Genomic DNA, 72,089 nt, shown 5'->3' with positions numbered 1-72,089 from the left:
ATTCCTTTTTACTTTATTCCCCTTTTAACACGGTGAGCTGAAATGGCTAAAAACAAACCAAAGCAGGCAGAATCAAGTTACTGTATTAGCCACTTTGTGCCTGTCCAACATGGACCAAGCGAGAGCACAGCAAGTCAGCAAAACTAGAACAAAGAGACAGTAACACCAAAGAGGAGAACCCATGCTGCTGGGGTCTGCAACTTCATTTCTGGAGCAAGCTTGTCTGAAGTGAACGTTTTCTGTGTTGGCATGTCAAGTCAAGTCCATTTTATTTATGGTGGCATTTTAAAAACAACAGACGTCAACCAAAGTGCTGTACATCTTTCATAAATACACCAATACATACAGTATATACAGTGTATATATATATATATATATATATATATATATATATATATATATATATATATATATATATATATATATATATATATAGTGAGACTTGCCCGGACACCACCAGTTGGAAACCACATCTTTATAAGATGCACACGATTATTTGACACTAATAAACACAGGATTAAAGTTCATAACACCACACAATGCACACAGCTAATCAAACACCACAATAACTCTTCTCTTCCTTAGTCCTTGGCCGCCTGTCTCCTCCTGGGAGCTTTGTTCTGCTCCCACTCCCGACTCAAGCTCCTCGCCTGGAAGGAGGCGGCCCCTTTTTTTCCTGCCCAGATGTGCTCCAGGTGGCTGACGACGACCTTCCGACAGCACTTCCTGGTGTGGCGAAAGTACTGTCCTTTGCACCGGCAGCACTCTGGGCGTCCCTGGCAGGTTCATCCGCCATCTTGCCTGGTGTGGTGGAAATAACAATTCTCCGGGTCCCACAATGGCTTGAGGCGCCCCCTGGTGGTGGCCACGGCTCCCAACAGGACAGAACCTCTTTGCTCCTCTCCTATGGTCCTCTCCTAGTCCAGGGCGGTTGCCCCCTCGTGACCTGGAAGCTATCCATGCCCCTTTCCTGTCCTTCCAGGCATCCCGGCCAGGTAAGAACCCCAGCAATCTGCCACAATATATATATATATATATATATATATACAGTATATATAATATATATACAGTATATATATACAGTATATGTATATAATATATACATATACAGTAAATAAACACACCAAAAATAAATACTCACAAGTTTAGAAAGCTGAGGCCAAAAGAGAGGCTTTCAGGCAGGATTTAAGTGACCAAAGTCGGTGCTGACCTAATATAAAGAGGCAGACTGTTCCAAAACTTAGGGGCAGTTACTGCAATAGCACGGTCTCCTCTAAGCTTAAAACTAGAATTTAGCACAACCAATACATTTTGCTCAGAGGACCTCAGTTATTGTGAAGGGAAGTAAGGGTGTAAGAGGTCAGAAAGATAAAAGGGAACTAAACCAATCAGGGACTCAAAAATAAACAGCAAAATCTGAAACTCAGTCCTATAGCTAACAGGAAGCCAGTGTAGAGAAGCTAAGACTGGTGTGATGGCCTGTCTTTTGTGGAGATTTTTTTTGAGGCCTCACATGATCTGCCATGTTTGGAACTCCAAATCATTTTAATAATAGACTTGCTCAACTTTATTCCATCTGTGGAGTCCCTCAACATTTAAAAATACATCCCTCATCCACAAATAACTACACCAATATGTTTATTACTACAGTTTTGATTTGGTTACTAGTTCTGTATTTGATTATAATTCATTTTACTGATCTTATTTCCTATTGTCTACTGCACATTTAAAAGCTATCTTTTGTGCTAGTGAAATAGCAAAAAGAAATTTAATGAGGAGACCGGGCAATAAGGTGAAGTCAAAGAGAGAGAAAAAGCCAAAACTACTAATAGCTCTAAATACAAAACCAAAACACTAATCATTTCAAGCACAAGTGAAAAACCCAGAGACTGTTAGTCAAAAAGGTTTTGAAAAGGATGTTTGGGAAAGGGTTTTGAATTTGTCAGCTCAGATTGGGAAATAATTTTAAGGATGACCTGTTGTGTCAAAAATCAAAGGTCACAATCTCAGAGGTCATGCCCTTGATAATGCAGATGCTGCAATAACGACAGAGTTACAAAATGGCCGAGGTCAAAAATAACCAAGATGGTGGTAAAAAAAACGGTACAAAATATTTAAGACCCATAAAAGTAAATCTCAAATCGAAAAGCTGGTGATATGAGAAAATTTGAAACCTGGAGGTAAGAGCAACCCCAATTTGATTTTTACAACAAAAAAAAAATAAAGTAAAAGATTCAGTTATAACATTAGCTCAGTTGCCTTATTTCCTCTTGTATTTTTTACTGTGTGGCACCTGTAGCTTTACTAAACAGATGTTTACTCCACTATGATTTAAACCTTGTAAGTCATTTTGGATAGATAGGTCTGGTATGGTTGATCAAATTACCCAGTTTAACAGGCTGTGCTGATGGAACACATATCGATATCAAGTGCCCAGTGTGAACGAACGAGACAAGAGAAGGGCCATAAACACAGCAATGGAGGCCGCTCTGGATTAGGAGAGCCATGGGGGAGAGCGCAACCTGGGCACAGATCAGGGCCTGATAAACCCTGGCTTGGTTACCTGGGTGAAGGATTCTGATATTAAAGGACCAGGAACTCCCAATGATCCCGGGAACATCACAGAAGATGTGTCCAGGCTTTCATTACAAGATGTGTCAGGGAAAGTTTACTTTGGGTCAACATTTTGCATTTTAATTTCTGACAGTGGATGCTTCCAGTTTGCAACTTTTTGTTGCCCTCTGCCTATTAGCAACATATGACACTACCAGTTATTAAGGTGTAGGTTTGATATCACAGCCAGGGCTACTCATCTGTCTGGGTTTGAAATGCTTGTTCTGTGCCTTTGCAGTGCACTTTTGATTTATTTGTATGTGTTACTATTTCTTTAGTTTATGAATTGCAGTATTCTTTATATTTTATGCATCTATTTAAGCCCATGTTATGTTCCATGTATTTTGTGGATGGTCACCAAAGAGGCAGGGCCACCTGCCAATCACTGCTAGGAACCACCCTCCACCTTACAAATCTCCCACAATTCCTGGTGGTTCATTCCAAATGCATTTAGGAGTGATGAGTTCTTGTGCCTTTGTGAGTTCAAATGTGCTTTGTGGTTACTGGGTTTTTGACTTTTTGTTTTGTATTTCAACATTCGTTAAGATTTTGTATTGGGACATTTGGTTGTTTAGAATCGCCTTGTTTTTCTGGGCAAATCTTATTGCCTTTGCACTCGACAGAGCTTTATTATTAAAGAAGAACCCTTTTTAGTGAAGAATAAACCTTTTCACTTTTTAAAGATTCTACAAGGCTCTTTTTGTGTCTAGCCACGGTTTTTGATGGGGTTTTCCCCTTTATTTAGAAATGTTTTTTGGAGTTGTAGTTTATGACTGTATGGGGACATAACAGAGTATTTTTGACAAGACACGAGGACACAAGGTTAAAAAAAATTCAAAGGAGACATTTCAATCATAAAAGAGGCCTAAACTCAGATTTGTTCATTTATACAGCTATTTCAGGCCCACTTCTCTTCATCCTGCATCACCTGTCCAAAACTCGATATGCTCAACAACTTGTTTAGAATAAACAGCTTTTGTCCTTAACTAATATTCTTCATTCATTTTACAAACAAGACCCCTAAATCCAGAACTTTTAAAAATCTGTCCAGTAGGCCTGTTCTGAATGCCCTTTTGGACTCTAGTATGAAAGAGCTCTTGGCAGAGCTGTGTATGGGACAGCGGACCCAGGTTCAAATGAAATTGCTGCAAAGAATTCATGTGATACTGTTACCAGTGGTCAAAATCCTGAGGACACATCAGTAAATGGCCAAAAAGAGTTTGTCCTTATATAGTTTTCATTTAAAAAAAACAAATGTAGTCAATCCTCAACATTTGTGCCTTTAACTTTTACAGCTTCAAGCATTCCTACAATTTTATTATTAACCTCATTTTTACATTTGAACTGGCAACTGCACGCATTCATGAACTTCATGACTATGTGCAGCAGAGAAAAAAACGTGAGGTGTGATGTGCGCAAGTTTGGGGAGTACAAGTATCTTACGACTAAGTGCTTCACCAGCCTTAGCCACTATACCATATTTTCATTGTTTTGGTTAACAAAATCAAGTTTTGTGCTGAAGTTACTGTATACGCCCAAAGCGTAGCGCAGGACCTTCGTGCTTTAAGCCAAAGCGTGTATGTGATGTGGCTTAGTGAGAAAATAAATGTGTTAGCTAAACTCTGCACTGAATTATCGGCATCTGCTCTCGGTCATTGGTGCCATGTCAACAAGATGACAACTTGGCTAGAAATATCCCATCACCAATCGCAGCCCCATGGATAAACATTGACTCACCTCTGCTATGCTCCTATACACCAAGACTCCTAAGAATCTCAATCAGTGCACAAAGCCGACGTCACAGATGGATTACTTCAAGCCATATGTCCGTTACGAACTCTAAGGCCATCTGCCACCTGTGAAGGAGAGAGTGCCAGAGGTGATGTTGGGACCTCGCCAAGCACGGGGTCTTGCACGAGCAGTGACTTTAGTTAGTTTTTTATTGACATATTAATACAAAAATGTCACTAAATTCTATGTTATGACTGCTGAGAAAAATGTTTTGCATGTTGCCAATTGTATTTTGTGTACTGCATTTATGGGTTATTTCATGGTTATTGCAATACAACAAGTACATCTCTCTATTATAAAAAAAAATCCTGTGGAATGAATGACTAGGAGACAATACGTGATCTTCACGTTAAGATCACAAAAAACAAATAAAAGAACCGCGAGATGAAAGAGAATGGCCAAAAAAAAATCAGTAGTGTAAAGGGAAGCAGCACACACAGATACAGGGGTCTCAGTGCATATAAAGCGTAAGAAGGACAATAAATAAATAATACATGAAACGTCGACAAATAAAAGATTGCATTAGCTCAAAAAATAAAAGCAAATTAATCATCAGGACCAGGTATAATTGAAAAAATAACAAGACAAAGCGAGGTCAGAAATAAAAAGAAATGAGCAGAAAACAAAGTATTTTCGCATTTGCATCATTCAATGAACAAAACGTAGATTTACACAATAATGGAACATACGCTATGACAATCTGTGGACCTGCAACAGTTAAAGCAACGACAAGTTTAATTTCAAAGAAAACAATTCAGTCAGGTGTATATTTATGATCAAGAAGCAATAATCACAACACGAACAGCAGAGACGGAAAGTAGCAAAAAGGACAGTGGCTGGACAGGCTTTAAAAAGATTGAAGGGCAGCACGACAGCAGGCCCTAACAATAACACACGCGGTCTTATACGTCCTGCAAGAAAGAATTTAATCACGCCTGGAGCAGGAAATAAAGGAGAAGAATTGTTTTTACAACATCATGCAAGATCAGGCATTGAGCCATCATTTAAAACAAGTCCACAGACATCTAACCTAGCAGCTGTTGGATTGCATTTGGCAGAGAAGTATCATGTGCTCCCAGCTCTTAAAACAACGAAATGAGACAAGCAGAACAGGCAGCTCGCAAGCAGGAAAAAGACAGCAAATGATCCAAATGCATGTCCTTAGTGTGCGTTCAGCCACCCCCCCTTCACAACACGAGCAGCATTATACGTCTGGCAAGAAAGAGATGTAACCATGCACGGGGCCGGAAATAAAGGGCAAGTATTGTTTTTACAAAAGTTTTTAAAGTAAAAGTGAAAATAATGCATATGTAACAATTCCCAAGAAAATAACTGTCTCTTTAAATTGTATATTGCCTGCCTAAGGTAAAGTCATCCCTAATGGAGGATCACAGGAATCGTGGGAAAGAGGGGTCCTTTCATAGGATTAGCACTATTTCAGATGTGGAATGGCAAAATAGGAGAGGCTGCTTGATGAATGAGGTCTCCAGGACTTAAAACAAATTTAAATCATATTATGTAATATCATCTCATGTGAAATTCTACTCCGTACTCCTAGAATTTTTATTTTTATACTGTATTAAGGATTTATTCTGTTCTATGTATTGTACTGTGTTGTATTGACGCCCTTCTTCACACCCACTGCACGCCCAACCTACCTGGAAAGGGGTCTCTCTTTGAACTGCCTTTCCCAAGGTTTCTTCAAATTTTTCCCTACAAGAGTTTTTTCTGGTCTTCTTAGAGAGTTAAGGCTGGGGGGCTGTCAGTAGGCAGGGTCTGTTAAAGCCCATTGCGGAACTTCTTATGTGATTTTGAGCTATACAAAAATAAATTGTATTGTATTGTATATCCGATAAACCAAACACGGGGCTGGGCGAGCCCCCTAGTATTCTTACAAATAATTTTTGTTATAAAGAATTCTACGAAGAAAAGTGCATTTTGAGCACTCTCTAGTGAAAGATTGCAGTTTTTGGGTGGTTGTGGGAACCTAACGCCCTGTTTCCCACAGGTTCACTGTATGAACATCCATCTATTATCCAATCCGCTATATCCTAACTACAGGGTCACGGGGGTCTGCTGGAGCCAATCCCAGCCAACACAGGGCACAAGGCAGGAAACAAACCTTGGGCATGGCGCCAGCCCACTGCAGCTGTTTGAACATTTGTATCTTTAATTTTCACTTTGTTTTCAAGCAACATTACCCCCGCGAAAGTTGCATTTCGACTATATTATGTATTTTAAAATAGTATGTGGTGGCAATGCACGGCAAAGTGCTTGAGGCAGGGGAAGCAGAAAAATCATCCCCAGAGAAAGATCTTCAGGGCTCTAAATCTCATCTGTGGTACAGAGAAGGCGATTACCGAACACAATATTTCAGATTTAAAATATGCATTGAAATGCTTGGGCCATTATGCTCTGCTGGGCTGTATTCTTATTTGCTCATTTTATTTCTAAAAGTGTTGAGGCAGGCAAGATCTGAATTGTATTGGAGATGTATTCATTTCCTCTGTATCTTCATGCCTAAATAACCCAGTGCCCTGTACAGTGAATTCCAATAAACCGTCATTATTTAAATTCACTTCTCATCACACAGGTTTAGAGATCTAAACACACATACAAATAAAAGTTCAAATAATACACAAAACACCATGGTTCTTCAGTTCATAAGACTCAGAATGGTGACAATATAAGTAAGGAATAAAGTGATGTTTAGTAAATTAACATAAACTGAGCTAAGCTGAGCCTATTGGGGGGTACAACCCACCTCCGCCTTTACCTGTTCAATTTGCCTGGGACTAAAAACAGTTAACAGGTTGAAATGTTAGAGCCAACCATACTAAAAATCCCAAACTTGACAAAACTACATAAAGTGTGTTCTGCCATTGGAAACTGAGCAGCCAACAATAAGGAAAGACCAGGAGACGACACGTTGGTCAAAGTTCAAAGCATAGTTGTTATTCAGGAACCTAAATATCTGATATCAGATTTAATCCACTAATCCAACTCATAGACAGAAAGGAATGTAGTTGTAAATGATGAAAAGGGGCTGAGGCCACCAAAAATAGCCACACCCAGGAGAAGTGCACCCTAAATTAGCCAGTCCCCAACTACTACCTATTGGCTGTACCCAAAACAGGTCTTAATAGTTCAAAATTCAAAGAAACCCCCACAGTATATCACAAGGGAGAGATAAATCATGAAAACTATGGACTGGTAATCTGAAGATTGCTGGTTCGAATCCCGTAAATGCCAGAAGTGACTCTACTCCATTGGGCTCTCAAGCAAGGCCCATAACCTGCAATTGCTCCATCCTGGGTATGATGATAATCTGCATGTAGGCACTTCAATCTGCAGGGAAAAACCTGGGGGTTTGTGGCAGAATTGGCATTCCAGACACCATAAAAAACCTCCCACTGTTCCATTCCATCTGAACTAGTGTGGTGTTAAAGTGTCACCCTTTGCATGGCTGCACTTGGGTCCTAATCTGGGTTATTGAGGTGGTTTGTCATGTGGTGGGTGTATCAGTACACGCTCCTAACCTCTCTGGCTTATAGAGACAATTGGTGTCTCTATAAATTGAGAGATAACTCCAAAAAAAACCCCAGAAACATAAAAACAAAATGCTCAATGGGGCGAAATAGGATTTGCCTAAAACTCATTCTGAGGCAAACAAGTCCAAAATCAGCTGAATGTTGGGACATGGATTGAGAAACATGACAACAGTGGGTTGCTGTCTCCAAAATAATCAGGGAGCAGGCCAGGATCTCACAGAAGACGTTTACCCAGTCCAGCAAGTCTCCAACTGCCACCTGCAGGCTTCAGGCTAAAGAGGCCCAAAACCTAACGTAACAAAAATGCCTTACAAGGGAGAAAAAACCATGAAAGCACCAGCATTTAAAGACAAGCTCAAACTGTAATCTTTATAAACTGAGAGTTTAGGGAAAAAAAAGCAACAGAAGAGCAAAAAGGATATGTCTACAAGAACAGAATCATCATCTGACAGCAAAATCAGAGAAAGCAAAGCCAGTAGTCACAACAACTTGTAAATGCACATAGAAAAAAGAAAAAAAGAGAAAACATTAATTACTGGTGTATTTCATCCAGGGTTCCTCCCCTTGCTAGAGTCTCAACTCCTGGTTTATGTCTGCTCAATTCATTGGTGATTATTTTATTAATGTTAGTTTGGTTAATTAATTTCATTATTCTTTGCTTTTGATGTAGTCTCTAAGCCTTTGTTATGAGCCTAATGAGACTAATGGTTAAATGTGTTTGATGATCAGAAACATTTTGTGTGACAAACATGCAAAAGAATAAGAAATCAGGAAGGAGGCAAATAGTTTTTCACACCACTGTATATATATACATATATATATATATATATATATATGGCAAAATACCCGTGCTTGGCAGCGGAGAAGTAAAAAGAAAAGGAAACATTTTAATAATAACGTTACATGATTGACAATGTAATTGTTTTGTCATTGTCATGAGTGTTGCTGCCATATATATATATATATATATATATATATATATATACATACATGTGTACATATATACACACACACTACGCAAATACATTGATTTTGTGAATATATAAAGTCGGCGTCAGAATATATAAAGTCAAAACTTGAATATATAAAGTCACTGTCGGAATATATAAAGTCAAAACTTGAATATATAAAGTCAGCGCTGGAATATATAAAGTCAAAACTTGAATATATAAAGTCATTCCCGAATATATAAAGTCAAAACCTGAATATATAAAGTCAGCGTCGGAATTTATAAAGTCATTCCTGATTATATAAAGTCAACATCGGAGTATATAAACTCATTCCTAAATATATAAAGTCAAAGTCAAAATATATTGATTGAAACGACTCTGAACTGAACTAAGTTAACAAAAACGTATTCAGAAAAATAAATTAAAAAAACTCTGTTCAGTTAATGTTTTGAAAATGATGCATGTGCTCTGCCCAGGATTGGTTCCTGCTTTGTGCCCAGTGTTGGCTGGGATTGGCTCCAGCAGACCCCCGTGACCCTGTGCCCGGATTCAACGGGTTGGGAAATGGATGAATATTCTGACGCTGACTTTATATATTCAAGATTTGACTTTATATATTCCAGCGCTGACTTTATATATTCTGACGCTGACTTTATATATTTAAGTTTTGACTTTATATATTCCAGCACTTACTTTATATATTCCGAAATATTCCAACGCCGTCTTTATATACTCAGGTTTTGACTTTATATATTTGGGAATGGCTTTATATATACCGACGCTGACTTTATATATTCAAGTTTTGACTTTATTTATTCCGACAGTGACTTTATATAATCAAGTTTTGACTTTATATATTCGGGAATGACTTTATACAGTGGTGTGAAAAACTATTTGCCCCCTTCCTGATTTCTTATTCTTTTGCATGTTTGTCACACAAAATGTTTCTGATCATCAAACACATTTAACCATTAGTCAAATATAACACAAGTAAACACAAAATGCAGTTTTTAAATGATGGTTTTATTATTTAGGAGAAAAAATCCAAACCTACGTGGCCCTGTGTGAAAAAGTAATTGCCTCCTGAACCTAATAACTGGTTGGGCCACCCTTAGCAGCAATAACTGCAATCAAGCGTTTGCAATAACTTGCAATGAGTCTTTTACAGCGCTCTGGAGGACTTTTGGCCCACTCATCTTTGCAGAATTGTTGTAATTCAGCTTTATTTGAGGGTTTTCTAACATGAACCGCCTTTTTAAGGTCATGCCATAGCATCTCAATTGGATTCAGGTCAGGCTTTGACTAGGCCACTCCAAAGTCTTCATTTTGTTTTTCTTCAGCCATTCAGAGGTGGATTTGCTGGTGTGTTTTGGGTCATTGTCCTGTTGCAGCACCCAAGATCGCTTGAGCTTGAGTTGACGAACAGATGGCCGGACATTCTCCTTCAGGATTTTTTGGTAGACAGTAGAATTCATGGTTTCATCTATCACAGCAAGCCTTCCAGGTCCTGAAGCAGCAAAACAACCCCAGACCATCACACTAACACTACCATATTTTACTGTTGGTATGATGTTCTTTTTCTGAAATGCTGTGTTCCTTTTACGCCAGATGTAACGGGACATTTGCCTTCCAAAAGTTCAACTTTTGTCTTATCAGTCCACAAGGTATTTTCCCAAAAGTCTTGGCAATCATTGAGATGTTTCTTAGCAAAATTGAGACGAGCCCTAATGTTCTTTTGCTTAACAGTGGTTTGCGTCTTGGAAATCTGCCATGCAGGCCGTTTTTGCCCAGTCTCTTTCTTTTGGTGGTGTCATGAACACTGACCTTAATCGAGGCAAGTGAGGCCTGCAGTTCTTTAGACCTTGTCCTGAGGTCTTTTGTGACCTCTCGGATGAGTCGTCTCTGCGCTCTTGGGGTAATTTGGTCGGCCGGCCACTCCTGGGAAGGTTCACCACTGTTCCATGTTTTTGCCATTTGTGGATAATGGCTCTCACTGTGGTTCGCTGGAGTCCCAAAGCTTTAGAAATGGCTTTATAACCTTTACCAGACTGATAGATCTCAATTACTTCTGTTCTCATTTGTTCCTGAATTTCTTTGGATCTTGGCATGATGTCTAGCTTTTGAGGTGCTTTTGGTCTACTTCTCTGTGTCAGGCAGCTTCTATTTAAGTGATTTCTTGATTGAAACAGATGTGGCAGTAATCAGGCCTGGGGGTGGCTACGGAAATTGAACTTAGGTGTGATACACCGCAGTTAGGTTATTTTTTAACAAGGGGGCAATTACTTTTTCACACAGGACCATGTAGGTTTGGACTTTTTTTCTCCCTAAATAATAAAAACCATCATTTAAAAACTGAATTTTGTGTTTACTTGTGTTATATTTGACTAATGGTTAAATGTGTTTGATGATCAGAAACATTTTGTGTGACAAACATGCAAAAGAATAAGAAATCAGGAAGGGGGCAAATAGTTTTTCACACCACTGTATATACAAGTTTTGACTTTATATAGTTAAATGTAGTAATCATTGCATAACTTTTTCTTTACCATAGAAATTTAAAGACTAAATTCAACTTCCATTCCTAACAAAGATATTTCTGGCGACTAAATAGAACCTACTTATATCCAAATTCGAGCTATTGAGCTGTCGCCTGCCTACCTGCCTGAATAAGTCACCCTCACTTCGCTCTTACTTTTTTGCCGTTCATTTAATCATGGCTAGTGGCGGAAAAATTATAAAATGGAAGGAGGATTACACTGAGTATGGCTTTACCAAAACAATTATTGGTGGCGAATTGATTATTCATAAAGCTTCAATTGGTGATCTGTTTTTCTGTGTTAACCTCATATTTTTTCATACTTCTTCTCAAACCAAGGTGGTGCGAGGGTAAAATGAATCGGGATGCTCTGATCAATGTAATCGGTGTACCAGGAAATCATGCATTGACAGAAGTTTCCCTTTGCTTGGAATGCAAAGTGTGATTAAATGTGTGATTTTTTAACGCGTTATGGAGCATATGCATTGAAGCTTCTCAGCTGTGCTTGTGCTAAGAAAAGGAAACATTTTAAAAATAACGTAACACGATTGTCAATGTAACCTTTTGTAAGTAGTGCCTGGAGGATTCAGTGTGGAGAAACTCTAGAGACAGCGTGTGTATTAACTTGTGGATTTTTCTGTGAGTATTTGGTGGCAGCGTCACAAAGTCGCTTCCGTAACACTGTGCTAGCTGCAGAGCTCAGCTCAGAGCGAAATGAGGTGAATGGGAGGGGAGATGATGACGTGCCTCCCCCACCTGCCTTAACTGTCAATCCCCCACAAACACAGTCTCTCGGAATTTGCATAAGCACAGCCCTTCACCTGCAATTTTAACTTAGTTACAAAGTGATCAAAAATCTCGTTTATATCCTGCGTCCTCTCATTAAACTTGTATCCCGCATTACCCATGGGCATGACAAACGCCAGCGGCAGCCTGCCTATGAACTTAATTTAAACTTTAGGTTTACACCGTGCTTTGTTTCCGAAGTAGCAGCACTCATGTATATGGTTGTATATGTCACTCGCTCGCTTCTTATTGTTTCGCTGCCTTCTCAATTATATAATGCATGTTTTCTTCAGCGCTTTTTGGAGCTCTTCCTGGTTTTCTACGTACTGCGTTGATAGTCAGTTCACGTGATTACGTTGGGAGGCGTGATGATGTCACACGAAACCCCGCCTCCCACAGTTTTCGAGCTCAACTCCATTACAGTAAATGGAGAAAAATAGCTTCCAGATGACCATTACGCATAGAATTTCGAAATGAAACCTGCCCAACTTTTGTAAGTAAGCTGTTAGGAATAAGCCTGCCAAATTTCAGCCTTCTACCTACACGGGAAGTTGGAGAATTAGTGATGAGTCAGTGAATCAGTGAGTCAGTGAGTGAGTAAGTGAGTGAGTCAGTGAGGGCTTTGCCTTTTATTAATATAGATATATAGTGACAGATAGGGGGCGCTTTCGTCTCATAGAACCCTCAGATCAGACACCAGATCAAAGTCAAATACTTTGTTTTATTAATATAATAATGTGCACAAAGCACCCTCCACTCAACAATACTCATATAAATCACTATTAATCAATACAATAAACAATCCTCCTCTCCCAGATGCGTTGTCACCCTGCCACCTGACTCAGCTTAACCCTGGGATCTCCCACAGTCCTTTTTAAAGTCATTGACCCAGAAGTGTTTCTCTCTCTGTCCATGTGACTGGTAACACTTCCAGGTCAGATAAAAACTCCTTTTCTTCAACCCGGAAGTATGTCATTTCCTCTGTTCACGTGACTGGGACGTACTTCCGGGCTGTATGGCAATAGTCCTTGGTTCTCCCTGCAGTGTCCTCTGGCGGCCCCCATGGTATCCAGCAGGGCTGTGAATAAACACTCCAATGTCCATGATGCCCTACTGGAGTTCGGGGCACCCCTATGCTACAGAGAGGACTCCATCTGGCAGCCTGGGGGTATTGACTGGGAAGAATGGCCGGCCATATATCACAATATATATGTATAAAACAGAAGTGGGAAGCAGCACTTCTAACTTCTGCTAGTAAAAATTAAGCTGTGAAAAAATACTTGAATGACTGGATTTAATGTGAGAGATCACCGGCAATCTTGTCTGGGTTTCTTATGCTGTATTTGTGTGCTCTTGGACAGAGTTTACGAATTGAATGTACTATGAACTCGGAGCTACAAGTAAGATAATTGTCCAAGTTGTGATGTAACACTGATCTTTCACTTTAGTCGATTGTACAAAATAAAATATATAACCCTGGTTGAATGACCCTGGTAAACTTTGCTTGAATTGTATTTGGAACAAAGTAATACACACTTAATACGCTTATTTTGCTGTTTATTTCCATGAAAAACTCTTCATCTTTAATTGCTTTTATTTTTTTAAGACCATGTCACAAATCAACAGCAACCTTGTGTTTCTTTGGACAGTCTGAATGGTAAGCCACATTAACACACTGAAGTGAGAGTTGAAACATAACAACTCGGGCATGATGTGCATTACCGGCAGTGCCAGGTGCTCCCAGCTCTGTTTTCTCTTTAGTCTGGCCACCTTATGCTTGCACAGAAGCCTGTTTTTGTGAAGAGCTGTGTTTTTCAATGTCACATTTACTTGAGTTTTTACAAGCAGGAGATGCTGATTTACAAACACTGACTGACTGACAGACATATTCACTGATCCATTCGCTCATCATCAAAATCACTATTTCTTGTTTAGTTAAAAAGCTGAAATTTTCAGGATGCTACATCCAGATCAATAGGTATCCACTAAGCAAGGAAATTTTGATATATCAATATTTAGCAATAAAACACACCTTGAAATGAAGTCTCAAAAATGCCTTGATGGATTTCAATGAAATTTGGTGACTGTCATGCATGCACATCCAGGCTCGTCAGAGGTAAGCACATACTCTCTGGGACACCAGGAGGCATGATCATTGACCTCTTTGTCTCTTTTTCCACCCAAAGCAGTTGCCCAACATTGGCACCTACCCCACCCCTTACAGTCCACAGCAGTCCTGTTTTGCGGTGTTGTGAAATATAAAAATATAACAACTTCATGTATTGCATATTCCAGGAGAATCCTGGAAAAAATACCTAGGCAATGGCTTAGGTGAATGTCACTTAACAGCACCCATAAGAATCCATAAATGAAATAATATGATTAATAATTGTAGGATTCTCAGGAATAATCAGAAGTTAAAAAAAAAACCCAGAGGAAATACAAAAAAAGAATAAACACCACCACTCATAACAGAGAGTTTGGGTAGCGTTTTAGTTTTGGCGACAGATATTCAGTCTTTCTGGTTTAACCCTCATTTTAACCTCCTTAGCATTATGGTGTATATCTAGAAAAACAAGCAAAACGTTGAATTTTGTTTTTTTTTTCAATAGAAATGTGCAAATACCAAAATGTCAACATAAACCCATTAGGAGAGGATAGTGTAGTGTCCACTGCTGTCCTGATGCAGATTTAGTACATACTGTATGTTTTGAAACACACAGCTAGAATTCACAATCGGCACAGTAGACACGTGTCTCTTTCCGTATCTTTCTTATAGAGAGGCTAGAATGTCAGTGCCTGATCTGCACGATCAACTCACTCCTTGTATTATTGTAGACTAACACAGTGCAAAGCTCATTGACTTACAAATTTAGTCCGGCACAGTTGCTGCATTGTGAATAATCCTTAAAGGGCTAATGTCTTGCTTGTCCTTGCACGTAATCGAAATTATTTTGCCTTTTGTCACGCAGTTACTGTTGCACCACACTGAAGCTTCACATGACCATATTCCCCTGTCATATCATGGCGGTTTGGTCATACAATGCATCAGCTTTACTTTCCATGTTGATGTCTGATGTCCAGTTCCCATTGTCATCACTCTCATTCGATTCAAGCAATGGTGCCTTTATGACTTTTGTTTGCCATTGTGTTTTTAGTTGGAGACTCCTTCCCACTAATGAATATTGATGCGTTACATTAGAGTGGCAAAATGCATAGAAATGTTCATGATGTTATTTAATCCACTAGACTACCAGCAGAATACTATTCTAAGCGTTATTCAGGGGCAAGAATGTAGATGGAGTGGCTCATTACACATCACCCCGAGTCTGACTGAGGTGTAACCTTAATTGTACAGATTTCAGAGCTCAAATCCCACCGTGAGTTAACACCAAGAAGGTTATATTAGGCTTTCAGATTCATCTACCGGTTCATTCTATGCTTCTGGTTTGAAGTTCTTTTCACTAGCAGTACTAAACAAAAAATAAATCCAAACCAATAAATTGAATTCTACATACCTCATGCCAAAAAATCATAAGGAAGATATAGACAACTCATCAGTCTGGGGCTGAACCTGTCAGATGGAGATAAAAGCGGGAGACACAGAGTCAAATTAGGGTTAGCTGGATTCTTCACTATGTGCTCATTGTGATGTAGTGTGGACTCTTCGCTCCTTGATACAACACCCCAAAATCACTTCCGCTTCAACAATAACAAAACCTGAAAAAAACAAATTAAACAAGTCGAAGCCAATGAGTAAATCTATACAAACATAGAATGCAAGCCAGATGTGTTTAGCTACTTTATTTTTCAATATGCTCCAGCATGTTTAATAAGCTACAAGAGATGACAAGCGCTCCCCCATTTATGTGTGCATCGGCCTAGTGACAGGTCCGCTAATGGCCTTATCAAATTTAACGAGCATCCCTTGTTCCCGTATTCTGCCATGTACATGCGTAGGAACAGAGGGACAAAGGTTTCCTGAGCTTTATGTATACTTCACACATGCTGCTAAGTGACATCTGACCAGTACAGTTTAAAGACGGCATTTCAATGCGTCTTCGAGTGACGGACTAAACTAAGAAACAAATGTAAAAAAGACTGGAGTCCATTCATTAGGCTGCTTCTCTTTCACTTTTAAGACGAAAAGATTACATTAGAAACTCAGGATGTTCCCTCCAATGCTTATTATTTTATTTGGAATGTGCCAAGGAATCATTAAATTTTAGTTATTCAACCTGCAAGGCTGTGTTATACACCATCTGTATGCTTCAAAATTTTCAGAGTTTTTAAACAAACACCAGTAAAAGAAAAAAAAAAGTTATTTTTAGCTATCCGTTTTAAAAATAATAAAAAAAAAAAACAACTTTTAACCAGAACGGTCCCCACCTCTTTCCTTCCTCCTACCCTGCGTCACTTTCTCATCACTCGCACCTTTGAAGTTGGTTGCGAAGGCAGGCTATATAAGACATTTAATGGAACGATGGCAGTTTCAGTTTGTTCACTTTCTCGACGCACGCTGACTCGGTGAGTTTCAACACTGGGACTCGATTCACCCAAAGAAGGTAAGCCGACATTGACCCTTTCAGCACTGCTGGGAGCTCTTGCGAAGGCTGGCTGGCTGGCTGGCTGGCAGACACTTATGAGTGAAATTCTCCTGCTTGTGGCTTGTAATATTTTGCTATTTGTGTGTTTCTTCATTTTGCTGAACACATTACTATAGAATGAAGTGAGGGCTTGTTTTGTTGGAAACACAGCCTCGCTTTGAAAGACCCGGGTTTACTGGACTCAATAGCTATGCCCATTAGAGGGGAGTTTTCTTTGTTCCTGAGAGTAAAGCAGGGGCTTTTAGATGAAAGAATTAGCTTTTATGATGTGCAGTTTAAGTCTTTCCGATGTCAGAAAGACAGCTGAGTCCAGCAGGGAGTGCTAGCTTTTCAGATGGACTAGGTTCAATACTGGGAACCACTCTGAAAAAGCCGTTCTGCTTACAAAACTTCCTCAAAGACACAAAAGCGACAAAATACCCACAACAAGAACACAAAACAATCATGACACAAATAGGAATTTTAGACTTGCATTAAAGGATCCTTCAGCACACAAATCCACAAACAGATAAAAGCTGACAGGATGCCGCCGATTGTCTCCTCCAAATGTTATCAGAGAGTACAGAAGTTCGGAGGTGGATGGTGATGGTGGACAGCCATTCCAAAATCTCAGGGTTAAGCAGATTAGTAGCTGTGGTGCTGTGGCATGTCTGGGGTCCATGGGGTGGTATGGTCTCAAAATGTCAGGGTGTGCTAACACTTATTGTAACTTTTAGACAATTGTTTTGTGATCACATTTGTATCAAAAGAATAAAAAAGTAGTGCACTGAAAAGTATTTAATTATAAATGCTCACTGTACTATATAAGAAAAATCACATGGCCAACCCCTGGCGCCCAACACCCCTGAACAATAAGATATTAGAATTGTGGTGCATTAAACTAATCAGTGTCTAACTAGGAGTTTCTTTCTTTTTTAGCCAGCAAGAATCTCATAGATTTATAAAGTAATGGATAACATAAAGGAAATATAGACACTATAACATAGTGATACGAATAATAATAATAATCAGAACTACAAATACAGTATATATGGAATGTGAAAAGATGATATTTCATAAGCAGGCTATTTATATGAGTGCAAAGCTTGTTAAACACACAGAGCACAGTGACAAACTGAATGTGAATAATCCTCACTGCTGCCTACAACTGAATAAAAACTTTAAAAAATGGAAGTTAGTCTTTCAAAAGAAATTGATTGTGGAGCTTAATCCTACTTTTCATTCATTAATTTCTCAAACCAATACAGCGTCTTCTTCCGATATGACTGAACAAAGAGATCAATAGAAGGTGACGGGAAGCTGAAGCCCACCTCTTGCAGGACCCCTTGATGAGCTGCTAGCCCATCATAATGCACTCATGTACATTAAGTGCATTCACAAGGGGCACTCAGCATAAGCTGCAAGTGTTGGGCAGATTAGGGTATACAAAGGGGGCCCACGTGAACACGGAGAGAAGGTGCAAACTCCACATATGGAGTGAGGGAGACGGAGCTGTGAGACCACCGTGTGCCACCCTTTGATTCACGTCTAAGTATCCCAGAAGATAAATTCAATTAAATCCACGTCCAAATAGCCTGTTACATGTAGGTAGGACGTTTCATCTGTCAAGCAAGCAAACTCCCAAAAAGGATGCCACACAAATAGCTGATTTTGAGGGAAATTAAGGAAGGGGTTCAAAGGCAGACCACTAACTCTGGAGGTAAGAGTGGGACCTTCTCTGTTAATTCAATCAAGCACTGGTGTTGATTTTGCTGAATAGCCTGTTTATTTCTCTGAACTGGATAGAGCGGCCATAGATAACAGATTATTTGTTTTCTACATTACATTTTCATTAAATAAAAAAAGGAAAATAAAATTATATTCTACTATTGCATGATTAGCATGCTGCACTTAGTACAATTAAATTCTTACTTTGCATGTTCTTCTATTCATCTGGGTTTTCTGTCACGGTCCAAAGGCAAATGTTCGGTGGACTTGGTAAATCTCTTGACTGGACAAGTGGACGTGCTCCATGGTATCCAGTGAGGGGTCAGCCTTTAACTTCTTGAGACCCTGAATTGGAAAAAGATAGTCTAACAATAGTGGAATATTGCTTTATAATATTTACTGTTAAAAATGAAACATAAAATATTAGTGTTATAATATGCACAGATGTTGCACAGATGGTGCAGAATAGAAGAGCACAGGTGCAAAAATGAGATAAAAATCACCATTAGTGTTGAAAATGTAACCCCCTACTGCCAGGGGGATGGACTACGATAACAGTTATGGTCATGTAGCGATTAGGCACACAACACAATGAGGATAAAAGCAGGTACTAGAAAAATAAAGGAAACTTTAGGGTTAAATGCACTTCATCTAGTAATTACTGCTTTAGAAGACTTGTTGAGCTCCTTGGAATGCCACATGACTGGCTGGAACAGATAAAGAGAGGTGTTTGAGGTCAGAGGGCATAAAAGTAAAAGACGACTAATGGAGGAATTGAGAGGATACAGTAGGACCTGGACAGGATTGATTGAAGGGCAAGAGGACACCATGACTCCTACTCTTTGACACCCCATCGTCCCTGAAACGCTGCAGGGAAATGTGTAAAAGTCATAAATATCAAGGCAAATCTACTGTCTGGGATCCATCTCAGGGAGTGCAGCCCGGCCAGACAGACTGACCAGCTCACTGCATGATACAAGACATCCTTCCACCTGAGCAGTAAGCACACTGGGTGTTTAGCCTTTCAGCGTGAAGAACTGCTATTCATTCAGGTTGTATTTGGGGTAAATGCCACAACGATATGTGATTGCTTTGCTTAATGACATTTATGATTTAAAATGAGGCAATAAAAAAGTCGTACCTATTCCCTTACTTGATTGCTGTACACTTTGTCTTGGAGTAAGTTAATGATAAATGACACGTCTAGTCAATCCTGGTTTGATTGGTCTATGATCAAAAAATATCATAGGCTAGATAAACAGATAGCCATTAAAACTGGGGATATTATAGGTAGGCTAGGGTCCCCCTGTCATACCCCACAAGAAAACACCTAAAGAGAAGGTCATCTCTCTCTATTTGGCTGACACTTCCCACTGAATTCAACTAATTATTATTATTATTAATAATAATAATAATAATAATAACTTTCATTAAAGAGGAAAATCCTTTAAAACAGATCATTTTTCATAGGTTATGTTGAATCTAGTAAATTCAGGATCACTCAGACTCTTTAAAAGAAGACATTACAACGCCCACTTGGACCAAATTTACATTTTAATCAGAATATCCCTGAAGCCAACAGCACAGTGCCCTGGTGCGTTGTTCTGCATGACTTGAAAAACCTTTTCCAGAAAGATGGCACTGATAACACGGAGAAGCAATATGGCTGGATAAACAGGTAGTTGTATACCTTTGTACTTTGAAGCAATAGAATTATACTGATGTCACACTCCTGAAGTTTTGAGAAGGAGGATTTGAATAAATTAGCTGTTAAACTGCAACACACCCTAACAGATTGTTTCTTTACACCAAAGAGTTAAGTCATATTCCTGTCATTTACTGTCACAAACAGGGACCTGAAGCTGCTCTTACTGCTTTACAGTGACACCACCCAGCAGAGGGGGTTATTCAGCTGCCTCACAGGTTTGATTCTGAGCACAGAGAAGCCTGCATGTTCTCTCCATGTTCACATCAGCAGCCTTGCATGAAATTCAGCCAAATCTTTGCAATCGTGTAAATAGAAACAAGAATTCAGAAAACAAATGGGAAGACGATTATTCATAATTATTTATTCTACTTTCAAATAATTTCTGTGATCTACACCCATTACAGCATGGAATGCTGATAAAACTAAAGACGGTATGTTGAAATACAATAAAAACTGGATTATTATGGATTATTAAATATTAAACACGCTGTCATTTTCAACTGTAAATTGTGTCTTGGTAAGCACGAGTGTTTCAGTGCGTGAACATAGCAGGACAGGCATCACGCCCAGTTGAACTCCAGTTCACTTGAATGGCTGGACATTTTGGAATTTGAAGACCAGTAAAGTTTGCACAAGAGCAGAATTAATATCTATATTACATAAGGTGACTTCTGTCCATCTAGCAATTCCACTCTGTTAGGCATGTTCAGCGATACCGTTTGTGATGAGCCCTCTGTTAGAATGCATGTTGTAATAAAACTGAACTGCAATTTTCATTCCAACAGGAGACCTATCAAAAACTATAGCACTGCAGAATCCTGTAGCAAATATCATGTAACAGAGGGAACAGACGCACCAATACTACAACTTTTAATGAAGGAAATTTTAAATAGGAAGTAAAGAATGATAAAGGGAGTACTAATCTCGTTCAAGTCAATTAAACATTCTGGTGATCTGCCCTCATTCATCTAGCAAAATGAGAGCAGGAATAAATCCTTTAAAGGAAAAATAAATTCCATTAATGGCTAGAAAGATGGAACGATGGCCTTGGGGATCTAAGTTTGAGACCCCAGCAGTCAGAACACTAGGGTCATGGTGGGTATGAGTTTAGGACAGTGGAGCATATGATATTATTTATCTGGACCCTCAGAAAGCATTTGATAAGGTGCCACATGAGAGGTTGGGCATCAAGTTAAAAGAAGTGGGAGTTCAGGGTGATGTTTTTAGATGGGTGTAGAATTGGCTCAGACACAGGAAGCAGAGGGTGATGGTGCAAGGAACCTCATCAGAACTGGCTGATGTTAAGAGTGGTGTTACACAGGGGTCAGTGCTAGGGCCGCTGCTATTTTTAATATATATAAATGATTTAGATAGGAATATATGTAACAAGCTGGTTACGTTTGCAGATGATACCAAGATAGGTGGATTAGCAGATAATTTGGAATCCGTTATATCATTACAGAACGATTTGGATAGCAGACAGGCTTGGGCAGATTTGTGGCAGATGAAGTTTAATGTCAGTAAATGTAAAGTATTACACATAGGAAATGAAAATGTTAGGTTTGAATACACAATAAGCGGTGGGAAAAACGAGAGTATGCCTTATGAGAAGGATTTAGGAGTCAAAGTGGACTCTAAGACAGTGTTCAGAAGCCATTAAGAAGGCAAACAGAATGTCATGTTATATAGCGCCCTGATGTGTGGAGTACAAGTCACAGGAGGTTATGCTCAACCTTTATAACACACTGGTGAGGCCTCATCTTGAGTACTGTGTGTAGTTTTGTTCTCCAGGCTACAAAAATGATATAGCATCACTAGAAAAGGTCCAGAGAAGAGTGTCTAGGCTGATTCCAGGGCTACAGGGGATGAATTATGAAGAAAGATTAAAAGAGCTGAGCCTATACAGTTTAAGCAAAAGAAGATTAAGAGGTGACATGACTGAAGTGTTTAAAATTATGAAGGAATTAGTACAGTGGATCGAGACTGTGACTTTAAAATGAGCTCATGAAGAACACAGGGACACAGTTGAAAACTTGTTAAGGGTAAATTCTGCACAAACATTAGGATGTTTTTCTTTACACAAAGAATGATAGACACTTGGAATAAGCTACAAGGTAGTGTGGTAGACAGTAAGACTTTAGGGACTTTTAAAACTTGTCTTGATTTGTTTTTATAAGAATTAAGTGGATAGGACTGGCAAGCTTTTTTGGGATAAATGGCCTATTCTCATCTAGATTGTTCTAATGTTCTGATAAAACTCCATGGCCTCCAGTGGGATTAGTACTTTCTCTATTAGCCTTCCTTATTTTCTATCTTAAGTTTCCTTAATAAGGTTATAGTGTTGGTTTTATACGACATCTGTTATAGTGAAAAATGCAGTGTATTTTATTAGTATAAGTGACACATGCCTTGGAATGGGCATGTCGAGAATGAAGCTCTTGAGTGAGTGTGCCAAGAGAAACTTTGCAAGAATTGTCAAAAGCATTTTACAATCTACTGAATTAATTTCAATTAGATGACGCCTCCATGTTTAAATTTAAGTGAGGTTTATCATGGACTAGGCCAGGTGGTTACAGATATCTTCCGCTGAGGGTTACTGAGTGGCAGAAGTTTATTTGTGCGTCCTACCAGTTAGTAAAGACAAAAGCTGCACTACACCTGCCCGGGGAGGCTCTTGAGTTTTGTTTTATTAATTTCCTTGGACACACTTTGTCCTGATTTTTTGTTCATTGTTCCCATTGAGTATGTTTTAATAAAACTAATTCATCTGAAAACTCCTCATATCTTTGATCCTTTTATTCTGCATCCGATTGTTTGCCAGTGCTACTCCTATCAACAATAATACACTATCTCAATGCCTATGTGCCAGTTTCAATGTTATTAATACTTTAGACTCCTTAGCGTTATGATTACCCTGAGAAAAACAAGCCAAAAATGTTATGTGTAAAAGAAATATGTAAATACTCAAACATCAACATAAATACATTATTAAAGGTCTATCAAGTGTCCACTGCTTTGCTGATGCAGATTTAGTACACGTCCTTCATGTGCAATCGGGATAGTAGACCCCATTTTATTTTGCACTGTTACTTGCGAATTAGAGGGTAGAATGTCAATGTCTGATCCACAAGATTGACGTGCCCCTTGTATTATTGTAGGCTACCACATAACAAGGCTTCCATATTTTACCTGAAACAAATATTTACAGTTAACACCTTGTGAGTGCTTACTAACATCTTGCCTTTGCATTTTACTGCAATTATTTTACTCTTTCGTCACGCAGTTACTTGCACTATGATAACTGAAGTCACCAGGCATATCATGGAGGTTTGGTCATACAGCGCAGTATCTATTATATAATACCTTTTATATCTGTCTATCTGTTGTATAACACCTTCAGTGCAAGCTCCTAACCTTTATCTATCTGTCTATCTATCTATCTATCTATCTATCTATCTATCTATCTATCTATCTGTCTATCTATCTATCTATCTATCTATCTATCTGTCTATCTGTCTATCTATCTATCTATCTATCTATCTATCTATCTATCTATCTATCTATCTATCTGTCTATCTATTATAAAGTGCCTTGTTCTATCTCTTTACCGATCCATGTTGTAAGTAACTACAGAAATCTGTCTGTGTTTAAAGATTGTTCGAATCAGCTGCTTATTTTTTCCTTTATTCTTTGATGTTTACAATCCAAGATATTTAGAAGGCTGGTTATTGTACTCTTGTTTATTTATAAAGTGCTATGTGATCCTGCAAAATGTTCTACAAAGGCTATATACAACGAAGAATATTCAAGTGGTCCTTCATCCCATGCAAGCATTCTGTCAATAACATACTATGCTACTTAAAATAAAGGAAACATCTCCTGAGTAGAAAATCGGTCTGTCTTATGGAGGTTAAAAGCTCTTGTACAGATTCATGAAGTGAATGTAGATGATATTAACAAGGAGTGTTTGATTTTCCATTGTAGTCACTGTTGAGCTCAAACTGCATTGCCATAGCACTTAGACAACGTAAGCTGGCAGACACAATAAAGCTCCCTTGTCTGCTGCGGATGCTCTGAAGAATACCCGCTAGAGGAGATAACCTTCATACAGCCCATTTGTTTTCAACAAGTCATTCTGACGTCTTTAATAAAGTGCTTATCCAGTGCAGCACTGGCCTCACTTGTCAGTACAACAATGGCCACATTTATTTAGAACAGTTTTTAAGGAAAAGAATACTAAAGCAAACAACAGTGAGGAATCAGCAAGTGCTGCAGAAATGGTTTTGATTTGTGAGTCTCATTTAAGGGTTAAGTGGAATGATCAAAATCATCCATTGTGAGAGCAGACAAGCCTTGAGCCGCACTGTGATGGCTGCTTCTTTTAGCCAGCTACTATTTGATTTTCTTAACTCATTTTTTTGAAACAAGACCAACAAAGAAAATAGTTACATGCTGTATTGAAATAGATTGCTTACTGAAGGTGCCTAATAGAGCCTAAAATTTTCACCAAAATATATGAAACTAAATATATGTGCCGTGTTTCTAGTTGTAACCATTTAGGTGAAGTCCTCAGAGTCCTAGCACTTCACGGAGAGCAGTGGGGCTCCTGAGATTTGATGTGATTCACCTCTATTTAATACACGTTTAGAAAACAGTTCTGCCTTCACCATCATTGTGTCATTCATCCTGGTGCTAAAGCTCAAAGACCTGGGTCTTAGTAGCTCCAATTGTGGCCAGATGTATGACTTTCTGACAAACAGACCCCAATTAGTAAGGATTGTCAAAGAGAACTCCAAATTGTTCACCAACATCGGTGTTCAACAAGGCCGCTGCCTTAGCCCACTGCTCCACACTCTATTCATCGATGACAGCAACAGCATCATTATTAGGTTTGTGGATGACATTATTGTGATAGGCCAGTGATAGTGACAGGCTGCCTACAGGAGGGAGGTGAAAGACTTGACTGTATGGTGCCATGAAAACAACCTCTCCCTGAATGTCAACAGCACAAAGGAGGTCCTTGTTGACTTCAGAAAGAACAAAGGCAGTAATGTTCCACTTTGCATCAACAGCTTTCCTGTCCAGACTGTCAGCAGCTTCAAGTTCCTGGGTATTCAGGTTACCAACTGCCCTTCATGGCCTATCAACACCACCTGCATACTCTAAAAGTCTGAGGAGGCTGTAGAGCTTAGGGGGTAGGAACCAAAACACCAGTGAACTTTTACCACTGCACTATTGGAAGTATCCTAACCAGATACATCACGATGAGGTATGGTAACCTTACTTGCCAGGACCACAACCTCCTTCATAGATCTGCCCATATTGCTTCTAAAATCGCCGGCGCTGACCTTTCATAGCTTCATATGATCCACCCAAACAGATGTCTGAACAGAACTGAATCCATCATCTCAGATGACAGTCATCAAGCTCATCCCCCATTTTCACTTCTTCCTTCTGGGAAGCGTCATCACTCTCTCCACATCCTTCAGGGACCTGCTTCTTCTTCCACCCGGTCGTAATGTCAGTGAACTCCCAGTAACCTGATCCTCCCTGCCCTGCACTGTGTGCTGTACGCACCTGATAGTTTATGTGTAATTTTACTATATGTTACTTTTTTAAAACCCTTACCTTATTGATTTATGCTGATTATTTATTAATTTATTTATCTTCTGCTGCTCTTATTTATTTACTGTATTTATTAATTCATCACGCAACTGCGGCACAGAATTTCACCATGCTCTTACAGTGTATGTGGCAATAAACATCTCTAATGTCATCTCTAAAATTCCCCTAGAATTGCTTCAGGGGCACTGTGCAGTGGCTGACCCTGTGCTCTGTCCCCCAAAAGTCATGTGAAAAGATCATTTTCTCTCAGGGATTAATAAACTATATTAACATAAATTAAAAATACACACCTTGCCTTCCTTCACCAAGTACTCAAACTCCTTAACTTTTTTGCACATATTGTTATGTTGCAGCTTTATGCTAAAATCATTTAGATTTGTTTTTTCTCTTCTCAAGTAACACTTAATACCCTAGAGAGACAGGATTTTTAGAAATATTTGCAAATCTTCTTATATAATACGCTACCGTGGTTGTCCATTTGTCTGTCCAACATTGTAAATCACCTGTAGCTCGCAAACCATTTGAACTATTGACCTGAAATTTGGTACACATATACTACGTGACATCTACTATCTGCTTTCGGGGTGATAATTGACCTCCAAGGTTATTCCTCTTTTTATTTTTATTTTATTGTAGAATCAACTCTCAGCAACGGCCCTCAGGGTGGCTATGTGGAGCATACGTACGGGTGCCGTTCTCATCTCTACCACCTTCGCTGTCACTTTCCCTACCTCTTCATATCTTAAATCATTCTTGAGGCAGATTGAAAACTTAAGTGCCAACTTAAGTGAAAAATTAAAGAAAATGTACTAAGTAATTGCAACACAAACACTGACTTAATCAGTTTTAACGCAAAAAGATGCAGATGAAAGAAGAGAAGAAGCGGGCCACTAGGGTGGAGAAAAGAAGAGCTGCTCAGAAAGCAGCAAAGTGCATCAACCTCTGAGCAAACGCTAGCTGGGTCACTCATGGACCCTCCCATAGCTGTTACTAAGACCCATTGTGCTTTGTGTCATTGTCCTGTTGGAAGATGACCCTTCAGCCCAGTCTGATGTCCAGATGGTTTTCATTAAGGATATCTCTGTACTTTGCTCCTTTCAGTTTTCCCTTAGTCCTCTGTAGTTTCCCAGTCCATGATGCTGTAAAATAAACCCACAACATGATGGAACTTTTGGAGTTGGTATTGCACAGGTGATGAATGCTATCAGACATGATTTAGGTTTCATCAGACCAGAGAATCTCATTTCTTATAATCAGAGAGTTCTTTAGGTTCATTTTTACAAACTCCAAGTGGGCTTTTCTGTGTTGTCTGACCACTGTGTCATAAAGCCCAGATTGGCGGTGTGTTCCAATAGTGGTTACTCTTCAGTATGTTTCTCCTATCTCCACAGATGTTGTCTGTAGCTCAGCCAGAGTGACCATCAAGTTACTGGTCACCCTTGTTACCAACACCCTTCTCCCATGATTGCAGCCCTAGTGGTTGTTCCAAAGTTATTCCATTTAAGAATTATGGTGGCCTTTGTACTCTTGGGAACCTTAGCAGATAAGTTCAGTATTTTATGCATTTGCCATGTAAAATATTGCCCTAAAATTAAGCAATTTCTATACATTTAAAAAAAAATCTTGTAATGAAAGACAAGGGGAACAGAAAATAAAAGCCTAAAAACTTAGAATACATCAATTTTTCAAGCCAAGAAAGTTATTGTGTATTGATGTGAGGTTTGCGATTACACACATGTTGTAAAATTGTTTATATCGTACATGTCATCTCCAAACAAAAAAACACCAATATTATGAGATTTAAAGAATCGGTGTCTGTCTTCTGCCGCAATAACCTATTACCCCATTGCGTGTGGATTCCTGTCAAAAGACAAAATCACGCTAAACTGTTTCTGACAGAACTTTAGGGTCCATACGTGAGGACAACTTCTGTCGTCATTACACAAGAAAATATAAATGTATCTTTACCTCAAGAAAAAATAAATGATAACATGATCATTTCCGGGTCCCTTAGGTTGTCCCAAACATGTGTTGGAAACCCAGAAAGCACATTTTCTTATAGTAAAGCTTCCATTATGAAATGTCAGGGCTGGTAAGATATGACTGAAAGCTTATAGACAATCCTTAACTTTAGAACACAGTGTTATATTTTAGTCAGGGTTCCCACCTTACCTGGGTTTCAAATCTATGTGTCCTTTTTGTTCATTGTTCAGCCTTTTATTTATGTTAATGTTACTTTTGTTAAGTATCTGCTGTATTTTCTTAGTTTGTGTTATGTCCCATTTGTTTTGTGGATGGTCTCCCAAGGGGTGAGATCACTGGGCAATTGCTGCCAGGAACTGTTCCTGACGGTTTTGTGGATTTGCTGAGTTTTTGTGTTTTTGCTGTGCTTGTGCAGTTTAGTGGATTTTTGTGTCCATGCTCTATTTTTGACTTTGCATCTGGATTTTGGATTGGTGTCTGTGTTCGCGCTGGACTGCCTTATTGTTTAAGGCAACTCCTTTTTGCCTCCCATGCTCCACGGAGCTTCTTTTGTGCAACAGAGCAATCTGAGAAAATAACCGTTTTTATTTTATAAAGATTATGTGTTTGCCTTTATTCTAGCTGGGGTCTGGCAGTATACCTTGCCCCCAGTGGGCATTTTGGGACAAGTTTTTGTAGGACTTGGGACTCCAAGTTCATAACATACAGTTTCATGTGACAATTTCATATATACAATGTTTTTACATCTACGCACTGTGTCAGTGAATATTCCCAACCACCACCATACCATCTAGTAACCCCTGTGACCCTGAGCAGGACTAAGCGATTTATGAAATGAGAAAAAAATTTAAATATGAACTCAACTTGAAACATACAAAACTTATCCTTTAAATGCTTCTGGAATGTTTTTGTAGCCTTCCCCAGATTTGAGCCTCGACACAATCCTTTCTCTGAGCTCTGTTGGCAATTCCTTTGACCTCATAGCTTGGGTTTTGCCCACCTGTGCGACCTTTTGTAGATAGGTGTGAGCCTCTGCTAATCAGTCCAATGAACTAAACTGACCACCGGTGGACTCCAGACAAGGTGTAGAAAAATCTTAATGATGATCAGTAGAATGGGATGATCCTGGGTCAAAGCAAAGACTCAATGTGATATTTCAGATTTTTAAAAATTGCAAAAATTTCTAAAATCCTGCTTTTGCTTTGTTCGTCTGGAGAACTGAGTGTTGTTTGATGAAAGAATTTGATTTTGTTTCGCTACATTAACAGATCTCTATTTAGTCCTGCTGGTTTTTCGAATCCCCACTATTACACTTGACTCTGATTTTTCCAATTGTACTTTGGCTTTGATGAAAGATCTCTTTGACCTTTAGCCCATTCTTCGATTTATGGTCCTCCTGGTCATTTTGATTTCCTTCTTACCACATCTTGTAAGTCAGTATAGGTGCAGGGGATTAAAATATATAAAATGGGCATATAGTTCCAGAGTCTGAAAATCCATTAAAGAAACGATAAACAAATAAGTAATGACTCTGACTGGTGTGTCTCTTTCATGTTGACTGCTTTAACTTTATGACAGCATTCTGCAGCCTAGAAATGAAAGGCTCAATTGAGTACACCTCTGCAATGCAATGCAGCACCTTTAGTATAGGAACAGCTGTAACTGTTTACAGATTTAGATTTTTATTTTGCAGGATATGAAGACAATAACAGGACTTCGATCAAAACTTCTGTTCAAAGCCTTTCTGCTGTCTGCTTTGTTGTGCTTGGGAAACGCTGTGCCTCACCTACGCAGTTTAGACAGGTAAGGAAAGCAAATCTGAGGTTATTTGCAATTTGTAATAAGTATATTGGGGTAATCATTTAGGCTTTTGTCTCATGAGTAGGATTAAAAAAGAAAATAATATAACAGGTTTCAATAGAAAGGGTGTGGAGCAACACATAAGAAAAGGGAATAGGAGTAATGCAAGCATCTAATATATTACTTAACATAAGAACATACTGTGGGAAAGTGTGGGGGAGAAGAATCCCTATTAACCAATTAATTATTTTGCTTATTTGCTTAGTCTTTTGGACCACCTACCAAACACAAGGAACATTACACAGGAGAAAAAATACAGCAGACAGTTAACAAAAACAACATTACAGAAATAAATGGCTCAATGATGAACAAAAACAGACACGATACATGGATTTAAAAACTAGCATGGGGAGGAACCCTGGCTAAAATATAACCCTGAGTTCTAAACCTAAAAGATTTCTATTAATTTTATACATTTTAAAATTAGCAAACAAAAGTTACTCACGAAGAGGCAAAAGCATCAACATAAAAAAACATGCCTTCCATGATAACATCGTATGTTTGAGACAACAAAATGAACCTGGAACTGATCATTTTTATTGCATATTTATCTTGTGGTAAGCTGCGGTGGGCTGGCGCCCTGCCCAGGGTTTGTTCCCTGCCAAGCGGCCAGTGTTGGCTGAGATTGGCTCCTGTAGACCCCCGTGACCCTGTAGTTAGGATATAACGGGTTGCATAATGGAAAGATGGATGGATGTTGTGGTAAGGATACATTTTCAATTTGCTTGTGTGATATAATGGGAAGAAGCAAATCAACACGACACCAAACACCTGGCAGAAACGGTATAATAAGGACAAACACATAATCCTTATAAAATAAAAAGGTTTATCTTCTCAGAATGCTCTGTCATATAACAGAAGCTCAGTGGAGCACAAGAGGCAAAAAGGAGTTGCCTAAAACATTACGAGCCTTCACTATGTTAGACTATGCACATACTATACCGCTGTCTGGTTACGCGGTTATGCTACTTACGTAAACTAAGCTGCTGCATTTGTTTTGCTGCAGGTCAGTTTTGCTTTAGCTTGTAGATTTCCAGAAGGAAACGTAAACGATTTCAGTTGTACTTCAGGGGTGGCAGAAACTCAAAACAACAAATGTGTATCGTGCGCAGAGAAGTGTGAGTAGGCAGAGAGAGGTTTTGCCCTTTTGGCCTCCCTGAGCTCGCTTTATGAGACCCACATACCACCCCAACTAAACTCCCCACCTGACACCTTGCCAGAAATGGAGTTGTTGGTCATACGAGCATTCTTGTGCATTGCATCTGCCACTGAAAGTCACTTTGCAGTGCCGTCACTCAAAGGTCCAGTTGTGGCATTAGGTCTGTACAGTACACTGTAAGTGATACAAATTATTCGATAACATCTGTTGTTATAATGTTGTGAATTATCATCAAATAAAGAAATCTGACTTTAATAAACATTTTGGTCTTTAAACTTGTAAATTGTTGGGGAGGCTAAGGTTATATTGCCAAAGCGCTGGGGAGGACAGGCTTCAAAGGGTTAAAATGAACGTCCTTTTTAAAGGCTGTTCATCTAAACGATTCTTTGCAGGCATGTAAGCTCTTCCTTGATAAACACCTTAGTCATTAGATGAAGCACAGAGCTGGCCACAATTATTTAAGAACCAATGCTCTAGACTAAGAAAGACCTTCTTTCCCAGGACTGTGATGTTATTAAATACTCAGCAGCGGCTGCATGTTCCGGAACTCTGAACGGTTTATTGACTACACTGTAGCATTTGTGCATTTATTGCTTTTTTTTTTTAATTGCTATTATTTTTTATTGTTGGCATTGTTCTGTTGTTTTTCTTTTATCACAAATTATGTTTTCGTTGTACACGTGCTCAGGAAGTGTAGAATGACAATAAAGCTGAACTGAATTTAATTCATTTGGCTTCTAAAGGGGCAAGCAGAACCATTCACACTGGTGAGAAGCGAGAATAAGCGTTGAGTGGTCCAAATAAAACAGGGTCTGGGGCAGCAGCGTAACAGTCACAGAGAGAAATGAAAAGAGAAAGTGACAGACTTGTATCTGCAGAGAAAAGATGAAACATGTGTAAAAGTTAAAAAGGGCCCGGCAAACAAAGCAAACTGAGGTGGCAAACTGGATCAGAGGAGATACCCAAAAAACATTTCCAAGGGGAGTGGGATAAAATCTATGAAGTATTTTTAACTGTCTGAATTGATAATTGGGATTCCCACAGAAAAATTGAACATGCCTAAATATAACATGTCAGGAGAGGGGGGAAGTCAATGGAGAGTCTTTTTCAAATCATGTATCATAAAAATGTGAAACATTCTATTTAATAATTCAGGAGATGTTATTTCATGATTCATATTCCATTCATATTTCATTGACACAGAAAATGCAAATCAAAAATGCTTCAAGTTTGAAATGCATGCATTCTTGAATTTGTTACACAAATTTGTTCAAATCTGTTGTTGATTTGACAATACACAACATACCTGCCCAGGCTTCTGTTTCAAGCTCTCATTAGAGAGGATGTACCATCACCAAACTGAACAGTGCAGATCAGATTCCCCTTTACCTAATGAAGTGACAGCACTGCTGTAATGCTGTGTTCCATTTGAATGGGAAAGTCGGAATTTCCATGTTTCAAGTAGGAAGTTTTCAAATGTCACACAACCACAAGTCATATTTCCTATTCAGAAGGTCGGGTGATCCTCACTGACCTCAACTTCAAAATCCAAGAAGGTGGCACGGTGCATCAACAGAAGTGAAAGCTGAAGTATTATAATGGTTTTTTGCAGTTCTTTCCTTTTCTGTCTCATTAAATCAGCCGTACACCGAGTTATGTCCAACTTCTATCTGTGGAAATGTTGATATAGTGTTAGGATGTGCAAAATTCCGCTGAATACATTATTATCAACTTGTTTGGTAGTTGCCTGTATTCTGAAAGAGCAAGCACAACAGGTTTTCCTGGAGGTGTCTGTATTGGTTTTCTGAATGTTTTACTGGAACTCCATCGTCTCATTTGTGACATCATTGCCAGCTCTGACATCTGACTTCCAAGGTAAACGGAATACAGCATAAGGTAAAAAAAGACATGCACTTCCCTGTTAGATTCCTGGTGCTTGTAATGAGCTTCCTTCTGTATTGAACCAGAAAAAGGTTGAAGGCAGACTGCAAGAAAAGGATGGACCAGGAGATGAAATGCTATCGGTAAACAAAGCAGGGGTGAGAGCCAAAAAGACAGTCAAGACTGCGGCTAAGCCAAGTCAAAAGTGTCAAGTACGAAAGCAAAGCAGCAGTAACCAGAGAAAAAAAGAAAGACTTGAGGCACTCTAACTTTGATACTGGGTAGTACATGTTAGTCAGACATTCCAACGTGAGTATTACGATCACATGTTACAGACTTGAATTACAAGGCTACAGTTGTCAAGATAAACTGAACGGAGGTGATGATCATGCAGTAGGTTACTTGAGAGTAAATATGCAATATCATACAATGAAATTACAGTTGGCACACCTCATCCATGGGAATGGTCTTCTCCAATTTTGACCTACCAAGGTTTGAAAATATAAAAAAAGATCCAGAATATTCCTGAAAAAGAAAATTTGAAATTCTCTCATGAAGTGTTATCCGCTTCATACACACAACAAACAACATGCACAGCTTGATGCTGCTGATTCCTGGCATACTCAAGCTTAGCCAATCCTCAGCCTTGCAGTATCAGCCCTTGTGTTCACTTTGTGAACACAGTCATCTTTATGCCTTAGTATGAGTCCCGAGCATCCTCGTTTTTAGCACTTCTGTGGGGGGTAGTCCTGAAACCATATACCTGTGGGTAAGATGGGCCAAAATGTACAAGCAACTAATACACGAAACTGAAATGAAAAAATATGCCCTCAACAGAGCTCACCTTCTTCTGTACAGTTGCCCAGACGAAACGTGTCTTTTCTCTAGCATGTGTGTAAAGTAACGCATCACTTTCATGTACTCTTCTGGTTATCAGTTATGGGTAGGGATGCTCTGTTCAATTGGCTGTCAATCAAAATCAGCCGATTTTCACAAATAAAGGCTCAATTGGTGATTGGTAAAAAGGCTGATATTTTTGCCTTTGGTTTTCTAAGCTTTATGGTAATTTAATTGCAGTATTACAGAAGTTGAGCCTGCGCATCCTTCCTTTTTTTTCTTTTGCAGCAAACTTCCTACAGCGTAAACAAAGAGCAGTGAGTGGAGGTTTGTTTTATCAGTGAACGAGAGGCAATTGGAACATTAGCGTTTACATTAAACAAAGAGGAAAAATAAACTGATAAAAGCGTAATCAGAGAAGTCATCCTGTACAATTAGACAAAGGCAAGCTGCAGTTCGGCTCCACACCCTGTCGATCCGTTGTAGGGGAAAATGGTTCTCCTGCAGACCCCTGGCGGACCGTAGGGTACTTTTACCCTGCTGGGCTGTGTGCACGCCGCTCCCGCGACACGTGGGTGGGGTCCCTTGCTGCACCGGGCCGTCCACAACAAGATTTTTTCTATCAGGTCCCCGTCTTGAACCAGACGGAGCATCCTGCCGACTACGCCAGATGTGGACGCGGCCCAGACACAGACAGGCGGACATGTTGTTAAACACCACCACACGTTTATTTACAACACTATTTACAAGTTTCAAGTGCACACACAAACCCCAAACACGGTCCTGGCCACACAATGCCTTCTCTTCGGGCCGCCTCCACTCTCCTTTCCTGCCTCGTTCTGCTTCCACCCGACTCCAGCTTCGAATGAAGGGAGACGGCCCCTTTTATCTCATCCTGGACGAGCTCCAGGTGTTTCCCGGCATTCCTCCCTGGACACGCTCCAGTGTGGCGGAAGTGCCAGCTGTTCTCCCGGAAGATCTCCGGGTGTCCCTTCTACTCTTCCCTCCAGCACTTCCTGGTGTGGAGGAAGTGCTGAGGTCCAGGGTCCCCAAGGCATTGGGGTGCCCCCTGGCGGCGACCACGGGTCCCTACAGGGTTGGGCTTCCAAGCCCACTACCCATGGCCCCCAAAGCAACCAGGATAGCGGCCCCCACGTGATCCAGGGTGGGCGTAGACCCTCTTCCGGTCCCTCAAGGTGTCCTGGCCGGGTCGTTGCCCCTGGCATCCCTGACACTGGTTATGCAGGAGATTAGTGTAAAAAGTTTATTAAAGGGATAAAGAAAAAAAAAAAACAGTATCGGTGATCAGTATTGGCATTAAAAAAGCCTGACTGGAGCATCCCCAGTAACAGGCATTCTACTCAGAGAGATGTGGATAGCAAGTAAAACACACGATAACTGAAAATACGGAGGTGCACAACTGCAGATGTTTTTGACCCTTCATTATGATTTTTGCGGAGGAAAAAATAGTTTCTGCCTATGAAAGAAGTCCATAAAATGCTATTAAGTTGTGGTTTGACTGAAAGTGTGCTGTGTGAAATGCAACCGACTGAACTGGCAATGGAAAGAAAGTAAGTAATCACTTCTAATTTGGTACAAAGCAAACAGACCAAGAGTGTGAAATACACCTTTTGTCAATCCTTCAGTGAGCTGGCAGGTTAAGATTTCATCAAAATTTGGACAGCAAAAAAGGGGTCAAAGCCAGTTGATAAAGGAAAGCAACCAAAGTGTGAGACAAAATTTGTAGTCAGAAGGTACAAAGCAAAGAGGTCAAAACAGAATGAAACTCGTGAACAGAATTGTAACAAAGGTTCCTGAAGTTTATTTTTGCATCTGCAGATCAGATAAGACAGAGATCCCCCGGATTAACTTTTTTCACGTCGCTGATGACAAAGATGACAAACAGGTAACAAGATCTGAGGTCACGCGTCTAGAAATGCAGGACATTGACCTAACAACAAGTACTCAAAATGGCATGACTGCAATCAAAGGGCCTAAAATGGCATCCAAAACGCTGCAAAAAAAAAACCACACGATATCTAAACCATTACGAAATCGAGCAAATAACAACAGGAATGTAATCTTTGACCTCAAGGACCTCCAATTCAAGCACAAGACAGAACCACTTCCATTCCGAATGAGCCAAAAAAACCAACAGCAACACCAAATCATGACATCTGAATTGACTGTCATGTCTCATCTTTGTTTCTGCTGCTTACCATACCACTTGACTGCTGGTAACAAGTAATGGTCACTCTGGATAGTTTCAGCCCATTTGGCTCCATTATTTAAAGACAATCTGCCATCATGTTGATAGTCCAGATTCTTATGGTGTAGACCCCATAACTTTTTCTAACAGCCCCAGCTTTTTTTCCTGCCCTTTTTATTTGTAATGCAACTTTCACTCATTTTAGACCACATGCCATTGTGTGATTGAATGGTATCCTGAGACATTTTTTGTTTGAAAAGGAAAAAAATTCTGTGACTGATCTCACATCTGCAGCGTATGGAGTGACTGTCAGTATCCAATGTCAGTCTAATGTTTGATCCTCCTCCCAATGGCTCCTCATTACAGACCAGTTTTTCACGAAAGTAAATGTCAGTTTATTTTTTAACGACTTCAATATTTGTTTACCGATTCTCAAACTGCAAACATTTCTGGCTTTCACTGAGAAAGTTTGTTTTCAGTAATGTTTTTTCAACATTAGTTACTTGCTTTTTATGGTAAAAGTGTGACATCCTCCTACTGTCCTGATAGCAAACTGACAGGTAAACGTTTTAGAGTGGCACCAGGACATAAGAAAGCATAAGAAAATAAAAAAAAGACAAGCTGGGAAATCATGATTGGAACACAAAGCCAAGACATGAATAGAAAAGTCACAAGAACAGGCAAGAAGTATTAACCAAAAGAAACAAGCAAGAATATTAGAGCAAGGCTTTTTGATAAGAATTTACGTCCTTCTACCCCATGGTGTCAATTATGAACTGGTCACAATGTCTAAGTCCACACCCTAGAAACACAGGGAAGCAGACCTAGTGATGGGAACTCAAAATGGTGGCAATAAGTAGCTGAAATGGTGTCCAAGACATTGAAGAAACAAAATACAACACATAAAATATAAAGAATTCTGAGTAAAAATTGACAAAAACATAATCTTTGAACTTAGAGAAACCCCCAAAAAAACAATTTCAAACACAAGATATAATACAACACCCAATCATGACACTCACACTTAAATTATTTTAATAGACTCTGGCCACTTCTAGAATCCTGTTCTAAATGGGAGCAGTACTGTCATGTCTTTTGCTTTGACCTTTCATTTCACCTGCTGTTATTAAGCCAACGTAACTAAAAAGTAGGCACCTAAGATTAGTATGATCCTATTTGGCCATGCTAAATATTTAAGGAGGTCTTCAGAACAGATTCGGTGCATCAGTGACTGCGTCTCTTAGGATCTGTTTCAGGTCATTTCATCCTTCTTTATGTCTGACTGCATCTACACTTATTCATTTTCCTGTTCCTATTCCTTATTTTATATTGTTGGTTTTGATGTTGTTCCTGATCTTAGGATGGTTACAACTATGTCTGTATGTCTCTAGCATTTTTCCAAATGACTTTTTGCTCCATTTAATTTAGTTTTGTTTCCCCATTTCTTACCATGTCTCTCTATTACAAAATAAAATCTTGAGATGAGACTTTCTCTGAGATAATTTCAAGTCCTGCGAGAGATTATTTCCCAGTCTAGACCAAGTGGAATTGAAAAACCTAGCAGGTCCAAGCAAGGTCGGAAATAAAAGACAAAGAGTAGAAGACAAAGTAGAATATCGTAAAGAGGTTCAAAAACGTTGGCTCGATACACATGTAGAGGTTAGAGATTATGAAAGTAATAAAATTCAAAAGTCTCAAAAAACTGATAGAAAAGCTTGCATTAATGTTAACAAACGCAAATTATTACTCAGTGAAATACTGAAACAGCAAAAAGAGATCATATATATCGACACAGGTGATATGACAGTACTGTATATAGATATTGTTCGGCTTTAAAGCTTAAGTCGGAGACTTGTAGATCATCCGTGTTGCCATCAGGGAAAAGTAGTATTTCACAGTAGTATAAAAATTATGAACAGAACTGGCAATAGAAGGCAGTGCTGGAGGAGTCCCACACACACACTGGGAACAAGTCTGACGTACTGCCAGCAAAACAAACCAAGCTTTCACTTTGATTGTACTATGGACTAAATAACCCACAATAGCAGGCCGACACTACTACAGAAGCTCAATAAAAAAAATGAATACATAAATATTCTAACAAAAAATACACATAGAATTACTAAAGAGTAAGAAAACTTCTGACTTTGCTAAAGATAAAAAGAGCAGTCCCAGTCCCCGTGAGGCATCATGTAGACTTTTTGCTGTTCAGATTAAAGGATTCCCAGTCACATTTATTGACACATTTTTACTCAATAACTTGCTGGATGAAATTCCTCAGTGTTGGTGTCTCAGAGTGGGGATGTGCAGCATTGTTCATAATGGCACTCATTATGGCACGTCCTAGGAATTGAAGGCACCACAAAAGGAACAAAGCAAAGAACTGATGAGAGAAATAGGCATAGGGCACAACCAAAAAAGATTAATGAATACCAAAGTACATTAACCAAAAATTAAACCTGTTGAGCACATGCAAAGTCTTAACTCCCTAGAAAGATTTTCAATAACTAAAGGTATAGGAGGACTTTTCATTAAGTCTAGACACCTCAACACTAAGTGTAGTGTGCAACCATTTTGCATATACAGGGAGTGATGACATAATACACCACATGACCCCGTCATACAATGCGACTTGAAACGGGCATAGTGACAATAAACAATAAAATGATAATAAATACATAAAATGATGGTAACCATGGGAATAAAGCAAAAAATGCCTTGGTATGAAGAGTAAGATCAGGATTCCAGAGTTCCAAGTCTTCCCTATTCTTATTCTTATTCAGCTGCCCGCTTCATTACTAGAACTCCCTCTATTCACCATATCACTCCCGTTTTGCAGCAGTGTCATTGGCTTCCAGTTCAGTTCTGAATTCAATTCAAAATTCTTCTGTTAACTGTTAAGGCCCTCCACAACCTTGCCTCTCCATATCTGTTGACCTCCTCCATGTTACCATTCCCTTCTGCACTCTTAGATCCTCTTCCTCCATCCACTTGACTGTCCCCTTTGTCCTTCTTACCACTATGCTTTGGAACTCACTACCACCTGAGCTTAGAAATACTGAATCATTTTCACTTTTCAAATCTAAAGTTACTGTAAAACTCATTTGTTTAAGACTGCTTTTTCTCTTTGATTACAATTGCTCTGCCTGATTTTAACTTTTGTATTTTACTTTTGTTTATAATCTGTGCTTTGTCTATTGTTCGGTGTCCTTCAGTGTTTAGAAAGGCGCCTACAAATAAATAAAATGTATTATTATTATTATTATTATTATTACATACGGATCAGAGTGTTCGACAATTTCACCAACTACGAAAAAGAGAATCATTGGAGTTGTAGTTCCTAAAGTGCATTATGAAAGTCCAGTGGATAGGCCACACTACTAATGAAGAGGTTTTAATAAGATCTGGCTACAGTAAAAGGTCACTACTGACAATCAGGAAGAGACAGAGGGGTTTTTGGTCAAATAATGAGAAATTTTAGTAGTCAAATGAAGAAGAGATTGTGAAAGCTCTCATGAAGAGTCTTTCAGATTGAATGAGAATGGCCAGTTTGAAGATAATTTGTGCCTCATAGAATAGAGGTATGAAAGGGCATGTTCGGATATGGTACCTAGAAGAAGAAGAAGAAAAAAAATGGCAGTTCTAAAACAAAAACAAGAAGATAATAATTAGCAAGTACAAAATCAAAACGTGAATAATATTAAATCCCACAAATCGTAATTGTAGATGTTTGCCTGAACTTAATTTCACAACCAGATAAAATCAGAGATGTTACTTAAATAATTCAACTTTACTGAATATAAAGAAGAAAAGTGAAACCCATAAAACATGGAGATGACCGCCCATCCTCGCGGATAGGTCAACCTGCCACCCCTAGTTCCTAAATTACAAAACTGGCATGGGGATGCTGCGAGATGCCCAAGCTAACCAGATGAACCAGCATTGGCTCTTCTCAGTTTTTTAAGAATTTTTGTTTCCAAATCCTTCAAATGATTCATGTTCTTAACTCTAGATCACACTTGACAGAAAAGTTAACTTTTTGTCTGTTTCAAATTTAAAAAACAAAATAAAAATGATTTAAAATAGTCACAGCAGCACTATTTACATAAATGCAAGACACATCTCCCACAGTAGTGGCCCGCTAGGCCACCGGCCTTTTAAACAAACTTCATCTAAGTTTTGGCAGGATAAATAAAGTCATGATGAGTGGTAAATATTTTAAGAAAGGGCTCCTCATAGGATTGGATTCAGGAAAATGCTAGCTGTGTTAAGTTTTTCATTACTGATTACACTTGTCACTACCTAAGGTGCTAGCTGATCATCCACATGACAGAAAGGAAAATTCAAGAAGATCAAGGAAGGCCACATACACTGTAAAAAAGGGCTTTTATCTACCCATAGACAAAATTAAATTAGTTATAGTAAAAGTAATAGCAGTGCTAGCATTGTCATGTGTACAGAAAACAAAAAACAAATATGCAACACATCACCACATGTGAGGTGATAAACTTCATTTTTTTGAATTCGGATTCTAGTTCACGTAGAAAAGAAGTTGACAATGGATGGAAAACGTCCTTCTATGTAAAGATAACATCTTCAAGCCTGTTTATTCCAAGTCAGCAGAAACATCACGCATGACCCCAGATATGGTGTCAGTCCACTGCATTGCCCATTCATACACACGAACACTCACACTGGTTCAGTTTGGAATCACCAGTTACCCTCAAACACACATCTTCGGGATATGGGAACCCTCTGGACCCCAAGAAAAAAACACATTGTTTTCATTTGGTGCCTTTTGTTCATTTGTTTTCTGAACGTCAATGTTTACCCTATCAAGGTTTTGAAGTTAAGGGAATTTACTGCTACAGCTGTTTTCATGCTATACTCTTGGTTGAAATAATGCTGATTTTAATTAACATAATGTTTTGAAATTACCACTATGGAATTTTGTTTTTTAACAATCACAGCCATTTTGTTTCTCTGTTACTGTTGTGTGATTGTAGGTGTTAAGAGTGTGCGGTTCTGGAAATCGCACTACACGGCAACATTAGCACAACGATATTTAAACAGGGTGTAGTGCTATGTTTACCTCATGAACGATAAGCCAAATATGTTTAATTTTTTTCAACGAGAAAAAAATGTTGTTGCTGTAACAGAAACTTGTACATACCTAAACGTCAACAATAAAAAAACAGTAGATAACTTCTGTCTAGGTGCCACAGAACAAATCTTTCATGTGATTTGTTTTAAGATGGTCACCAACACATAGCCTGATATTGCAACTGGAGCAGCAGAAGCCTGTTTCTTTGTGCATGTTTCTTATCAGAGTGTAGAGGGTAGAATGTCAGTGCCTGATCAACATGATCAATGCGTCCTTTGTGCTATAGTAGGCTACCACAGCGCCAGGCTTAGTGATTTCCACATTTCCTCTCCCATGAACATTGACAGTTGCTGCCTTGCAAAGTCCTTGTAAATGTCTTTCTTATCCTTGCACTTCATCACAAGTATTTTTCCCTTCTGTCATGCAGCTACTGTCACACTACACTAAAGATTCACATGACTAAGTTCACTAGGCATTTCATGGCGGTTCTATCGTACAGTGCCGTATGCATTAATTTCACTTTCCATGTTAATGTCTGATGACCAATTCACACTGTCATCACCCTCACTTGATTCAAGCAATGGCTCAGTTTCAGTTTGTTCTAAATCTGTCTTTACAGTGTGTAGTTAAAGGCTCTGCTTCACTTATGAATATTGATGATTTAGATTGGCAAAACACACAAAAATATTTATGATTATTTTGTATCTGGATGTTATCTTACTCACTAGATGACACCAGAATACTGTCCTGAAAGTTATTCAGGCTTGACACTGTAACACATATCATTATGCATCATCCCGAGTCCGACTCGGACTTAACTGTAACTGTACAGAATGCAGCCCGGGTCACACTCAAGGTTAAGACGACAGAGGTTAATTGTAAAGGACAAAAATATTGTTGCAGGATAATTGCAAATAGGAAAAGAACAGGAGATGGTAATGGAAGCAAGAAAACAGTCGGGATGAGAAACAAAGTCATAACCAGGAAGTCAAAAAAGACAGAGAAACACAAATCAAGGGACAAAAATCAAAAGTCAAGGATGCAAGAAGAGTTAGGAAATCAAAAAATTAACTTAATACTAAGGATGTCTTAGAAATAAGCCAACTACGCTAAACCCAAACTTGATTACTCACCGAGGGATAGTGAATACTGAAAGCACTGCAAAGTTATCGCATTACCACTACAACATTGATGATCAATGTCTTGTGATGCTTCCAATGGTGTTGTGTGAATAGTAAAAACAAGATGCTAGCCAAAATCAGCTTTTTAGAACAAGGTCAAATAAAGAACAATAAATGGAAACAAGATCTGTAGGTCCAAAACCCTTAAAATATACATAAATACACATATAATACAACTCAGTTCAAGTGCCAGACAGTGTTCAGAAGTGATTAAGAAGGCTAACAGAATGTCAGGTTTTATAGCGGCTTGATGTGTGGAGTACAAGTCCATGGAGGTTGTGCACAAACTTTATATCACTCTGATAAGGCCTCATCTGGAAACTGGTATGCAGTTTTGGTCTTCAGGCTACAAAATGGACATAGCAGCGACTAGGCTGATTCCAGGGCTACAGGGGATGAATTTTGAGGAAAGGTTAAAAGAGCTGAGCCTTTACTGTTTAAACAAAAGAAAATTAAGAGGTGACATGATTGAAGTGTTTAAAATTATGAAGGGAATTAGCACAGTGGATCGAGACTATTATTTTAAAATTGGTTCATCAAGAACACTGGGACACATTTGGAAACTTGTTAAGGGTAAATTTGCACAAACATTAGGAAGTTTTTCTTATAGAAACATGGAATAAGTGACCAAGTAGTGAAGTGGACAGTAGTAATTTAGTGACCTTAAAAACTTGACTTGATGACACTTTAGAAGAATTAAGTGGATTGGAGAGCAAACATTGTTGGGTTGAATGACCTGTTCCCATCTAGAATGTTTAAATATTATAACAGAAATTAACATTATACTTTAGAATGTGGTATGTGTTTTTGTGAAACAATCATTTGGGGTTACAACTAAAAGTGTCTGGTTTACATTTAGGATTTAGTGTTTGGATTTAGGACTGACTTTCTACTTTGATCCTGCTAGTATCTGACAAACATTTCCTCTCCCTTCCCCTTTATTAAATGTAGCATATCTCCAAAACCTTGACACAACAATAGAGACCAGACTCAGGTTCAACGCAACCCTTTTATTTCATAGCTAATAGCTTACACAGGCTTCTTTTTTAATAATAAGACAATGCACAATTGTCTCTTATATGCACTCAGCCCGCCACAACAACAGGGAGCATAACACAGGTAACATACTGTAAACAGGATTGGTGTAATTGATGTTCTGTGGTTGAAATGGTACATTAGTTGGAACAGTGGCATGCCATTCACTAGATTTTGGGGCCAACTCTTTAGCTAGAGTACCAGGCTTTGTGACTCTTATAATGACAAATAAGGTGTGCAGATATTGTTGTTGCCACAGTGCCTTTTAATCCCCAAATCTTGCAGATGGCTATTCCATTCTTTGAAGTGTAATCTGTATTAAATTTCAAATTGATATCCTTGGTGCTGATCCCACCATTGCTTTCATCTTCTAGCATGCTAATTAGTTCTAAAGACTGGTGCAGGTTTGCAAAGAGTTTATTAATGGAATATAAGGTACAGGAGTACAATTTGAAAAATAATAACTGTGATGATATAATGTGAGACTTTGTGTGTCATTTATCTTAACTTCAAGCCAAGCATCCCAAGCAAGTCAAGTTAAGTCTTTTTTTAAAAACATTGTTAATGTACTAACTTCAAAATGAAAGGCAGAAATTTTCATGAGGAAGGACTAGGAGAAAAGATGACAAAAGAAAGAAAGAAAAAGCACAGCCTAGTTCAAAACCGGAGATCAAAGAAAGAAACAGCAAAACCATGAACCAGAACTCAAAAATCAGAGTACAGAATAGCACAGATCAATTCTATCTCAAATAAACTATTGCTGTGAGAGGTGATCTTTTTATAGACACATCAATGATGATATCATTGTAATGTCCTAATGCATTGTGGGATGCATTACGAGTGACATAAAAATCCTCAAAATGGCACCACTGGTTGGAAAAACAAAATGCTGTTGACCATAATATTAAAAAAAAGCATGCATTTTTAAACAAGGCCTGCAAAAATCAAAAATATATTCACCAGAGTAGAAAACCTCAGAAAAGGAGTAAAACTCTTTTTTTTAATTTTCAGGAAAGCCCAAGAAAAAGTAAATATACACAAGTCAGAATGATTAAGACTTGAGTCAAGTCATGTAACTCAAGTCGTCCACCTCTGATTTTTACAAACCAAAAATAACCTCAGCTATAACGCAAACAAGAAAAAAGGCAAAAGCATAGGTATAAAAAGGCAACTGTGTCCAAACTGAAATCCAGTAAACAAAACACAAAAACAGGAGCAAAATGATCAAAATTCCAGAAAACTACAACGTAATGAAAACACTCCATGACAATCTATGAACCACTGCTAAAACTAACGCTTCTTTCAGAGTATAAAATAAATATAAAAGTATATAGAAAAAAATAAAGAAGTGAAAAAAAATTAAAAAATGACAAAAATAACAATCAAATGTTAAGTAAACAGAACTCTGGCTCTAACATAAACATTATCTTACATACATGAAAATCTAACAAGACATTCCCCAGACTCCTGAATTGGTTTTGACAATGGATGTCTGGCTTCTGTTAAGGGTGCACAGTGACACTGGGCCTTAGGAAAGAAAATGGCTGTCCATCCATACAGACATCCATTTTCCACCACTTATACGGTCCAGGTCATAGAGACAGCAGTCTGAGCAAAGATTTTTTCCCTGCCACCTCCTTGAACTCCACTGAGGGGATATCAAGCAGTTCCCAGGCCAGATGGGAGACAATCTCTGCTAGGTCTTCTCTGAGGCCTCCTTCTGGTTAGACATACCCAAAACAACTCAGTGGGGAGGCATCCATGAGGAATCCCAATCCTTTATGATGTGGAGCTCTACTCTGAGCTCTAGCCGAATAGCTGTGTTCCCCACCCTATCTCTCAGGCTACGAAGGATGCTCATTCTGCTGTGTGTATCTGCGGTCAAGTTCTTTCAAATAGTACACTCAGCTCATGGCCATAAGGAAATATCTCTGCTGTATTTTTCAACTGTTAGGAAGGACACACTTGAATTTCTAGCTTACAATAAATTACACAAAAATATAAGAAATGTGAAAAACGAGACCATTCAGTCTGTCTGTCGCTCGTGTGTTTAGCTAATAGCTCAGCTGTCCTAATATTCTGTCTAGACACTTCTTAAAGGTTGTCAAGGTTTCTGCTTCAACTCTATGTCTCAGTAGTTTGCTCCAGATTCTCACAGCTCTTACACTCATAAGTGCTTCCTGCACTTCCACTTTGTTTCCATGGTTGTCCTCAAGTATGTGATTCACAATTAAGCTGAAATAATTCTGCTGGATAAACATTCCGCAGTTTTAAAAAAGACAAATGAACTAGTTGTGTGGTATAAATTGTGTGATCAGCTGGAATAAAAAGGCAGCACAGGAATTGAAATTTCTTTACCCGGGTTCAATACACTGCATATTCACTTTGTGAAATCTGCACACTCTCTGCATGTCCATAAGATTTACTTTTAGAATATTAGGACAATCTAGATGAAATCAGGCCATTCAACCCAACAAAACTCACCAGAGAATGATGAAGCGCAATAACAAGATCAACATTCAGTTCCTATTCTTGCCAGCAGAGGGCAGCCAATAGATGCTTTTGAAGCATCAGCTACTCCTGAAGACAACTGCTTTAATTTAATTGAACCTTAAAAATCATCTGCATTTTCCATGCTGAAAGAATAATACTTTAGGTGTTACTTAATTGAAAATGTATCATTAATTATTATTATTAAACTGGCAGCATGCACTGTGAAAGCTAAAAACAAGTAATGCATAAGTAGAAAATGGCATGGAAAATGCAGTTTAATGTTGAAATGTGCAAAGTGCTACAACAGAGGGCGAAAGGAATGTCAGCTATAAATACAACATGCAAGTCCCTGCCCTTTGAAAATGATTTAGGGGTTTATGCTGACACAACGCTTTCATCATTTAAGCAATGAGCTGAAGCAATTACAAAGGCAAATAAAATGTTAGGATATATTGTTAAAATTGTTGAATATAAATTGAGGAAAGTTACACTCAGACTGTAGTATGAACTAGTAAGAACACATCTGGTGTATTGTGTTCAGTTCTGGTCATCACACCATAAGAAAGACAGAACAGCACTTGAAGTCCTGAATATGAGAACAATAAGAGCAACATAGGACTTAAGGACATGTCCTACAGTGACAGACTCAGAGGATTAAACCTGTCTAGTCTGAGTAGAGGAGACTTTGGTGGGGACTTAATCCAGGTCTTCAATATCCACAACTGCATCGATAAGGAAGATCCCGCTGAATTCTTTAAACTTAGGGGTGAAAGACAAACTCTCAAGGGCATCAGTAGAAATTAACGGGAAGTGCATTTAGAAATGAGGCCAGAAAGCACTTCTGTATGCAAAGAGTTGTGGGAATCTGCAACAAACTACTGGGACATGGAGTTGAAGCAGAAACCTTGACGAACTTTTTTTTTTTTTTATTAATTTTATTACACTTCATACAAAGCAATCAAGTTTTTACAAAAAGAAAAATAGAGTTAAGAACAGATTGATCCCCACCCTTGAGAGAGAGAGCAAGCCAAACGGCATAAAAATTTTACAGCTTTTAAACATACCTAAATTAATAAATTCTCTATGCTTCATGAACTTATTTTAAAATATTATTGATTAGTTCCTGCCATGTTTTGAAAAACGTCTGTACGGATCCTCTAACTGAGTATTTGATTTTTTCCAATTTCAAATAATATAACACATCAGTTTCCCACTGACTTAAAAGAGGAGAGTTTGGATTCTTCCAGTTTATCAGAATAAGTCTGCGTGCCAAAAGTGTAGTAAATGCAACCTTGACGAACTTTAAGATGTGTGTGGATGAGATATTGGACAGCTTAGGTATTAGCTAAACAAACAAGTGGCAAATGGTAAACTGAATGGTCCCTTCTTGTCTTGTATTTATTATGGTCTTAGGCTCCAAAAATAAGAACACATTGGTTCAGGTGTATAACATTCAAGGCAGTTTTTGATAAAGATCCTTCACTCCCAGGCAAACCATGGGGTGAGCGTAAATGTTCACCTCCTGCTAGACTAGAGTGGATTACGAGACAGTTTCACAACCAGTAAGGGTAGAAAGGTGATAGTCCAGACTAGGGACTGTCTGTAACAAACTTTCATGTCCACCCTATGTCATTTTTCACCAGTTTTTTTTTGGCTGCATCTGAACTGAAGACATGCACACCTAAAAAGTCCAGGATGAGCAAAAATGGGTGTATACATGTAGCACCCTGTTTGGGGAAGATTCCTGCCTTTTACTCAGTGCTTCTTGGATATGCTGTGGTCCTCCTACCCAGAAAAGGGATGGATGAATGCAGGAACACAGTCAGAAACAGAGAGAGAGAGTGTGAGAGTCTTATCCCTTTTAACAGATAAGAATGAAGGTGGTAATGCAGGCAGAACCAAAAAGACAAAATCTACTAGTGATTGGCGATTCTCCAGTGATTTAGTTTTTTTTTGGATGACTCTTTTTAACTGAATCATATGAATCGATTCATATGCACAAACAAATTGATTCAGTGGAGTTCAAAGGGAGTGCTAAATCACATCATGGTCCTACATGTTCATTTTGCTGGTAGATGTTGAGAACGTATGCGTGGGAACCACTCGACTCATTTGACTCGTGAACAAGTCACTACCCAAAACCCAGTCTAACAATATTCATTCACTTTAATTGTGAGTAAATTTCTATCCAAGAATCAGTTGAACAATTTTTGTTCATTTCATTGGTGTACTGAATGACATTTTGAGAACCAGTCTAACAATTCTTGTTCATTTAATTCACAAAACTATTTATTGTGAGTCACACAGTTCTCATTTACTTGTCATTTTGTAATGAAACGTTTTATTTGAATTATGCATCTTAAATGTTTTCTCATGCTTTGTGCACGGAAACAGAACAATGGCATATGAAATATCATGTTACATATACAGGTATAAATAATGATATATTTATATATATGTATTATAAATAAATTAATAAACATATATTTCTATATACACATACATATTTATTAAAATAATGTATCAATTATTAAACGATCATTTGTGATGCAGTCACCAAAGGGCTCTGAACAAATCAAGTGAATCAAAAGAATTAATCAAATCAGTAAACTGAACCTAAATGCCAAAATCGACGTTTGTTTCTCATTTTATTTGGATTTGTGTTTTGTGGACTTGCCAGTTTAGAAATGCCTTCAATTTATTCAGCTGCTGATACCTCAAAGGAGGTAACCATATATAGGAGCAAAGCACCCCCCTTTCCTTCTGCATCTGATGAAAGGTGCCTAAATCTCCTCTAATCCGTTATACACCACTTTAAATTAGTTTATTAATTTGATGCTGCCTGCTAAATGCTGCCCAGTAGCCTGCCTTCTCAATCTATTCCCATATTAATTAATACACACCTTTCATTGCCACATTTTTTGTGAGCTTCACTCAGCAAAAAAGCCAGCACATTTTCATTTAATGGATGCAAATTCAAATGACTGTCCAGCTTGTTGTTTCTGGGGAATGATGGGGGGTGGCGGGGGGGAATAGCATTGATGGCATATTGGAGCAATTAGCAAAGCAATTTATTGAGCGCTGAGGCAAATAAGACAAAAGTCAAGCAAAAAAGGATTTTACCAACAACGTGTGAGTTGCCTAAAGACATTCACAAGAAAGCAGATACATTCTTTTCATTTGTTTTTGTAACATACCTACTAAAATACCGGAGGCACAATCGGCTGTAGTCCAACCTGACAGAATCTTGAGCAATGGAGGAATCAGCCGTGGATGCAGCACCAGTCCAGTGCATGACACAAATAATCACACCGAACCACTGCCACTCATTCCTGCTATTTAAAAATGCAAAAAACAAACCATAATCTCAATAGTTAAAACACATGACAGTGATGAATATAGGGAGAACTTAAAGGATTAAAAAAGCAAATAAATAAATAAACAAAATGTCTACTTTATTCCAAGAATGCTAACTAACTCACAGCAGAACTCGGAGGCTTCCTGAAGCACTTCTGGCTCAGTGCTGGACAGCAGGGCCCCACTTGCATCACTCACAACAAGAACTGGGTGAGCTACTTGGACAGCAGTCATGCTAACTAGGACATCAGATTCTGGGCAGGAATGGACGATAAACCAGTTCATCTGGTATGCTGGATGAAATTCTTCTTGCGGTTATAGATTCTGAAAAAACATTTTAACTGCATGCTGTAAATTAGTGGAAAAACTGTGAACATAATGTAAAAAAAAATGATATTGCAAAACATGTTAATCTGTACGTGCAAAAGAAAAAAAGATAATGTGATTTTCCATTGGTTTCTTAGTGTCATAACAGTCATGACTTTGTGTATGGATTTATTGCACACAGTCCACAATACAACAACACCAAATGTTAAATCACACTTCCCATTTTCTTTTGCACTTTAATATTGTGTGGTTCAACGGGATGGGTAAGTCAATGAAAACTGGGAAAGAGGACAGGAAAAACATCTTGCTTGCTTGGCGGAGGTGGCCTGAGCAATTGAGAAAGAGGCTGTTCTTTTATTGCTCTTTTATTGGTTCAAGAAAGGTGACTACCTGCTTTTGAGCAGCAGAGTATTAACAAGTGTCTCAATAGTTAAGACACACACCTTTGCACACAATTAATTAAAAGTGCATTTGTTACTTGTTGAAAAATATTTCTTTCTTTTTGTACCTATAGAAATGGTCAAAATTATGTTTTGTCATGGTAGGACCCTAGTGTGACCCTGTTTCCTTTATTCTCTTTATGGTGCAGACCTTAACAGAAGGGCCCAAATCCCATACTCTTACTACACTTGTCAGGCTTAACTGCCATTGTAGTTCAAGACTTCCCCATTTTTTTTACTTTCTATGACCCTGGCAAGTAGACAGAATACCAGAACAGGCAGGAGAAAATATTAAATGTATTATAGATAAAATGCCTAAAGTATAAGCGAAGTTCAAATATGAGTATTGTAATAATAGCCTACCAGGTGGCTGTCTGTTTTATTATACTGAATAGCCTTTGGTCCAGCTCTTTACTCCTGCATGTCCTATGAATAAAGTGGCAGAAATGACAGTGCGGCCTGTCCTATCCTTCTCAAGATGGAAAATGACAGATAGAGAGATCAGCATGGTTTGCAGGCCTCATTTATCCAATTTTAATGGTCCCCGGCACACTTCTTGTACAAGTGGGAGTGTGCAGTTTCCAATGACCAAACTCAGACACATTCAGCCTCCAATTCATCCCAGTTCATCTTTGTTCCCTTTCAGCATTCTCTCTGGTTTGCACAGGATGCATAATCGCTGGTTTCAAACAAACAAGAAAGAAAGGTAGTTGGGTAGTAAAGTGTCTTCTCAAACCTGCCTTCTAGTCCAGGCTTTCTTCTTGGGAGGATAGGCTCATGTAATGTTCTAAAACAAGGCGACTCTGACATGTTCATACAGCCTCATACCCACTATAGTCAATCCCCCCCTCCCCCCCCAACTTTTGTAGGGAGAAAATTACAATAGCTTACTTTCATTAAATGTATACGTAATTAGAATTTCTCTGCCTATATAAACATTTTAAAATATGATATATTTATACAATAAAATGAATATACATAACCTACTGCACCCTGAAATGGGTTTCTGGCCAACTCCTAGCACCTTCCATAGAGAATAGCATCCCAGACAGCACACATCCCAACGGCACACTACAAAACCCGCAAGCTCATAATGTTTATATTACAAGGACCCTCAGAAGTGTAAGCTGAAGGAGATGTCCACTAGCTGATCACGTATAGACTAATAGTGTGATGTGGAGCACTTTGTGGTAGCATCAGCTGAGCTCTCTCTTTCACTCAGTCCCTGCCATACTGTACAGAACAATGTCCATAGTCCACCTGACTCCAGAGATCCTCTGTGGCACATCTAGGAACCTAATCACAGTACAAATCCTGACGACTTCACCAAGAGGTTATCACATGATGATCCATCTCATGTTGCACGTTTTGCATGGTGTTAACTGCTGGTGGTCAACATCAAAACTGCAATGTGTGAATTACAAGGGAACTCATAAGCAGCTTCCCTAAAGAGTAATCTCCACTAGCTGTTTGTGTAGGGACTGACTGTAAAATATACAAAGTGGAGCACATACTGGTGGCATCAGCTGAGCTCTACCTCCCACTCAGACCCCACCGCACTGAACAGCACCATCTCCAAAACAAACTTGTGGTATCTGGTCACATGCCTTGGTCATTAGTTCACATTTCTTTCAAAGACTGCAAGTAGGGTAAATGTCAATCTGTGACACATAGAGACAGGTGACAAAGAATGAGGGAACAAAAGATTTTCAAATATGCTGTGGCAGCTTTCATAGTTGAACAACATGGAGTCCTAATGGATAGCGAAGTGGCATCACACCTCCAGAAGCCAGCCTGGTCAGTACCACCTATGCTTCTATTGGATTTTCCTCCAGAACTCCTTTTAGATTATTGGGTTTGTGCACAAATGTCCCCTGCAATGGATTGGCATGTCATTCAGCATTCAGGGTTGGTTCCTGCCTTTATCCAGTCCTGCTCAGTTTGAAGACTGACCCTTTTGCTGTGATCCTGCAGTAGTTATATGCTCAGATTGCTTACTTTTGCAAATGCTTAAATCTGAGGCTGTCATGAACTTGGAGAGAACTTTAGCAAAAAAGAGTCACAAAAAAATCAAATTAACCACTAAATTGGGAAAAACCATTAAACCCAGGTAGTAAAGAAAAGGGCAAATGTGTAATCTTTACAAATAAAAATATTTATTTTTCAAAGGACTCTGTTAAGAAAGGAAACTCTGATTGGCAGAAAAGACAAAGGAACAGCTGTTTAAAATAGGCAATCCAGTAACAAACAATGTCCCAGTGCACAAGTCCAAAAGTATAGTTAAAAAACAGAGAAATATAGAACAATAAATCATAAACACTAGAACTCACCAACACCACAAGCACATTCAATGAACCGCAATGGACTGTGAGTTTTCCTGAGCCTTTGCTGGGCTGAGGTCAGTCCCTTTGGGAACCACTCAAAAAGCATATGACATATAGACACATAGACACATACAAACTAAATCATTAATGATATTAACATAATTAAAAGAATAAAAAATGAGCAAAACACACCCAGAAGAGGAAGTTGAACCCCAGTCCGGGACAGAACCCTGGCTGAAATATAAAAGAGACAGAATAAGTCACTCATTTAGGTTCCTGAGGTGAGATATTTTGTAATGCCCAGTATGGCGAGCGGCTGGTGATGGTACCTAGCCGGGACGCCCAGGAGGACTGAAGCCCTCCTCCAAACCACGTGGGGGCGACCGCCCTGGTGGCTTTGGGGGCCACGGCAACAGAGCTTTGAAGCCATATATATTCACGTTTAAGTTCTCCTGCGGATAAGTCGGGGCATGATTTTACCGTATAATTTCTGGTATTTTATACTGTCGGTCGTATAAGTTGAATGTGGAAAACTCATGCTATTGGTCCAAGAGATTATGATATGCTAATGCCCACCTGAGAGAGTAACCACAGAGCACACTGCCTTTTTTTTCTATGTATTGTGCCTACATGACCACACAATAATCCCCAAACTATTCTGAAGCGATGGTTGCACTGTTTTGTGTTTTTTGTATCTTACACTCTCATACACCTTTATCTTAAGAGCATCCCTTATTTACAATGGAGCATTCATCCATCCATCCATCCATTTTCTAACCCACTGAATCCGAATACAGGGTCACGGGGGTCTGCTGGAGCCAATCCCAGCCAACACAGGGCACAAGGCAGGAACCAATCCTGGGCAGGGTGCCAACCTACTGCAGGACACACACAAACACACCCACACACCAAGCACACACTAGGGCCAATTTAGAATCGCCAATCCACCTAACCTGCATGTCTTTGGATTGTGGGAGGAAACCGGAGGAAACCCACGCAGACACGGGGAGAACATGCAAACTCCACGCAGGGGGACCCGGGAAGCGAACCCGGGTCTCCTAACTGCGAGGCAGCAGTGCTACCACTGCGCCACCGTGCCGCCCTTGGAGCATTCAATCAGAAGAAAATATGAAGCTGGTTTTAAATTAAAAGTCTTTGAAGTGGCGAAAGAAATTGGTAACTGAGCTGCTGCAACAAAATTCGACATGTCTGAGAAACGTGTGCGAGATTGGAGGAAGCTAGAAGATTTAAAAAAAAAAAATGAAGTGTCGCATTTTTGAATGGGCGTATAAGTCGGGTCTGATTTTATGATCGATTTTTCGGGTTTCAAGACCTGACTTATATGTGAGTGTATACAGTAAGTATTTTCTTTATTAATATTGTCACTCATTTTTCTTTATTTAACATTACTTTTTTTATACCTCTGTGACCCCTTTGTGTTTTGCCATTGATGTGATGCACAGACTCATTGAAGCAGGGTCATAGAAATCACCATATAAAACTTGGCAAGGTGGTCCAAGATGGTGGATTCTCTCTCCAAGTATTTTGCAGTGTTAGAACTCAGCACTCCAATTTGATTCTGATTCAAAGTATTGTATTGGAATTTGGTGAAGGTTCTTAGGTACTTCTGGTAAGGAAATCAGCTAAATTCTTGATCACGATGCTGTCTCCTCATCTCCTGCTCTTTTACAACTAGCTGCATTAACTGTCAAAGACAGGTATTTTGAAATATTTAATATTTTGATATCTCTCGCCTTATGTGTGCCTTCAGCATTAGTCCAAAGCCAATCTTCAGTATCTGCTTGTGTCTCAACCTGTCATGGCCAGCACTTCTTCTCGATTGTGTTCCTGTAAGACTACTTTTCAGACTCACTTTGCTAGTCTCCTGTTTGCTTTTTGACTAGCATCAATGGTAGGTGGACATTCACATTTTTGCAAATACTTTCTGTTTTTGAAGGTGACTCTTGTCTTTCCTCCTATGCCTTTCCTCATGTGCGTCAACGTCCTTTGCCCTTGTGCCTTCTGTCTTGATTGTTTTTGAATAAGCAACCAAGGAGAAACTGACCAATCAGATTGCTCGTAAGGACACACACACTCAGATTAGTATTTTATTATTTAGATTGATCTGTTTGCCATTTAACTACCTTAGCATAACATTACTATTCTGAAGAGACATGCAAGTTCAAATTGATTAGATGTGATTTGACAAGTACACAGGACAGTGTGATCAACATTATGTTTCAGACAGGGTTCTTCCCATGGCTGCCGTTCAGATTCATATCTTCTGTCTCTTTTGTTAATTTTTTTTATTTGTGTTGATTAAGTACATCAACCTTTATTTTTGGTTTTTATTCGATGAATATCACTTGCCTTTGCTATGTCCTCTGTGTTTTGTGGGTGGTGCCCCAAGAGGCAGGGCCATCTGCAAATCACCACCAGGAAATGCCCTCTGCCCTATGAATCCAGAGGGTCTCTCACAGTTCCTGGTGGTTCATTTCAAATGTGCTGAGGAGTGGTGAGCTCTGGTGATTCTGTGAGTTCTTTGACTTCTTTGGATTTTTGACCTTCGCTCTTTTGTTTACTATTTTTTTTTTTTTTTAATGGGACTTGGATTGCCTTTGCTAGAGGAAATTAAATTTTTCGTTTATGCTCCACAGAGCTTCATTATTATTGGAATACTTTTGTTGTGAAGAATAAATCTTTTATTTTATAAAAATGTGGTATTTGCCTTTATTACAAACTAGGGTTTAATGGTGATATCCCCCTCTATGGGGATTATTAGAAGTATTTGGAACACATTGACAGTCTCTGGCACCATGATAAACATGAAAGTATTAAAATTTGCATATACATTATGTACAGGTACACTTGATAATACATTTGAACTTGAAATGTGCTGCATATAAAGAAACATTAAGAACAGTCAAAGAAACCAAATAATAGTGAAAAGTGTTCCAAATTATTTTTGTTTCATGTGCTAGGATCGTTTATTAGAGGACTGTCTTCCTGCTCTCAACCTATAGACCAGTTTCCATTGTTTTGTAGTTCGAATACTGAATTTCAGTATGAATACATGTTTCTGAATATGTTATACATTTACAGGGGGTCATTACTGTCACGTGTAGCGTAAAATTCCTATTATTAATCAACATGTAACAGGCTGCCTCTCTCCAGTGCCATGATTAGTGATTCCAAATGTCTTACTTTGAATTTTTTGTCTTCCTTACCTAGGCCCATAGGCCACATAACACATTTGTCAGAAATAATAATACTCTGATATATCTAATATTACTATATGACTGATAAAGTTATGTTTGTATCATTAATACTTGCTATACAACAAATTATATAAGTGAAAATAACATGCACTAAATTAGTGTGCTAAAATGTAACATTTTCACTGCAATGCTTTATAACACCAATCCCCTTCTTTCTGTTATTTCCAGCTATTCATCTCCCTTGGCTACCAATGACAACGAAGCCTCAAGGTTTCAGCCCCGCTTCGATTTTCCCTATCCCTCCATTTCACTCCATGACTGGAGAGTTCGAATGGTGTCATCATCAGAACTTCCAGGACAAAAATCCAAACTGGTTGTTCTCCCTTCCCGTTTCTGGCCATCCAGTGATCAGCTAGAAAGCTCCTTCAGCTCTAACTCTGGGATGACCAAGAAGTGGCCTTGGGACTGGTCAGAAAACGTGGCAAATTTGGAGAAAAGAAACATAGTCGTGGCAGATGACGCAGCCTTCAGAGAAAAAAGTAAACTGCTGACAGCAATGGAGAGGCAAAAGTGGCTCAATTCCTATATACAGAAACTGCTGGTCGTGAACTCTAAGTAGAAGAATGATGAACACCATTTAATTTAATAAAGTTATATAAAAAAATGTTATTTTCATTAATCTGTCCTTATTCATTTTGGGGTAGTGGTGCATATTGAAATGTAAATCAATAAATGTCAGCAGAACTATGATGCAGAATTCAATAATGAGGTTCTACCATTTCTTTACCTCTTTGTCCACACAAATATGTACTCCTGATTTGTAGATTGACCTAGTATATAAATTACAACAGCAGCTTGTCAGAAAACAAAAACATTAAAAAGCATAAAGGTAATTAAGACAGGTCCTACCTATACAAATAATAGTCTCAGATTACCAGATAAGGTAGTGTTTTGTCAAGGTAAGGTCTCGTACTGACCCTTTTCTCTCTTTATTACATAGACCTGAATTAAATGTCTCAAATCTCTGCCGTAGCCCACATATGTTACACTACCTTTTATATCTATGACCTCTGTCAACAAGATAGGCTCCAGTACAGGTAGGAGAAAAAATTACAATTTTATTCATCATGTATTATGGGTAACATTCCCCAAATAATAAACAAAGTAAAAATGTGAGTGCTGGCAAAAAGGTATTAATACAACCTGGGTAATAATGAGCTCATCTTGCATAATCTGCCAGGTGGATCTCTGTCTATGGGTTTGGCCCAGCATGGTTGAGTTATGTCTGTATAGGGCTGCCGAAATGGTCTCTCCTCCACATGGAAAATGGCAGAAACAGGAGAGAGATAGAGATTAACAAAGATGCTCTCTCTCTCTATATTTTTATGTTGATCCAGCTTCCTCAATGTACCTCCAGGACCATATCATAGTGTAATTAACTCCATGCTTCATTCCATATTGTCCTTTCATCTCAGCCGCCTGCATTTCTCTAGACCACCTGACCAGAATTGTTAACCAGTCTTTCCAAAGATTTTATCTGTACTAGTTATAACCTGTAGTAATTACAACAATTAGTTTCTATTTTTTTCAAAGTACAGTACATATTTTTTATTATATCATTATTACACCATTCTCATGACACTCCACCTCTTGATAAACATAATGTACCATCCTCATGACAAATGGCTAGTCCTTTTATCCACAGTACCAACCTATTACTCCCTGCTAACCTTCCACCAACACTGTTTCTCCACAACCTAGCTATCTACCAGTTGATTCCTGGCATGTCAATTACCCAGCTGACTGCAGGTACACTGGCAATATAATTAGTTGGGTTAGGTTTTAAAGCCCTAAGTTTGAACCACTTGTAGAAGTATTTCTGGAGTCCTGCGTATCAAATAGAAGACATAGCTTGAGGTCATTTTAGTGGACCAAGGTCCTCGCACACACTGCATATCACCACTGAAAACAATGGGAGACTGTGTCATGATTTGGTATCATTTTGGGTCCTCAAAGGCCACCAGTGATTCTTCTGTCATTACGTCTGCTTACAGCATTGCTAGAGGTGTGACCTCTGAGGTCAGCAACTACGTGTAATCGACAGGATAGGATAAAAGTGGGTGCAAATCCTTATCCAATTTGCAAATTGCAAATCTCTGTAATATTCAAAGTTTATCTTTGTACTCTTTTCTTATGTGTACTCATGGTTTTGAGCCTCTTGTTCTCTCGTCTCTCATGCTGGGTTTCATTTTTGTTTAACTTTATATTTTCTTTTGCTTTGTGTTGTTTTTTACACACATCTCTGGTTTTTGGTCAAAGGTTTATCTGCCAGTTCGCTGACAGAACATCATGATAGTTTGATCTCCCCAGGATCCTCGAGCATATTGTTCCCTGGACTCCACAGTGCTCTCTAGTCACCTTTGGAGGCTCCCAATATTCTGTACGACTGGGATTTCCCCATTGCTCTGATAAAATAGTTCAGAGTGTTGTATAACCTTACTGCTATCCAGTAGTGTCCCGTGTTGGTCAGAATAAGAAATGTGACCCTTATTCTGTTTACAAAATTTATAAATGATGAATGCAAAAGGGGCGACATGGTGGTACAGTGGGTAGCACTGCTGAGTCGCAGTTAGGAGACCTGGGTTCGCTTCCCGGGTCCTCCCTGCGTGGAGTTTGCATGTTCTCCATGTGTTTGTGTGGGTTTCCTCTAGGTACTCAGGTTTCCTCCCAAAGTTCAAAGATTGGTGATTATAAATTGTCTCTAGTTTGTGCTTGTTGTGTGTGTGTGTGCCCTGCAGTGGGCTGGCGCCCTGCCTGGGGTTTGTTTCCTGCCTTGCACCCTGTGTTGGCTGGGATTGGCTCCAGCAGACCCCTGTGACCCTGTAGTTAGGATATAGTGGGTTGGATAATGGATGGATGAATACAAAAGTATGGCATTATAAATTGAAAAGTAGAGACTACAGCTTGAAGAGAGCAAATAACTGGATGGAAATTCTAGTTAACAAATAATATAAAGGAGTCACAGTGGAGCTAAATTCAGAAATTTTATCCATAGATGGACATTGCATGTTCAGAAAGACAACATGTAAGGTCAGTGTGATTTGATCCAGGTAAGATTACAATAAGGAACTAGACTGAGGAGCACAAAGCTTTGGAAATGTAAACCTCAAGGTGACAAGAAGTTCTTCTTCCTGCTTCCTTGTGACCTTTAGTTATGAATCCCAGAGTGCACATCCAGAACAGAAAACAGAACTGAATAATAATTCATCTGCTTCTAAATGAAAAAACAAAATCTAAAACTGGATTGACAATCATGTGTCATCCACATATCGCTCTGTTTGGAGCACATTACTGCTTGATGAGTCATCTATTATGATCACTTACATTATCCTGCTGGCTTGTTTTCTTATTTTGCTCCACAGGAACGCTCAAATCACACCTACCCAGACAAAATCTGAAAGAAGATAGTTCATTTTACTACAAATAAAAAAGCAAAGTCTAGTATTAATGTACAGTAGGAGTATTAGCAGATGAAGATTTTAAAGCTCAGGTCACCCAGTGTATTCATTTTGACATCTGAGAATAACAATGGAAACAAAGAAATAAAAGCACATCTGAAATGCAATAAAACGACCTAATGCATGAATAAATCCACATGCCAGTTACAGCTGGCTTCGGCGTTGTGAAGACCGGCAGCTACCGGCTAGTCTTCTGATTGTGTACAGTAGAAAACCTGCCAGCTCCAAGTCAGTTAGGTAACACTCAAACTTAAAGGTCCATAAGAAGTGAAGAAGTGTGTCTGGTTGTCCTTCCTTCTATCACTTTTGTTAGGTCCTAACCACTGCCTACCAGGGACACCACACAAGACCTGCCGTTTTGGACACACTCTGTCCATTCTTCTAGCCAGCTCAATTTGGCTCTTGTCAGAGTTATTCGGATCCTTATGCTTGCCCGTCATATCAGCTTCAAGAACTGACTGTTCACTTGCTGATTAATACATGCAACCCTTTGACACGCGCCATTGTCACGAGATAATCGATGTGATTCACTTCACCTGTCAGGTGTTTGAATGCTGTGGCAGATTAGTGTGTGTGTATGTAAGAGACGGACACAAAAGATGCTCTACTGCGTCTTCAGAGAGACAAATGTGATAAAAAGCAAAGCCTGCATAACAGGATGACTTACCTACAGTGAGAGTTTGAAGCCAATTAGGGCACTTCTGGTGCTCAGAAGTTCTTTAATTTGTGTGGCCTAATGGTCTAAATCTAAGGTTCCCAATGTGGGTGGTAAAAAAACTTTATAACCAATTCAAAGTGATCATAAAATCATTTTAGACAGGTACTCTTTGACAGCCAACAAACTTCTGTGTGCAATAGTAAACGATTGAAGTCTTTGTCATTTTCATCACAAAGCTTTCCAAATAATTTTTCATTGAGAGCATTGCTTCTAATCTTGCTAACTGCTGTAATTACATACTGTAGCGAGCAATGAAGGCCATCACTAAGGATTTTTGCATTCAAATGTTGTCGGTGAATGACACAATGCACGGCGACTACATTTGGTACCGCCTTTTTCAAATATGAAATCAACCTGCGGTAGCATCCAACCATTGCCGGAGCAGCATCGGTAGCAACAGACACGATATTATTCAGAGGAATACCTTTTTCTTTAAAATAGTGTTCCAATACGTCAAATATAGATTTTCCTTTAGTGTTCATTTCTAATGTGCTTGCGAATAATAGTTCTTGCCATTTTTTTCATCTTTTATAAAGTGAACATATTGTAACAACCCGGCAGCAAGCGCTGGCGGAGTGACGCCTCATGGGTAATTTATGTAAATAGTTTGTGGGGAATTTATGGGTAATTTATAAAAAGCTTATTGTATGTCGAAATTTACGTATTGTCAATTGTGTTGTAAATAATGGTGTGTCTGTATTTAATTGGTTGGGTGGGTTTGGGTCATCGCCGTCCGGGTGTTATTTATTTGCAAAAGTACCAATTTATTGAAATGTGTCTTCGTGCGTGACCTTGGCAATGGCCGAGCAATAATGTTGAGCTTTTGTTTCTGACTATCTTCTGTAATAAAAAGATACAACAGGACAGAGCTGTTTTATTGCTAAGATTTAATCTAAGCAAACTACCGAGACACTGGAGTCGTGCGGTGTATGGGGCACGAGTGTTCTCTTTCTTAAAGAGCTGGGTGCAGTTGCGTGCATAACGCTGGCAATCCACTAGCCGACAGCTTCGGAGAGGTGCACGGCAGAGTTCGGCTCAAAATCTTTAAAGACTCCTCAACGGGCCGCTACATTGGTGTCAGAAGTGGGAGACCAGGCTGTTTAGAAGACGCCGTCATGGAACAGAGTCTTGAAGAAATAGAGCGTGCCATCTCGGAAAATAGCGTTATGTTGGAGCGCCTGATCAGCAGAACTGCACGGAGAAAAAGGACAAACTGGCCTGAGGGTGCCAGTATTCCCCGGACAGTGTTGCGATCTTCTAGGCACGGCCGGAATGAACCTGTAGCTGCCGCAACGACACCCCAAATCACCAGTCGGCCGGTCCTCCCCACACGGTCACCCGCTAAGCTGCCACGATACAGCGGGTTGACGCCCCTGGAGCCATACCTTGCACAAGTGGATCTGGCTGCTCTTCACAATGGTTGGAGCTGCGAGGAAGCTGCAACACACTTGGCCCTTGCCTTGGAGGGTCCCGCACTTCAGGTACTCATCGACCTGCCGCCTGAGGAGTGTCGTGATCTTCAGGCCCTCACCGATGCTCTCACCCGTCGCTTTGGACAGAGAACCTCAGCGGAACACAGCAGGGAGGAGCTGACTAACCGACGTCGGCGTGAAGGTGAGAGTGTGGGAGCATTTGCAGCTGACATCAGGGTCTATGCACGGAAAGGTTACCCTACTTTCTCGACAGCAGCAAGGGAAGAACTCAGTCTTCATGCTTTCCTGCGGGCCTTACACCAGAGCGTCTCCGTCAGCATGTCTGTCTGTTGTCGCCCAGACATTTGAGTGAGGCACTACGGGAGGCTGAACGGGCTGAAGAGGTACTACAGTTGGGTCTCCGGCACGTCAATCATCACGCCCAAGCCGCTAACGAGAGCAGTTGAGCGAGTGGTAGAAAGGGACCAGCCTGAGGGTGTGGAGGTCAGTCGCCCCAGCCATCATCAATCCCCGACAGAGACAAAGATCGGACCGCTGTTTCCGATTCGGAGAACCAGGGCATTTTGCCAGGGACTGCCCTGCTCTAAGTCCCCTGCCTCGTACAACATCACCTTCGGGAAACGACCTCGGGGTGAGGCCGTGAGGGGACCCTCGCTCCATTTTTCAGCATCCCTCCGCAATGACTGCCCTAAAGTGGGGCTGTGGGTTTTCAGGTGGACTGTACCTAGACTGCATTATAGACGGACGGCCATGCAGTGCCTTAGTGGACACGGGTCCACTATTTGTCTATTACAGAGAGGAGTGTTGCCGAAACAGCTGGTCCTCTTCCAAAAGACTGGACTCCTTCTAACATCGAACTGCGGGTTACGGGTGAACGGACAAAAATGCCCGGAAAGAAACTATTGACTGTAGTAGTAGGGACGAGCCAGACCAGCCACGAATTCTGGCTCACGGACATTAAAGACAAATGCATAATTGGGTTAGACTTGTTGGCCCACTGGGGAGCATGTGTTGATGTGTCCAGGGCCATCCTCTGCGTAGGTAATGAGACTGTGTCGCCCAATCGGGCTGGAATCATCCTGGAAGGGCTGTTAGCTTGGATTTGCCTGGACACCACGGCTCACCGGCTCCCGACCGTTGTTCGGAAGATGCAGGGACTGAAGAGGACCCCCAGGAGAGTATTGCAGCTCAGACCAGTGCTCCCCAACGGTTTTCCTCACACGACCACCCATCCGCTGAGACGGTTGCCGCTGTGGAGGAATTGGGCCATCGAAGTGGTGAACATCTGAGCACGCCACAGCAGGAGCAACTCCAGAAAGTACTGAACGACTTTGTGGACATTTTTGCGGCTCGAGAAGAGGACTGCACCAGAACCTCGTTAGTCAAACACCACATTGACACTGGCCACGCCGCCCCCATTCGGTTGCGCCCCCACCGATTGCCTCTTGCAAAACGCCAAGCTGCCGAAGAATTGATTCGCGAGATGGTAACCAACGACATCATTGAGCCTTCGGACAGTCCCTGGGCCGCACCCATGGTCATGGTGTGGAAGAAAACGGGGGGTTGGCGCCCTTGTGTGGACTTTCGTAAATTAAATGCAGTCACTGAAAAGACTCTTACCCATTGCCTCGCATCGATGATGCATTGGACTATGTGGCTGGATCCCGTTGGTTCAGCACTTTGGACTTGCGCAGTGGATATTGGCAGGTAGAACTGGCAGCAGAGGACCGACCCAAAACTGCATTCACCATCGGACAAGGGCTGTGGCAGTTTAAGGTAATGCCGTTTGGACTTTGTAATGTGCCGGCCACTTTTGAAAGACTAATGGAGCGGGTCCTAAAAGACATTCCCCGAACCCGTTGTGTGCCAGAGACTTTGACCAGGCGGTGCACAATTTAAGGGAGGTCCTGACCGCCATTCGTAGCGCCGGGTTGCGGTTGAACCCTGAGAAATGCAATCTTCTCGCCCGACAGACCCAGTTTCTAGGGCACGTAATCAGCGAGTGGGGTGGCTACATGACCCAGCGAAGGTGACTGCCGTGAGCAACTGGCCCCACCAGCCAATATCACTGAGCTGCGGAGCTTTTTGGGTTTAGCCTCCTACTACCGAAGGTTCGTAAAAAACTTTGCAACCATTGCCAGCCCTTTGCACCGACTAACGAGTAAGGGCCAACAGTTTGGGTGGACGGAGGACTGCACAGCCGCCTTCCAACAATTAAAGGCTGCCCTCGTCAGCGCGCCTGTCCTGGCGTACCCTGACCCCAACCAACCTTTTGTGGTGGACACTGACGCTAGCAATGTGGGGATTGGGGCCGTGCTCTCACAGAAGGGGGAGGCTGGAGAAAGAGTGATAGCTTATTACAGCTGCAGCCTCAGTCGACCGGAGAGGAATTACTGTGTCACTCGGCGGGAACTGTTGGCAGTGATCCTAGCGGTACGGCACTTTCGGCCCTACCTATTGGGCACTAGGTTCACGCTGCGGACTGACCATGCTAGCCTCACCTGGATGTTGAATTTCCGGCAACCAGAGGGCCAGGTGGCAAGGTGGATGGAGATTCTACAGGAATATGACTTTGAGATACAGCACCGACCGGGACGGCAGCATGCCAACGCTGATGCCCTCTCCAGGCGTCCATGCCTCAGCAATGAATGTCGATATTGCCGCCGACAGGAAGAAAGGGGGCTGGGGCCATCGTCAGCATCCGCAAGGGTAGATGACACTGTTGGAGTAGGGGAGCCGTTACTATTGACCAATTGAGGCAGTTACAGGCGACGACCAAGCACTAGAAAAGGTAAAGGGCTGGTTGGAGACACAAGAACGTCCCGACTGGCAAACCGTGTCGTCACAGGGGCCTGAACTCAAAATACTCCACTCTCAGTGGGCAACTTGGAGTTGCACGATGGCGTAATCTACAGGCGGTGGCAAGCACCCGGGGGAGGAATTGACCGACTACAACTACTGGTTCCCCAGGCTTTGCGCGCGAGGTCCTCCGATGGGTCCACGGAGCGGCTGGATCCGGACACTACGGGAACGCTAAGACAGTGCGTCGACTACGGCAGCGGTTTTATTGGCCCGGGTGTCGGCAAGACGCAGAGCTACACGTCCACTGCTGTGACGTCTGCACTGCACAAAAAGGACCTGGTCAACGTTCTCACGCGCCATTGCAACAATACCTGGTCGGGCACCCATGGAGAGAATTGGAGTGGACATACTGGGTCCTTTTCCTGTAACGGAAGCGGAAATCGCTACGTTTTGGTAGCAATGGACTACTTTACCAAATGGCCAGAGGCGTATGCAGTTCCGGATCAGAGTGCCTCCACAGCTGCTCAAAAACTCGTGGATGAAATGTTCACTCGATTTGGAGTTCCGGACGAGCTCCACAGCGATCAGGGCGGAACTTTGAGAGCCGTTTGTTCAGGGAGGTGTGTCAGCGACTGGGGTGAAAAGACCGGACCACCCCTTCACCCACAAAGTGATGGATTGGTCGAGCGATTTAATCGCACCCTGGCCACTCAACTGGCAATCCTGACCAGTCAACACCAGGGGACTGGGACCAACATTTGCCTTTGGTCTTATGGGCATATCGGACAGCAGTGCAGGAGTCGAGCCAATGCATGCCAGCGGGGCTGATGTTTGGAAGGGGACTTCGCGCCGGTGGAATTAGTGTTTGGCTCACCCCCTGAGCCTGAGATTATTGGTGGGCCCGAAATGGATTATTTTAGACGGCTAAAAGAGCGGCTGGACACCGTTCATCGACTGGCCAGGGAGGCCCTGGAGGGAGCTGGAGCGCCAAAACGGGCTTACGACTCACGGGCTCATGGCCCGACGCTGAAGCCAGGGGACAAAGTGTGGGTATTTTGCCCGCAACGGAAACGGGGATTGTCCCAAAACTAGCCCACCATTGGCAAGGACCGGGAGAAATATTGGACAAAATATCGGAGGTAGTTTTCCGAGTCCGAATGCCTGGACGAGGCAGACGGGTGGTGCTGCACAAGGACCGTTTAGCACCATACCACCCACTGGCCCCAGAACAACAACAACTCGAAAATACAAGCGGTTCTCCAACCTCCACCCCCGGCACCGAGTCAGACATTGACAGGACTGAGCCCGACACAAGTGATGGCACATCCGGCAGGACAAAGCGTATCCGTCGACGGCCAGGACATTTACGTGATTTTATCTGTGATGAGTAGGGTTGTGGGGACACTAACCCTCTTAGGAGGGGGCTGTGTAACAACCCGGCAGCAAGCGCTGGCGGAGTGACGCCTCATGGGTAATTTATGTAAATAGTTTGTGGGGAATTTATGGGTAATTTATAAAAAGCTTATTGTATGTCGAAATTTACGTATTGTCAATTGTGTTGTAAATAATGGTGTGTCTGTATTTAATTGGTTGGGTGGGTTTGGGTCATCGCCGTCCGGGGGTTATTTATTTGCAAAAAGTACCAATTTATTGAAATGTGTCTTCGCGTGACCTTGGCAATGGCGAGCAATAATGTTGAGCTTTTGTTTCTGACTATCTTCTGTAATAAAAAGATACAACAGGACAGAGCTGTTTTATTGCTAAGATTTAATCTAAGCAAACTACCGAGACACTCGGAGTCGTGCGGTGTATGGGGCACGAGTGTTCTCTTTCTTAAAGAGCTGGGTGCAGTTGCGTGCATAACGCTGGCAATCCGCTAGCCGACAGCTTCGGAGAGGTGCACGGCAGAGTTCGGCTCAAAATCTTTAAAGACTCCTCCACGGGCCGCTACAATATGCTAGAAATAAAGACTCATTGCTTGGTATAATAGATTCATTGAGCTGGCTTGTGCAGCACAGTACGCAGAACCTCATTCACAGCTGGCAGTATCAAGTCTTCACCAATAGTGTGCAGTTTTCCTGATTTAGCAATAAGGAAGGAAATGTTGTAAGAGGCACGTAATCCATCATTGCATTGTTTCGATGCCACTGAAAACATATCGACCAATGTTAAAAATGTTCTTTAAACATTTGAAAGTAAGATAAATTTTTATCTTTTCTGTCAGGATGTATTTTGGTCAAATGTTCTTCTAATCGCGAAGGTTTCATGGCTTCAATTGAAAAAAACTTTGTGGCAAATCAGTCACATTGTTAATGTCTTGTTTGTGGGTGACTGAAAAAAAACATATTTCAAATATTAGACATTATATTGTCTACATTTTTTCTTTGAATCCAACATGGTTCTATCTGTAAAAATAAAACAACAATAATAATAATAAAAATTTTTTTAAAAATAATAATAAAAAATACGTATTTACCTATGTGGCAACAGTTATTGCTCCAATAATATATCTTTCTATTAAAACCTGGGACAAGAAGTGACAAGGGAGATACTTTCAAGTCCTGCGAGAAAAGTAGTGTTTTTTCCCAATGATGAGGCGTATCCACGTGAGTTAAAAGGTTTGCTGTTTGGTGAAAGTCAAATCCACATACGCGAGGGGGGTTGGCAAGTGAAGCTAGCAGGGGCCAAAGCTCCCTAGTTTTTAATAAGTAGGTCCACGTAAGTTATCCTTTGAATGTGATCTGTAGGTACCACACTGTAATATTAGGTTTACACTTGCTCTGAAGGAATTCCGAAACAATCAGGTATTGATAAAAACTTCTCACGTATTTATAGTAATGTTCAATGAACCTGTCAAAACATGCATAGATTCCGTCCTCTGCACGTGCGTTAAACTTGTAAGGACTTGTATGATCTGAGAAGGCATGACTTGTGCAGACTTGTAAATATAATGTACCGATACCTACTATTAAATACGGACAGGTCTTTCTTAATGGACATTTAGAATTACTAGTTGAAACATGTGCTCAATGATTTATAGTATTAATCAAACTTTTCAGCGCGTTCTTGTATTGCCCAAGGGGGCAGTGGCTGGTTCTCAATGCCCCCTTAATATGTCTTGGACCAGAAATTCCCCCTTAGATTTCTTCAGTGCCCACCGGTGGGTGGTACGGAAGTTGGCGTATGCACATTTTTATGTATCTGGAATTTTTGTGTGTAGGAGCATTTCCATTTTTGTCCGTATGCCATGTTTTAGTGTGAGTTATACACACGGCGTTGTGCATGAGGCCCCAGGAGATTGAAAAGTATGGGCTGTCAAAGCTGAAATGACAAAAAAGAAACCAATAAAAAGCCAACAACAAAAGCAAAGAACTCAATAACCACCATCTCTTTAGTAAAATAGTCTGAAAGAGAGACTCAGATGTGGAAGTAAATTGCAGAAGGACCTTTTAATCTATCACACCATACCACAACCTCAGAAGACATGACCTTAACAACTTGTATCTTTACTGCAATAAAATAGGGTAAAGCTCCAAAATAGCAATGAAAGTGAAATCTAAAATGGTGGACAAAGCATGCCAAATATTATATGACTATCAAAACAAAGGAGATTTGTTACAAGCTAATGTCAGAATCAAACTCCAAAAACAGCAAAAGTAAGTGTCTAATCACCAGAATCTACTTCAACTTGCTGGTTTCTTACTTGGCTTCGATTCAATCCATCCTGGGCAATGTTTGCTCATGACGGAGTGTGGTGTCTACTCTATTACATTTAGTGGTCTCCAGTTTAACTCCAATCAATCTCCAGTTGATTTAATTTGTGCTTTATGCTGTCCAAATTTGCTATGAAGAGAGGAAAACGCCTACTGGACTTGTAACATGTCCAGTCTACTATGTCATGTCTAAGAGTCAATTAGCCAGCATCCCTAAAGATTTCCTTTTTAATATTTGTACTGAGATTGCAGCAGTAGCAGCGAATACACAGAGTTGCTGCACGAGCCTCAGTGTCTTAATAAAAATATTTCAGACAGATACCGCTTGCAGGGGTTGACATCTCAATAACTTATGCTGCCTAACATTTGGCACTTCTAGCTGCAGGCAAATTTCCCAGCAGATATTGAGGCTGACAATTTTTTTTCTGGGCCTTTCAATATGTCAGCTGTACGTTCCTTACGCATTACCTGTCACATAAACATCTGTCTTATGCAGATTACAAAAGTTATTTTATATTTAATGCACTGCACTGAAATGCTATAGGTGTAATCCAGTCACTTTCAGATTTAAGCAGTCTCTGGTCCTAAGCCTCTGACTTGTTTCATTCGTTGATGAAGAGATGCACTGTGGCTGGTGGGCTTTTTGCTCCTGTATGAACAATTGTCATGGGCAAAGTTACTCCAGTTACAGATCAGAGCACCATTGGCAAGTGGCCAATAGGTGGGGTCACAGCTGACACTGGATTTTATTGGTGGTTCATTTAGAGTGTGATGCAAAGTTCTGAAATCTCTTCCAAACCCACAAGGAGAAACCATCAGTTGAACATTTGTAAGGACTTAGCCTGCTATGTGGACAATAAAAAGAAAATCCAACAAATTTATCTATGAAACTAAATCTATATGAATCTAGCCACCGAAAATGGTTGAAAAAAATCAGCAGATGATGGACCTTCCTGAAAAGTACTGAATTGTAACCAAATGCTAACTGAAACAACAGAAAACAGGAGAAGCACTGAAAACCTGAGGTGCAACCTCACTAAGGCCAAGCACCCTGAGGTCTTAAGTGTTTTGTGATAGCTTAACGTCCTTGGTGTTACCCAAGTCTGCCTCAGGCTCACAATTCTATGTAAATACGGCTAAACCTGTACAGCACACAGTAAGCTTTTTTGATCGCATATAAAATGTTAGGCCTGAATGATGCTCAGGACAGTATTCTATGGCCATAACGCCATCCGGCAAAAAAATAACGAATACTGTATTTCTATGCATTCTGCCACTATATGGTAACTCATCAATATTCATAAATGGGGCAAAGCCTTCAACCAAAAAACAATAATGTGCCTACGAGAAGCTGTAGAGCCAGTTGTAGAACAAACTTAAATGGAACCATTAGTTGAATAGAATGATAGTGGTGACAATGTGAATTGGTCATCAGACTTAACACGAATAGTGCAACAGATGCACCAGGAACTGTACGGCTAAACAGCTGTGATATGTCTGGTGAATTCAGTAGCATGAAGATTAAGTGTGAACAAAGAGCTGTGAGGCAGAAAAAACAAAATGACTGTGATGGAGCAGAAGGACAAGCAAGACATTAGCCCCCTAAGCACACAGCGAAATGTGGAAGTCACTAAGCCTTGTACTGTGGTAGGCGAAAATAACAATTGCCGAATCAATCGTGTATATCAGGCACTGACATTTTACCCTGTCTTTGTCAAGCAACAGAAAAAATATACAGTAAAAAAAGTATGCCAAAAAAACATGTCTCTACTGTCCTGAGTAAAACATCTGGCTGTGTGTCAGTGATTGTGTCAAAACATGGCACAAGGACTTTTACGAAATCTGCATCAATACAGCAGTGGACACCAGACAGACCTTTTGTACTGTATTTATGTTGACGTTTTGGGATTTACATGCTTCTGTTGCACGTAATAACATTTTTTCTTGTTGTAGTAATTCAACTTTTTTAGCTCTTTTTTTCTGGAGGTAAACATAACACTATGGAGGTTAACAGGGTGTTAGCAGGAAAACAACATGACATTAAGTCATTGAGTCTCTAGACCTGCTTATTTGAGTAGTGTCGGTAGGGCAAGATGCAACAGGATACACGTACATAAATTCGACTGCTGCATGTGTGTTTCAGGCTATTCCAAGAGTGCAAATTCAAAACTTTTGAAATAACATACACACTCAAAGATGAAGCCCCGAGGTCATAAAAACAGGAAACAGTGGGATACAGAAAGATGATGGTAGTAATCTCAAACTAACACCAAATTATCTGCTGGACACAGTTTACTTAAAGACTGTACTGAATTTATTAATCGGCTAAACATGAATGCCAGCTTCGTGAAGCACTTCCACACTTTGTTAGAGTATATGGTTATTAAAAATAAGGACATTCTGTGGCCAAATAGAGTATTAATAGAAGTGAAGAACAGCACCGTTGGGCTACTCATTTAAAATGGTGATGCCCCACTCTGGAGACAACACCGTCAATCGGCAATGTAAGAATTCTGAACACTGCCAACGCCAGTACTGGATTATCGCTCCAAGTGCACAAGTGCTGTTCATTTTATTGTATGATATAATGAGAATAAACAAATTGAGATGAATTAACTTCAGCAGTGACAAACTCTGATTTCAAAGTAGATTCAAAGGTGTCTGATCACCAATGTTACATTTTGACTGTGTAAGCAGACCCATATTTATTATTAATATATTATGACTGGATGTTCTGTCACAATCTTGGGCGACAGAATGTATAACCTCCTCACAAAAATGTGGTTGGGGCCAAAGCTACAATTTCAGTTTTGGATTTGATTTAAGTGGCAGAAATACAATCATAGTGATATTGTCACTTGTACACACTACATTGAAATTCTTACTTGTGGGTTTAAGTCGTCACTCTCCACCATGATAAAGAAGGATGCACTGAAATACATATTGTAACTTTGTAACAAAACAGTGTACCTGATGAACTCCCTCCCTCATTTCCACACCAGTTACTCAGGTAATGCTGTATTGTTATTACTTAATACAAGGAAAATCCCCCATATGCTCTCTGACAAGCCTGATTTTGTCAGGATGATGATTTAATGATGTGTCAGCCCTTGATATATAATATGCCTTGCACTAGTATATTGATTTCATTAAATTGTTATACTTTAAACACTCAAAAAAGGTTTGTCACTTGCACAACTGGCTCTTTTTTCTGCCATTGTATTAAATAAACTCTAGTTAAAAAAGAATCCACAAATACAGGTAAATGATCTTACTCCAAATACAGACAGTAGTAAAAGAAGAAACACTACCACATACTGGCGCTATTCAAATATAATTATAATTATTAAATAATATAAGACTGGCATAAAATGTTGTCAATCACAGCCACACAAATCATGTGTTGTCAACAGGAGGCTATCAGCTAGTAACTAACCAAACTGTCTTTAATGCTCTTATTGTGCCCCACTGAATCAATTTGTATGATTCATTGAAAAGAGCTGTTCAAAAAGAATGAATTGTTCATAAGTTGCCCATTACTGTTGTTGCACTGAAAAATTCAATGATGCTCCAGTGGCGAGTCAAAGTCACATTGCTAGTTTTGTTCACTTTAGAAATTGGTTAGTTACCACCACTGTTACTGTGTGTGCTGGAAAAATGTACAACCACTTAGCCCCCAAACGCCAAAGCATTGGCCATTTCACAGATTTGTCTGATACCCACTTAGATAAGCCACTAACTCAATCGGTATTAAAGCTTCCAGCTTTTGTTACAGCCAGTAAGGCGCGGAGCTTTACGTCTCATTGATACAACAGATAACAGTGCTTAGGTGGAATATGGGATATCGAAAGATGCGGTTTTGGCATTAGTTGAGGGCAGATTTATTGTGTATTTGCAGACTGGAAACACACTTGTCAGATATGCATACACAAACGACAAGGAATGGAAAAATGTTAATTGGACTGTTTCTTGTTACATAAATTATAACGGATATTATTTGTGCCTTGCGATGGGCTAGTGTTTCTTAGGTATTAATAAAAGGTCATTTTGAATAGTTACCATGTTTATCTTCATTAATAAAACTTACAGACAGATCCTTTCACAGTGCAGTTTTTTTCTTTGCTATTCCAATGCTCTGCACTTTGAACCACAAGTGTACTCAGAGCAGTTATTCTAATCATTTCTCAGGTGCCCTAAAAGTGTAATTTTGCATCTGACTTTGTCTCATTCAGTCTTAAACCTGAGATTACTGACTGTTTAATCCTAAAATCTTCTCATTCAAACAAAAAGAAACCAACTGCCATAATTCTGATTATTCTTTTATTACTACACTCTTAAATCTCCACTTGAAACACCATTGCAAAAATGTCAACCAACATGTTGTGTCTCATAATTTGTTTCCATCTTATGTTGCTGATATATTAACACATAATGTCTAAAACGATTAAATACAATTAAAAATATTAATGATGCCTTTATTATATAATTTGCTGCATATGTAAAGAAGAACAAAATAGATTATGTGGACCCTGACTTGATACTTTGACTTTCATCACTTTTCCAGGTGAGTCCACAGTGCCAACTGTTTATTAATTCTAAATGCCCCTTGGAGACCTCCATAAT

The 72,089-nt window shown here is 39.9% G+C and overlaps 1 protein-coding gene across 1 annotated transcript; it reads left to right on the top strand.

The window, feature by feature from the left end:
- Positions 1-16,712: 16,712 nt before the first annotated feature.
- pth2 (parathyroid hormone 2) lies at positions 16,713-56,460 on the top strand. The gene is made up of 3 exons (XM_039741869.1): positions 16,713-16,792; positions 29,551-29,660; positions 55,511-56,460. Exons 2-3 carry the CDS (start codon positions 29,554-29,556, stop codon positions 55,899-55,901), a joined length of 498 nt encoding a protein of 165 aa, XP_039597803.1. The 5' UTR covers positions 16,713-16,792; positions 29,551-29,553; the 3' UTR covers positions 55,902-56,460.
- The last annotated feature ends 15,629 nt before the right edge of the window (positions 56,461-72,089 follow it).

This window comes from Polypterus senegalus, chromosome 18 (assembly GCF_016835505.1).
Source record: "Polypterus senegalus isolate Bchr_013 chromosome 18, ASM1683550v1, whole genome shotgun sequence".
In the NCBI taxonomy this organism is placed as follows: Eukaryota; Metazoa; Chordata; class Cladistia; order Polypteriformes; family Polypteridae; genus Polypterus; species Polypterus senegalus.
Note: the sequence above shows the minus strand (reverse complement) of the source record. Positions and strands in the feature narration are given on the sequence as shown.

Bases quoted from the DNA above. Each gene is read 5' to 3' on its own strand.
- pth2 (XM_039741869.1), top strand. From the start codon at position 29,554: ATGAAGACAATAACAGGACTTCGATCAAAACTTCTGTTCAAAGCCTTT. The intron at 29,661-55,510 runs GTAAGGAAAGCA...TGTTATTTCCAG, and splicing joins CACCTACGCAGTTTAGACAG to CTATTCATCTCCCTTGGCTA.